General features: G+C 43.8%; 5 protein-coding genes across 6 annotated transcripts; 3 read left to right on the top strand and 2 right to left on the bottom strand.

Annotated features, from left to right (window-relative positions):
* Positions 1-6680: 6680 nt before the first annotated feature.
* Positions 6681-28579, bottom strand: kcnj11l (potassium inwardly rectifying channel subfamily J member 11, like). Of its 2 annotated transcripts, none has more exons than XM_018743362.2 (6): positions 28507-28579; positions 27791-27988; positions 19110-19349; positions 10697-10966; positions 10401-10608; positions 6681-7639 (listed from the first exon to the last, which is right to left on the bottom strand). In XM_018743362.2, the coding sequence occupies exons 2-6, from the start codon at positions 27947-27949 to the stop codon at positions 7218-7220; spliced, it is 1299 nt and encodes a 432-aa protein (XP_018598878.1). In that variant the 5' UTR covers positions 27950-27988; positions 28507-28579; the 3' UTR covers positions 6681-7217. The 2 variants fall into 2 exon arrangements, with proteins under 2 accessions (XP_018598878.1, XP_029109267.1); XM_029253434.1 differs by having other exon boundaries at positions 27791-27991; positions 28507-28562.
* A 5907-nt stretch (positions 28580-34486) lies between these two features.
* aplnr2 (apelin receptor 2) lies at positions 34487-35770 on the top strand. The gene has a single exon (XM_018743333.1). The coding sequence runs from the start codon at positions 34487-34489 to the stop codon at positions 35768-35770; it is 1284 nt and encodes a 427-aa protein (XP_018598849.1).
* A 3998-nt stretch (positions 35771-39768) lies between these two features.
* On the top strand, positions 39769-42768 carry tmem17 (transmembrane protein 17). Its single transcript, XM_018743343.2, has 5 exons — positions 39769-39935; positions 40474-40577; positions 41435-41548; positions 42212-42355; positions 42566-42768. The coding sequence occupies exons 1-5, from the start codon at positions 39815-39817 to the stop codon at positions 42665-42667; spliced, it is 585 nt and encodes a 194-aa protein (XP_018598859.2). The 5' UTR covers positions 39769-39814; the 3' UTR covers positions 42668-42768.
* A 1191-nt stretch (positions 42769-43959) lies between these two features.
* On the top strand, positions 43960-52282 carry psmc3 (proteasome 26S subunit, ATPase 3). The gene is made up of 12 exons (XM_018743360.2): positions 43960-44013; positions 45048-45128; positions 48612-48737; positions 49035-49139; positions 49236-49298; positions 49400-49537; positions 50004-50147; positions 50342-50490; positions 50620-50716; positions 51098-51243; positions 51386-51467; positions 51928-52282. The coding sequence occupies exons 1-12, from the start codon at positions 43972-43974 to the stop codon at positions 52036-52038; spliced, it is 1284 nt and encodes a 427-aa protein (XP_018598876.1). The 5' UTR covers positions 43960-43971; the 3' UTR covers positions 52039-52282.
* Positions 52283-52341: 59 nt separating this feature from the next.
* On the bottom strand, positions 52342-62695 carry mtch2 (mitochondrial carrier homolog 2). Its single transcript, XM_018743361.2, has 13 exons — positions 62581-62695; positions 60205-60289; positions 59978-60084; positions 58900-58926; positions 58528-58581; positions 55126-55183; positions 54962-55013; positions 54819-54878; positions 54630-54723; positions 54365-54412; positions 54002-54069; positions 53773-53848; positions 52342-53013 (listed from the first exon to the last, which is right to left on the bottom strand). The coding sequence occupies exons 1-13, from the start codon at positions 62665-62667 to the stop codon at positions 52927-52929; spliced, it is 903 nt and encodes a 300-aa protein (XP_018598877.1). The 5' UTR covers positions 62668-62695; the 3' UTR covers positions 52342-52926.
* Positions 62696-65534: the final 2839 nt, after the last annotated feature.

Here is a 65534-nt window from a genome sequence, read left to right as displayed (position 1 = left end):
CCATGACTCGCGTGCAGGAACTCCCGCCTTTTCTGTCCAGCAGCCCGAAGCTGAGGACGTTGTTGCGCAGTCGATAATAGAAGTGAGCTGAGGAATATTGGGCGTAACTGCGCTTACGGCTTAGGACTGAGCTGCAGATTTCGCGCTAAAAAGTCGTCTGTATGGGTGTTACACTGTTAACTTTTAAACGAGGTTTTGTCATTGAGTAACTTTATCCCACTGCAAATAAGTACTTGTAGCTGTCTTGAGTGTTGGGGAAGGAGTTACTTTAAACAGGAAAGGCCTTGCTTGTGTGGGCCTATCACGGGTAGGTATCGGAGGGCTTGGCACCTACTTCTGGAGCCAAAGGGCGCACGTTCGAATCTCAGCTACCCTGCATTACTGCAGTATTGTCACCAAGCTGTATAAATGGCTAAATAACTGCAATGTAGCTTTCTCCAAAGGCATGAGCTGAAGGTAAAACAATATGAGCCAGTTACTCATTGTTCAGGTATGACTGAGAGCGAGAGCCTGTTAGTAGTCTACATTTATTCGTTGGCAGGCGCTTTTCCTCTAAAACATCTACTAGAAAACAGTTTGTGCATTACGTTAGGAGAAAGACACACAGCTGCAAATGTGACTCTTAAGTACAGTTAGTTTCCCTCACCATATGGACCGACGCTCACCAGAATATCGTCGAACCCTAATCACCACCTTAGTAGTTTTTAGATGTATATAAACATTAGTGATACATTGCAGGAGTGGCTAAAGGACTAATCCAAGTATGATATGACCATGTATACCTTGCGCCGATCTTGGCATTTTTCCTAATGCCAGTCACTTCTCGCGATAAATCGCGATCTGTAACATTGCGTATCCCTCTTGTGAGGACTGCACACTCATGAAGTACAATAATGTCAACAGCAAGATTAGTCTCTACCTGCCTCTCTTGTATTAGTTTCTTTGCCTTATTCCTGTGTTCAGTGCTCTGTGTCACTGCATGAGAAGAGATGTATAAAAATAGGACCTCTCTCCTACTTACAACCTGTGACTTAAGACAATCTGTGCATATGATCAAAAAATGTGTAGATCTTACAAAATAAAGATTACACTTGGTCAGACATCCACCAGTGCTAATGACTGAGTGCGTATGATAGTGACCGTTGGGCGATATCCCGGCATTGGATACATCACAGCATCTCTTGTCATTCGTTAAGTGCATGTCATTCAAATAAATCTAACAAGTCTTTGCGTTGGATTAAATCATTATTGAATTAATAAGCACACCCTGCCTGTCCGCTACCAAGCCAACTCCAAATTCAGGATGATTCGGACTTTGTTTCACGACTGATTTGTAGACTTTGTTCCCACTGTTCAGGAATATTTCTTGGCAAATAGTATCCCGTTTAAGATTTTATTAATCTTAGACAATGGCCCTGATCATCCCCGTCATCTGGATGACCTTCATCCTGATGTTAAAGTGATAAATATTTGGCACCGAACACTTCTGTCATTCAGCCGATGGCTCGAGGAGCAATAGCATCTTTTAAAGCTTATTACTTTCAATCAACATTTGCACAAGCCATTGCGGCAATGGATACTGAAACGTTGCAGTATACTTGAGTGCATCAGGAATGTTGCAGCAGGATGGGAGGATGTGACTTGAAAAATGCACGAATGAAATTTGGGGGAAAATGTCTCATGTTACATGCACACACTTTAAAGGCTTTGATAAAGAGAATGCACTTCTCAAACTTAGATGAGTTGTGAAACACGCAAAATCAATTGAATTGGAAGTGGAAGAGTCATTAGATTCCTTTTTAATGGAAGGAACTGACCAACAAAGTTTTTTTTTTTTTTTTTTTTTTTTTTTTTTTTTTTTTTTTTTTTTTTTTTTTTTTTTTTTTCCAAATAAAGTAAGTTGCAGAGGAGGAAAGAGGAGCCACAGAAGTTCACTGTAAAGCGGCTGGCAAATGTTTTCAGAAGTGAATAAAGCCCTTGCTGATTTGGAAAGCATGGACCAGAATGTGGAAAGTTTTGCTGAGATTGATCGACAAATTCAGGAAGCTTTAAATTGCCATTGTCAAATCTACAAGGGGGGAAAGCAGCAAATCCAAGCAAATTTAAGGATGGTTCTTCAAACATGTTACTTGCCCCTCAAGCCATGGAGATGAAGACTGACAACCCACAGCAAAGTAAAAATGCACCTAAGGAATCAAATGCCCTAATGAAAAATTTGATATGTTTTTTTGTATTGCATAACATGTATTTTTCAATGCATTTTATATTTCTATGAACTGTATTCTTTACCACAATAAACAAATGCAATGTTGCTGATATAATTTCCATAAAGTAATTTAAAATAATAGAAACTAAAGAATGATATAATTCTGTGCTTACCAAGTCATAAGAACCAAATATTTTTGTTTAATAAACTGTAGTGATTTTAAAAGTCAATTCATAAAACTGGTGAAAAATGAGATGATCATGATAAAACTTGCATAACATAAAAAAAAAAAAGTGATGCACTAAAGCATCTCAAAAGGTAAAATTACAGGATCGTGTAAAATGACAAAGCTGGTTTAAAGAAATGAGACTCATAATAGGAAAGGATGTTATAGGTATGTGACTTTTATGTGCCATGCTAACATACATCTGACTTGCGTCCATTTTGAGATCTGACCGTTCGGCCAGAACGGAACTGAGATATATAGCAGGGAATGGCTGGATTTTGACTAATTCATGTACAATGTGGAACAGTCCTGATCTTCCTACCACTTATCTCCACTTTGGTGTCCATGGTAACAGCTCTCCTCCTTATTGAATGTAAACATAGCTTGTGTTCACTCCACTACAAATAAACACTGTAGAACATAAAAATGCAGAGGAACAAGTGTTCTTAAAGTATGTATACAGTTGTCTGTTTTTCAGTGTGCCTAAAGTATATTAAGGAAGATGAATGAAATTCTATGTATTACTGCTTTATCCAAGACAGACCTTTCAGTGAGGCTCTTACTAAAATATCTTTAATGATTCTTTGAAGATGGTTTAAATGGTGTTAAGTGAAGCAGTGAATCCTTACTCTGTCTTCATACTTTTGTGGTCCCCCCCATGCTTCAACATGTGAGATACTTGTACCTTTTGCAACCTGCATGCAGTGAGAAAGTTACAATATGTTTTTGTATTGTTTTCAAGAAAGCTGAAGCTGAAGGGAGGTGTCCAAAATGAAGTACCTGGGTATTTGTCTGCTATTCTCTTTATTGACTTTTAGTCTGGGTGAGTAAAAAGTTTCTGCTTGAACAGCTGGCTGTAGTAAATATCAGATTATGGTTTTTTTAGGCTGTCTGTGTAGGTGGTTTAGTGATTATGATCTGGGACTCGTAACCTGAAGGTTGCTGGTTCAAGTCCTAAGAAGTGTCAGCAGAGAAGCAAAAAAGTATTACTTATAAAATTGTTACTAACGAATTGCTTAGCTGACATTTTTGTCCAAAGTGACGCACAGTATTTGATCCATACAGCTGGGTATTTTCCTGGAGCAATTCAGGGTAAGTCTCTTGATCATGGGTATTACAGCAGTAGCAGGGAGTGGGGTTTAACCTGGCAACCATCAGGCTACAAGTCCTTAACATGTGTGGTACCTGTAATGTGTGTTTGTGCCATAAGCAACGTGTTAAGAGAAACTTACAGAAATCTAATGTTTTTAACCATGTGGAAAGTGTTTGTGTGTTGCCATGTAACACTGTACCATTTACTGTTCCCTCCACCCCATGCCTGTTTTTCCCCACAAAGATGCCATGTTTGGGCAGACACTGAAGCATGAACACGTGGTTCCGTCGTCGTAAGGGACGAGTCCGAGGAGCTCATGAAAGTTTGTTTTTATCTTTCAGTCTCTGGTCTTCGTTGCTACAAGTGTACGGGTTTCACTGGACAGTGCTCTACTACTCAGGATTGCACCACCGAGGATGCCTGCCTGTCACTCAGCGACAAAAGTGAGGTCCTTGATTCACGTGCACTTTGCACTGTTTTCTGCAGCATTGCTCACTTTTAATTGGTAGACATTTTGTGAAAACACCAGGGCTTTATACTCGCAGCCCCGCATTTCAAGTGATGTGGTTATTCCGTAAATACTAAACATTTTATTGAATCGCATAATACAGGTGTAGTTAGACACAGGCTTGAACACGATGTCGAATTTGGACATTTCCCATTCAGTTGTCACTTAAATTATTTTCCGGGTGGCCCTCGGACCACTTTGCAATTAATGTTCACGAAAAAGTTTGAACAACCCTTCATGGTAGCAGAGGTTTTGTTCAGCTTTACCCGTTGGTTTCTCCAGAACCCAACCCATGAGTAATTTCAGGGACTAAGCTGTGTTAAGCCTTTACTAATCACAACATAGTGGTTGGTCAGCTTGAGTTATGAACACACACTTCCAGTCCCAGCTGTGTAAGTTTAAGGTAGAAGTGTATAAAATAAATGCTCATGAAAAAGTTAATGGGGGGGAAATAAAATAAAATGAGTAGTTCTTCTGTTCCAAACAGACTTTAAAAAAAAAACTACTTGGAACAATTTAGTGGTGAGACTTACCTGTATAGGCATACTGTATGTCAGCTGTTAGAACACTGCACGTTAAGAAAACTTAGTGGCTATGTATGCTATTGGAAAAACATTTTTGTGCATGATTGAATTTTTTTTATGAATTTTTCTGGAGAAGAAAGGATGAGAAAATAAAGCTGTATTAAAAATACACATTACATAAGAATACACTCATCACACAGCAGGTGGGACTGAGTGTCTGGGGAAACAGCCAGCCATTATTGGCTGGCATCCTCTCTTCCATTTAGGACTGCAATGCTGTGCGATCCTTGGCATCGTAACTTTTGTCACTTAAAGAGCTTTCTTTCTTAATGCAGCAGGCACGACGTACCGTCAGTGCATCCGGTACACAGACTGCGACAACAGCCGGCTGAGCCAGATGTTTCCAGCTGTATCTTCCTTCACATATCGGTGCTGCAACAGTAACCTGTGCAACAGCAGTCCTGCTGCCACCGTGAGCAAACCCCTGCTGGGCCTGCTGGTTGCGCTGGTCCTTGTTTGCTGCTCCATGTTCTAGAACTTGGAAATAAATGTGTTCTACGCTTTTCTTAGAGCAATGTAAATCTACTCCTGGCCTGTAAATGCTGGGTGTAGAAAGTAATACTACTCCATCTCGCCAGAATACTTTGTACTTTTTCCTCAGAGGCATGACTTTTTTTGTTTATCAAATTTGAGCTTCAAGCTATAAACAACTGCATAGAAATGAGTGTCTCATACTCGAAGGAAAAACAATGTCAGTTATGTTTTCATTGTCTTCACTCTTACTAACTCTTATACATTTTGGGCCATTTCTGGAAAAAATATGTTCTAACAATTGCGTTTTGCAAGATGTAAATATGGACTATATGGCATGATTAAATCAGTTTTTGCAAAAAAGTACTGAAATTGTTAATCCTGGCACTTTTCAACCTTACATATCCTCACTTGTTGAATAAAGGGGGATTCACAGGCTGTATTATCACAAATAAAGTTGTTTGAATTCAGTGTTTATTAAAGGTCCTTGAAATAAGGACTGAACTGTTGTCTTTAGGGAAGAGACTCCCATCTCTGCTATGGTGAAAGGCAGCTATTCTGTATTGTCCATTCACCATACATAAAGGCTGGAGAACTGAATAGCATCCCTCCGGAGCCCACAGATGGAAAGATATCCACTGGGTGTGGTTCACATTCCTCTTTTATAAACAGGCTGCAATGTTCTACTTGATGTTGTACCAGTTACATGCGGTCATCCTCATTTGGTTTTTCTCTTCCCTGAATAGAAGGATGTGGGCTAAGTGTGAAAATCTTCTTGCAGGGTATTGGCTAATGAACTGGTCATCAGAACCACAGGACAAACTGTACAAGGGATTTGGCAGTTAATTCTCTATTCATTTTCCATGTTTTGACACACTTTAATTTGGCCCCTGTGTATGAGAGAGAAATTGTTCCTACAATGTACACTGCAAGTCACCCTTTGCCTACTCTCATCCTGTTGCAGTGATATTTAGAATGAGAATAGAGGGAGGTGTGTATGTGTGGTCTGCAAGGTCTCCTCCTTGCAGAATAACCCAACATCTGCAACTGGTCCCTGTGTTTCTGTAATATATGCACTGACTTCACAGTATAGAAACATCTAGTAGCCATAACTCCCCCTTTTCTTACTTTAAAGCCTTCTTCACAAGGAAGAGAGAGGAAGATGGCGACCAGAGACCAGAGCTCTGAAAGGGGATTCTTTACCAAACATTAGTCTGTTATTTTGCCTTGTGCCTTGACCACAGTGTGGGCCTGGGTTTGTGTACATAAAGCCTGCTGGAAGAATCAGGAATGTGTTACAATGTGTGAATGTATCCTTTTAAACACTGACTTTTTAAATACAGTTTCTAAGGGGAAAATATCTTGAACATGTTTTCACAGTCAAGTCTGCAAGTCTTGCTGCTGCCCTTTTGCAGAAACATTGCAGTAATGTCTATGACGTAGTGGGACAAAGAAATGCACGATGGCACAATACGCACATTTTTCAGACTGAAAAAAATGTCTTTCTACTCAGTTTTGAAATGGCAGCACATAGCTGTGTGTTGGATGTCTTTGGAAGGGCACACTGAGGGGTGACTCATGGAACACAAGGCTGGAACAGTTACTTTATCTTCGTGGAACTGGACTAAAACATCAGTACTGCCTGCATTTCATCAGGGTAAAAAACTGCTCTGGTATCACATTCAGAGGCATCTTTTGACATGCCGAAGTTTCGTATTTTTTGCCGTCAATTGCAGCAGTCCCGTGTGAGCGAAAATATAGCTGGCATTTCTGTGAATACTGCATTCTTGTACCGCAATATTGCTGTTTTGTAGGAAGTCCGATATTGGATATGGCTTGTGTTTCTCTGCACTTCAGTACAACTTAAAGTGGTCAAATTCGCGGTGCTGACAGAAAACGGTCAACCTTAATGATGACAGTTTCAAGATGCGAGGCAGTAAAATACATGTAAGGACTCGGTTCAATCGCTGACATTGGTGGTGCTTTGTGGGGCCATCATGGCACACGGTATAAAAACATCTTCCAGTAAGAAAACGTGAATAACTGCCTGGTCACAAACACAACTAATAATATAAAAGAGTTTTTTCCCTTTTCCATTCCTCGCCTTTCCCCTTCCTACTTTCTGTTCCTCAGTCTCCCTCCAATTCTCTCTCTCTTCCAATCTCCTCCAGTGGGACTTGTTTCTTCTTCCCATTCTCCACCATCTCCTCCACGTCTCCTTTCTCTGCGTGAGCGTACCACGGCCGGGAGGTTGTGCTGTCGCAAGCCCTGCCTCCTCTGCGGTACCCACCCCTGCCAGCTCGGACCAGCCCCCAGCCCTGGAAGTGTCCCTCGGGAGTGCTCCCGCCCTGCACCCCTCGCGTCTGGTCCAACTCCTTGGCACTGAGGGAGGACATGCGCACCGGCACCGTGTTCCCAAACTTGGAGTAGTCAACCGTGTATCTTCCATCTTCCTCAGAAATAATGGACACGAAGCGGCGCCCCCAAAGGATTTCCTCAGGCGTGTAGGAGGTGCGCGCTTGCATGGTGATGCCCGTCGTTTCAACGACACCTGTCAATATGGCAGAAACTCATGTTTACACTTATTCGTTTACCTCGTGCTTCTCTCCAAAGGAACTTGCAACATAACACCACCTGCTCATTTAAGGTTAGTACCTTGCTCAGCGGCGACAGTCAAACCCGCGACCTTTGCATCTGGAGGCAACAGCCGTGTATGCCCACTACGCTATCGGCGGTCTCCGAGTCACTTCGTCTCCTTCCGTGTATCACTTTTGAAGACGATAAGCTTTTTTAGACATTAGCCGGCAGCTTATTTTGCACAGTCGATTTCATCTCTCACATTGGAGCCCAAGGTTTATACCTGCGAGGAACCTGTACTTTAATGCCGAAAAGCAGCAGTCAGCATGTAGGAGAGCTGAGCTCAAACTTGACAACCGGTTCCTGCACCGTATCTCCAGAAGGCTTAATTTTGGGGAACGTGACATGATGTGCCTCTACTCTTCTCTGTTCTCCCAACTGGACTTTTGCTGGTGAGAGTTTAAGTACAGTCACACACCGCTTAATGATGTTTCACTTAACGACTGACCGCACATTCGGCGGTGGCCCCATAACATTATCACGGAGCTGAAAAATTCTTAAGGACTAGCGACATTGTGGCCGTTGTAACGTCGTAATGCAACGTATTACTCGCGTGTTCGTGGTAGTACAAACAAACCTACTGCACTACCAGCTGTATAAAAGTATAGCACGCAATTATTTAAAGTACATAATTTTTTATGATGATAAACACCTGTTACTTGTTTATGTATTTACTATAGTGTACTTTTTATCATTATTTTAGAGTGTGGTCTTTCTACTTATAAAAGAGTTTACTGTAAAACAGTATGCTGTGTTACGCCAGCAGCGGCGTCATAAATCTTGCGTTTACTGCATTTCTTGCTTGGAGCAATAGGCTATACCACATAGTCTAGGTGCGTATTAAGCTATACCATCTAGGTTTGTATAAGTACATTCTATGATGCTCTCACAATGACAAAATTGCCTAATGACACAATTCTCAGAACATATCCCCATCGTTAAGTGATGCATGTCTGTAATTGACAGTTATATTTGCCAGGGCCAGTTGGGCAAATCACCCCCGACTGCATTCAAGCAACTGACTCTAACTGTCCCCTTAATTATGCTGATTAAAATGACTGCCTGTTTCTTTATCTTCCATACCACAGATATGTCAATAAAATACACATACACACACACACACACACAGAGTCTGAAACCACTTGTCCCAAGCAGGGTCACAGTGAACTGGAGCCTAACCCAGCAACATGGGGCATAAGGCTAGAGGGGGAGGGGATCCACCCAGGACAGGACGCCAGTCCATCACAGGGCACCTCAAGCAGGACTCAAACCCCAGACCCACCGGAGAGCAAGACCCAGTCAAACCCACTGCGCCATCATGCCACCATGCCCCCGTGTCAAGAAAATAATAATGGTCATATCTTCTCCCTTCCATTCCAACCGCCACATCATAAGAGGGGCAGCTGGTAACGTAGTGGTTAGAATTGCTGCCTTTGGCCCCAGAGATTGCAGGTTTGAATTTCACCTCTGGCTGTAGTACCCTTGAGCAAGATACTGTACTTACCCTAAATTGCTGTAGTAAAAAAAAGCTGTGCCCCAGCTTACAAATGGGTAAATAAATGTAGGTAGATTAACATTGTAAGTCACTTTGGAGAAAAGTGCCAGACAAATGTAATGAAACAGTTAGACATCTTTGTCATTAGTCAAAAATCCCTTTATACCGTATCATATAAACCGGAAGGATACTTGAACAATCAAAATGCACAAATGCTACATTGTAATGCACTCCTTGTATCTTTTCTCTGAGATGTTTGTCACTTTCGAGAGAACCATCTGTTAAATGAATACATGTAACGTGAATGTTGTATAACAGGACTTTGTAATATTTTTTCACTAATGTCACACATTATTCATGTTATAATAATTCTAATAAGAAAAATAATACACAACAGTATTATTATATTTTCATACTGTGCTGTTTTCACCTTGATTTCTAAATGTTTTCTTTTGCTTTTCCTCTCAGTACTAGCATAACACTCACTTTTTTTGCTTGTCTGCTATCAGGCATAAAAAAATAACTGGATGGCATTCACAAATGAAGAGTTTTGTAAACAAAACAGAAGCACTGCTAGATACACAAACACTGACTGAGATGCCAACTATGATAAATATGGCTCTGATGTGGCGGCGCAACCAGTCAGCATTATCATACAGCAGATGGAGGAATCGTCATTAGATGTCACAACCAAACTTGGGGACTCGAAAACAATATAGTATGTTTGATTGGATGGTGCCATTGGGTTTTCATGAGTCCCATATGTCGAAAGTCAAGGACCACTGTACTAATACAACTGATAGTTGGTCTCCTTCAAACATAGCCCATCAAGGTTCCTAATGAGACACTAAGTTTGAAGATATTTTCTATGCTGAAAACTGTCAATGGAAAACATTCAGCCATGTAAAAATAAAAATCGAAAACGTGCAAAATGTTAGAAAACTGTAAAGGAGGGAAGTTTTTTTTCACGGCTCTGTATGTTCTGTGTAAGAAAGCCTTACATTTCGTCCATGTAAACCCACACATCAAAAACTAGTCATATGACCTGTTCAAATTAGATGGTAGATGATGGTCTCTTATAATCTGCTTTCTACATATCCTCCAGACTGAAATCTGAGTGTACTGTAAAATTCTTAAGGACAAGTAACTGCCATTATGTATAGATGACCTGCCTTCCTACCTTCCAGAATGACGATAATCTCCAGGTTCTCGTTGGCAAGAGACTGGGCGGACACATCGTAGAGGGGGCTGTCACGCTCAATGGTGTGACTGATGATAAGTGGGGAGACCAGAAAGATGCCATTGCTCCGCAAAGGGTTCTCCACCTGGATGTCCAGCTGACAGACTGGGAGCACCTCCCCCTCGGCCGTCACCGTCTTGCGGACCACCTGCCATGTGACGGTTGGTGTTAGTGCCTCTTATATGATGGATACACAGCTGGCAATTTGCTGAAAGTGGGACTCACTACTACTCCACCTGCAGCTGCACGGTAGCAGAGATGATCATGCTCTTCCGCAGGTCTCCGACACGGAACATGAAGGTGGGCCGGCCGTTGCGAGTTGCGATGACAGCGTTGCGGGAGAAGATGAGGGTCTCGGCACGCCGGTTGGCCTGGGCTGTCTTCATGAAGATGCAGCCCAGCATGACGGCATTGATGATGAGACCCAGGATGTTTTGAACAATCAGGATTGTGATGGCCAGTGGGCATTCTTCCGTTACCATCCGGCCCCCAAATCCAATTGTAACCTGAGGGATGAAGCGGGGCCACATTTTTTATCCGCAGGTATCAAGAGTCAGGGTTACAAGATTTGTGGGATTTCTACTGGCACTGCAACAGGAAAGATGGTCTTCGTCGTCAAGGTACTCTGTATCGATGAAAAAGCATATGGAATTTGCCATTAAATTTGACTTTTACCAGTTAACTGACGGTGGCCTGACGCCTTCAATACTGGCTCAGAACCTCAGTCTCATAAACATAACACTGTAAGTGGTGAAACCTCTCCTGGAGTCCGTTCCTTATTTTTCATAGCCAATGGAGGCAACCCTAGTGTGGTGCCCCTATGGGCACAGGGACCCAATGGGTCAGGAAGATCCAATTAGCCTATCAGGCTCTGGATAAAGATGAAGGGGGGGGGGGGCAATGCCCATTCTAGCCTGTGTCCTTCCCACCTAATCAAAAATTTAGGGGATGAAAAAAAAGGGAAAATAGGGAGAAAATGTTTTACTTGAGTTTTCTGACTTCAGTTATTTGTGCTATTTTTTGATTGGAACACAAACACAGTTTTAAGCATCTCTTTCAATGGGTTAAAGGAGCTCCATTTCACATTAGCAGTGCGACCGCGTTAAAACCAAGGTTGCTTTAACTAACCAGTAATGCACCGGAACTTGGACTACTGCTTCCTTTGCCGTAGATTTATCAGTTTTTATCCGTTTTGTACCGATTTCCACAGGTTTCTACTGTCCTGCAGTCTCATTTCATTGAATCCTTTGTGTAGCTGAGCTTAACATCTTATAGGCAGCACAACTATAGGTGTGCAGTTTTCTGTGCCCCATAATACACAATCCATCACAACACCATGTAACACCCTAGGTGAACAAATGTAACTATGCTTTTGCCAAAAGCTAATAATCCTTCAAAACCTCAATCATTTTTTCCTTGAACCAGCAAACAATTACTTGAAACACACAATCCCTTTTGTGGTTTAACATCTATTTACATTTACTAGCAACGCTTATGCAAATTATTTATTTATTATTATCTTGTTTTTTATAGAGCGTTCTTCTCACGCAGTGACACAGAGCGCTTTAACACAGACATAAGGCAAGAAAAACAGATACAAACAAAGAAGACGGTCAACTAATGGCTAAATTACAACTACTGTGTGTCGATCTCCAACACCAAAAAGACCTGCAAAGGAGACGCTTTTCTACAAAGTGAGATCTGCCTCAGAAAATAGTACAAAAATGCATTACAGCAGCCATCACGTATGTTTGTGTTCAGATTACATACTACTATTGCCCCAGTAAAGAGGCAATAAAAACTCATAATTGCATGGCAGTGGAGATTTGTGTGTGAGCAGAGAGGTACGATATCTGTACGTTTTGAAAAAGAGGTTCTTCCTTTGTTTTACAGGAAAGGTAATAAACCCGATGTAGCCAACTGGAGGCCTCTCACAATGCTTTGCGCGGACACAATTATTATCGCAAAAGTCCTTACCGAGCACCTGAACAAGCTAATGACCAATGTGGTCCATTAGCACCAGAATTTCGGAGTGCCCGGGCATTCAGTGATCTGGAATTTGCACGTGGTTCAAGATGCAGTTGTTTGGGCAGCAGACCAAAAAGCCGCCCTCATGTTAATGAGTCTGGATCAGAAGAAGGGGTTTGACTAAGTAGATCACCGTTTCCTGATTAACACCTTGAGCAGACTGATCTTAGCATCAATTTCCTATGGTTTGTACAGGTTCAACTTCTTTCTGGAAGGTACCGCCAAAACTAACTGGGAAAAATGCCTGGCCAAAGCTGGACAGAAAATGGGGATGATTGGTAGGTTGACATTCTCCCCACATTGCTCTATCTTGTGCAGGTGTATCCCTTGACCTGCTCAATATGCAGAGACCTTTACGAAAGACATTTTCAGTCTTGTCTGAAGGCAGATGTGAGTGTATAAGGAGGGAGGTCATGTACACTCCAAAGGAGGAGGGAGGGAGGGAGGGATGTGCCTAACATACCTGTTAAACTGGACCATCTCTTCCATTCTCAGGTACGTAACCGTATGTATGTCAGCTCCAACTGAACTTCCCCACGAGTACTTTGTGCATCTTTGGTTGGCCCTGATGATGGATCATCTTGCGAAGTCCTGATCCAATACCTGGCCAAATGCCAAGCCCTGGCCTACTCACCACAGACATATTGTAACATGGAGCATGATCACGGCAGCCGGGGTCAAGGCTGAGACTTCTCAAGCACAGGGTCTTGCACAAATTTTAGGGCTTAAAGAGGACACATGGGTGAGGATTCAGCCAAAAGACCTGGACCAGCATCTGTAGGACTTGAACTGATGCTGTTTCCCAAACAAGCCACTCCAGGTTAGTGAGAGTGAAACTTTGACACTCAGATTTTGGGACTGCAGACAGGTAGGCTTCCTGGATAGCGTCCTTGTCGTGGTGGAAGGACTTGCGTGATATCCAGAGTTTTATTGTCCAGAGCAGTATGCTCCTGGTAGGGTCTCCCATGACGACCAGGTCTGGAGTGAAGATCCAGACCAACACGATCCAAAAAACCTCTATGGTGAACATGAACAAGACAGCACCCACCATAGGGTCACCGAGACCTACCCCTGGAGCCAGGCCTGGTGGTAGTGTTCCTAGGCGAACGCCCGGTGGCCAGGCACCCCACGTAACCTAGCCAAGGTCAGCCCGAAAAGACAACATGGGAGTGATATGTGGGCCCACCACCCGCAAGGTCCAAGATAGGGGTCAGGTGCAATGCCTTTCAGGCAGCAGGAGGGGGCAGGGTGACGCATGGCGTCACGGACCCCTGCAGCAGAAACTGGCTCTTGGCACATGGAATGTAACCTCACTGGGGGGAAAGGAGCTAGAACTGGTGCAGGAGGTTGAAAGATTCCAACTAGATATAGTTGAGCTCACCTCCACTCACAGTGTTGGCTCTGGAACCAAATTCCTTGATTGGGGGTGATCCCTCTCCTGCTCAGGAGTTGTACAGTGTGAGAGGCACTGTGCGGGTGTGAGGATACTCACAGTCCCCAGCTGGCTGCTATACAGTTGGACTTTGTGCCGGTGGATGAGAGGGTTGCCTCAATGCAACTTAAGGTCACAGAGAGGAAAACATTGACTATTGTGTGTGCTTATGCACAAAATAGCAGTTCAGACTATCCAACTTTCTTGTAGAGAGTGGATGGGGTTCTGGACAGGGTCTCACTGACGGAGTCCATACTCCTGCTGGGGGACTTCAACGCTCATGTTGGCAATGACTGGGAAATCTGGAGGAGGGTGACTGGGAAGAACGGCTTGCCCGATCTAAACCTGAATGGTGAAATACTATTGGACTTCTGTGCTAGCTATAGTTTGTCCATAACAAACACCATGTTTGAACACAAGGATGCCCATAAGTGTACTTGGTACCAGAGCTCCTTGGGCCAAAGGTCAATGAATGACTTTATAGTCGTTTCATTTGACTTAAGGCAACATGTTCTGCACACTCAGATGAAGAGAGGTGCTGAGCTGTCGACTGATCACCATCTGGTGGTGAACTGGATCAGATGGTGGGGAAAACTGACGGACAGACCAGGTAGACCCAAGTACATAGTGAGGGTGTGTTGGGAATGACTGGCAGAGGACCCTGTACGGAATGATTTTAACTCGCACCTCCAGGAGAGCTTCTCCCATGTCCTGGAGGAGGTAGGGGACATGGAATCCAAATGGACCCTGTTCAAAACCGCCATTGTGGAAGCAGGCAAAAAGCTTGTTGGTGCCAGTCACGGCGGCACCAAAAAATCTAGTGGACACTGGTGGTGAGGAAAGCCGTCAAGTGAAAGAAGTTGGCCTTTAAAAGCTTGGTTGGCTCTTGGGACTCCTTAGACTCAGCAGATAGGTACCAGTAGGCAAAAAAGGTGGCTGCAGTTGCACAAGCAAAATCCGGAGCATGGAAGGAGTTTGGAGAGACCAGGGAAAATGACTTTCGGTCGGCCTCAAAGAGGTTCTGGAGAACCATCTGGCAGCTCAGGAGGGGTTGGAGGAGCTTCGTTCAAGCTGTACTCAGCAAAGGTGGAGAAACTCTGACCTCAAATGAGGACACTGTCAGGAGGTGGAAGAAGCACTTTGAGGAACTCCTAAACCAGAGAGATATGTCTCCCTTACAGGAGTCAGGGCCAGAGGCTTCCAGGGTATCAGAGTCCATTTCCCTGGTGGAAGTCACTGAGGTAGTTGGCAAAGCACCGGGGGTGGATGAGATTCACCCGGAACTGCTTAAGGCCGTGGATGTTGTTGGGCTGTCGTGGCTGACACGCCTCTACAACGTTGCATGGACCTCGGGGACAGTGCCTTTGGATTGACAAACTGGGGTGGTGGTCCCTACCTTTAAGGAAGGGGACCGGAGAGTGTGTGTCAACTATTGGGGTATCACACTTCTCAGCCTCCCTGGGAAAGCCTATACCAGGGTGCTGGAAAGGAGGCTCCGGCCGATAGTTAAACCTCAGATTGAAGAGGAACAATGCGGATTCTGTCCTGGTCGTGGAACAGTGGACCAACTTTTTACCCTCTCACAGATAATTGAGGGGGCATGGGAGTTGATTAAGCCAGTCTACATGTGTTTTGTGGACTTGGAAAAGGCTTATGACCATGTTCTCCGAGAAATTCTGTCGGAGGTGCTTCAGGTGCCGGGGCCACTACGGCGAGCCATTTGGTCCCTGTACACACAGAGCGAGAACTGTGTCCGCATACTTGGCATTAAGTCAAGCCTGTTCAATGTAGGTGTTGAACTCCGCCAAGATTGTGCCTTGTCTCCACTCCTGTTTGTGGTTTTCATGGACAGGATATCAAGGCGCAGTCGAGGCCAGGAGGGCATTCTGTGTGGGAGTCAGAAGGTGACGTCTCTGCTTTTTGCAGATGATGTTGTCCTTTTGGCACCGTCACATGGTTGCCTCCAACACGCAATGGAATGGTTTGCAGCCAAGCATGAAGCGGTTGGTATGAGAATCAGCACCTCCAAGTCGGAGGCCATGGTTCTCTCACAAAAAAGGATGGCATGACCCCTTCAGGTAAGGGGAGAAACTCTGCCCCAGGTGGAGGAGTTTAAGTATCTTGGGGTCTTACTCACGAGGGAGGGGAGAAGGGAGCGTGAGCTCGGCTGCAGGCAAGGAACAGCAGCAGCAGCAGTAATGCGGTGGCTGTACCGGATTGTAGTAGAGAAGGGAGAGCTGAGCCATAAGGCAAACCTCTCCATTTATTCGCTGTCTATGTCCCTACCCTCACCTATGTTCATGAACTCTGGGTAGTGACCGAAAGGATATAATTGGCTAAAATGAGTTTTCTCCGCAGGGTGGTGGGACTCACTCTTCGTGATAGGGTGAGGAGTTCGGCCATCTGGGAGGAACTCAGAGTAGAGCCGCTACTCCTCCGCACTAAGAGGAGCCAGTTGAGGTGGTTCGGGCATCTGGTAAGAATGCCCCCTGGGTGCCTCTCATTGGAGGTATCCCTAGCCTGGCCAACTGGGACGAGACCCCGAGGTCAGCCCAGGATCCACTGGAGAGATTACATCTCCCAGTTGGCCTGGGAGTGGCTGGGGATCCCCTGGGGTGAGCTAGAGGAAGTTGTGTGGGACAGGGATGTCTGGGCCTCTCTGCTCTCCTATGACCCTAAAGGACAAGCAGCTAAGAAAATGAATGGATGGATGGAGATGGTACAGGAGGTCTGGCGTTTGTTAACCCACTTATGCATGAAGATGGATCCCCACATGGGGATCCATGCAACAAAACATGCAACAAAATACGGAGGGGATGGAACCCTGGCACTCAGATGGCAGTAGCTACCTGGACGTGGCTGGTGATCAGCATGACCAATGACATGCTTTAGAATGCGAGAACCCAGTTTGCCCAGAGGGGCAGACTTCGGTGTCCAGCAGGTGGAAGGGTCTCTAGGCTGTGACCCCTTCAGGTTTGTGACAAACTCTGCATCCTTAAGTAAATATACATACACACACACACACACACACACACACTTTCTGAACCGCTTGTCCCATACAGGGTCGCGGGGAGCCAGAGCCTAACCCGGCAACTCAGGGCGTAAGGCTGGAGGGGGAGGGGACACACCCAGGACGGGATGTCAGTCCATCGCAAGGCACCCCGAGCAGGACTTGAACCCCAGACCCACCGGAGAGCAGGACCCACGCCGCCGCGCCCCCCGTTAAGTAAATAACATACATTTTTAAAATGTTTACAAGCCACTACGACTCCTGTTTTTGGTGTTGTATGTGTTGTGTTATGTTTCATTGTTAGGTGTAGGATTTTAAATATTTATTTAGGCACTATTTAACTGAATGTTCTAATTTAATTTATAACACATTGTTTTACACTTTCAAGTAGCTTCAAAAAAAGAGCTACCTGTCTTTTGCTTGTTTATTATACTCTTTTGTTTTATTCTTAGTAGAGTTTGTTTTTTGTTCATGCATGTGGGGGTCTGCTTTTTATTGATCTTTTACTACTTAAGTGTTTGATTCAATTTGGTTCGATTGTATTTTTTATTTCATGCAAAAATGTTCTCGTAGCAGCAGATGTGCTGAGAAAGAAAATACCTGGGGGAAACGTCAGGTAAGGTACACAGCAGCACACTGGGAACAGGCTAGGGCACCGCTGTTCTTGAGTGGTGGAGTTCCCTTTTAATGGTTTTATTTATTGGAGCATTTGGGTATGTTTTAGTGTGTATTTAAGTATCTTTCATGCAGAATTTATATTGGTTGGTTTTATTAACTACATTCTACTGTATATATTTTACAGTATGCATGACAGACTTTATGGGTCTATTGATTGAATAAAGATTTTAACTGAGCGGAAGTGATGAATGGAGAGATTTTATCTGTTGTTCTGGACAATGTGTGTCACCAGACACTTTTGCTGTCTTGGTAATCCATTCTGATTCACTGGGGAAAGTGACCTGTATGTTCTTAAAAAGGAGAACTATAAATGAAGAAGTAGAGGCCCTCATAGTAAATTGTCCTGACCCACAGGGAGAATACCCCTACTGACCAGAGGAGGAACCCCTTAGTTCCACTAGTCCAGACCAGTACATCTGTTCACAATTTGGGAATCAGGCACATATAAAAAGGAGCCAACAACTGAGGCAACATTGTGGATTCTTAGTACGGAGTCTACTGCAATTTCTTTGCAAACCTCAGTTACCTGTTTCCCAAGTCTTGTCCCATAGTTGTTTATGTTCCAGTCTCGAGTGCCTGTCCCATCCATTCCTGCCCTTTGTGCTCCTATCCAGGTCCAGTGTTCCAGTTCTGTATTTTGTCTCTCCTCCTCCAAGTTCTACTCACAGATTTATGCTCCCCTTTTCACCTTTGTGAGAATACATTGTGTGGCTCTGTGTCCTGTCTTCATTGTTTCACCTGTACACTCTACTTTACAGTTTACACTGTGCACTTATAAATACACTCTGTGCTTGGGGTCATTATACTTTTCATCCGTCTTCGGGCGTTACAGCAACACACATCCGTGTTGGACTCTCGTCCGGATGTGACATAAATATTTGGGAAAGGGCGCTTTGTAGTAACAAGGTTCTGTGGAAAGTTAGAGGAAATTCCCATAGTCTCCACAGGAGGTCATATTTAAAGGGGCATCCTATTATTTATTTTGTAAGCAAACCTATTTTCCCTCTTATTTGAAGACCCTTGTTTCAGTGATGATCTTTTATAATCAGAATCTTTGAAACTGTGGGAAACTGCATTCTGCACAAGAGTCACAAATACATGACTCACACAGTACAGTAGAACAGTAAGCAGAATAAAAAGGTCCATTTGCCTCTGACCATAATAACACACATTTGCCTAGAATCTCTCAGACCCATGGGATAATAACTTTGATGGACAGAGTAGAGAAGATCAACAGAGGTGAAACTATCTGCTGTGGCCAGAAGGTGTTTTGCAGCTACAGGCCTGTTGTTGTTCACCAGTTATTTTGTCTAAATCAACCTGAACTGGACCAGGTTGTCCCGCCGGACTGAGCCGCAATGGTCAGATAATTCAGTAAATGTGTCCAAGCCTGCAGGCGTGTTTGAAAAAAGCCGCTGGCACCAAAGCGTCAAACTGTTGTACATAAAACTGTTCAAGGCCACCCGAGGCACCAAACTGTGTCTCATCAAAAGTGTCTCACCTGGACCTCGATGGAGAAGAGGAAGGCAGAGGTGAAGGAGTGGATGGCGGTGACACAGGGGACAGGGGCCGGTCCGCTCTCTGGCCCTAGGGGCTCCAGGTCCCCGTGTGCAAAGGCCAGGAGCCACCAGGCCATGGCGAAAAGCATCCATGAGCAGAGGAAGGCTGAAGTGAAGATGAGAAGGGAGTGCTGCCACTTGAGGTCCACCATGGTGGTGAACACATCCTGCAAGAACCTGCCCTGAGAGATGGAGACAGAGAGTGTTGGTAACCAGACCAGTGTCCCGTGGGTTTCCGACTGTAATGGCCATCACACGCGAACTTAGACTTTTGCAATCGACGATCTCAACCATCTTAAAGGAAAAGTAATGATGTTCGCTAGGTTAGGTGTATTAAATACATTTTCGACTTATGATAGGTTTATCAGAACGTAACCGCATCGTAAAATAGGGACCGTCTGTATTTTCAAAGTTAACCAGAACAGAGGGCACAAATTTTAAGCTCCTGGCTGTTGGGTGTTTTTATGCATCATGCTTATTCTTTTAATGTCTCTATGTCCTATGGTTTTCTATTTTTAAATTAAAATTAGATTTTGTTTTTAAGTTTCATTGTTTGTTATTTTAATCAGAGTATGAATTTTTACCCTTGTTGGAATAAGCTCCGTGAAGTTGCCCCCCCTAAAAACAGGAGAAATGAAGAAAACCTTATGATTTGTTAGTGCTACATTTGAACCGTTTTGTGTGTCTTTTACTTTTTCATCCGCATCCGTGAAGTTGCCCCCCCCCCCCCCAAACAGCACAAAAAAAGACAAATATATATTTAGTTAGTGTTACTTGTGCCGTTTGAACTGCTGTCCTACCTCTTTTGCTTTTGAAGACAATGGTTGTTTACACTGGAAGTGATGTCACCAGCCCCCTACATTGCTGCAGACACTCGAATTTGGACTCATTAGTGCTACGTCTGTGATTCGTGCCGTTTGAACCGTGGTTCCATCGCTTTTACTTTTTTAAAAATAAAGGAATATATTACACGTGATATCACTGATATTCAGATTTCAGGTATTAGCAATTATATGACACTTTATTTCTGGCGATATTCATAACATGTACATTATGACTTGCAGTCCTTATAACTACTGCCTTTCACCTGTCCCACTTCACTCACCGGTCCATGTTGTGGTCAAACACGACGGAAAAACTGCTGCTGTTCAGTGAACAGTATTGATTCACCCAGATCGACACAAGTGAAAAAAACACAACACTGTACAGTTAACTTCGAGGTTTTTTTATGAACAACAGAACTAAAAACCTGTACAAATTCACTGCAGTATTTCCAGCATCCTGTGTACACAACACATGTGTTGTTCTATGAAACAATGCCGACTTAACAGAAAACATGAAGAATAAATAAACGTGCTGGAAAATTACTGGAAGTCATCCAAAAAAGTAAAAGATAGGACCGCGGATTAAACAGCACAAATGTAGCACTAACGAAAAATATGTATTTCTTTATTTGTGTCATTTGTAGAGGGGCCAACTTCACAGTTCCGGGTGACGTCACGTGAAATACTATCCTTTTTATCTGAAAAAGTAAAAGAGATAGCACGGCAGTTTTAAACGGCACAAATGTAGCGCAAACAAATGAGCCTGAATTCGAGCGTCTGCAGCGTTTTAGGGGGGCTGGAATGACGTCACTTTCGAAAAAAAAAAAAATTAATATCTCCAAAACTGCAATGGCACAAATTCAAATTTTTACGGCACAAATGTAGCACTAACGAATCACAAGGACTTCTTCATTTGTGCTGTTTCTAGGGTGGCCAACTTCATGGAGCTGTTGGAATATGGTTTTTTATATGGTTACGTTGTTTTCTGAGTGTGGATTAAATGTATTTTTACTGAGTGTAATGTACAAGAACTGTTTTATTGTTGGGTCTGGTGTGTTTTAAATGCTTTATTAGTGTCAATAACTTCGGGAAATAATCCTGTGGGTTCATCTGTGATTTACTGTCACTTTCATTAAGATTGATCTCAATATTACTAAAATGTTTTTCAGTTTATGAATGATTATGATGACAGATTTTAGATGAAATTCTACAGAGTCTGACAGATTCTAAGGCTCAGGTCCTCGTACTGATGCTTTTTAAGTGCAATTAATATGGATTTTTGTTAAGTCTCTGAATGGCTTTTGTTTCCTTTTTCTGGGCTACGGTGAGGAGTTTTTGTTTTTACATTTGTAATTGGCTTTCATGCAATTTGATCCGTCAATTTTAATGACATCGTGAGAATTTGATGTGTTTTGTCTGTATTCTGAGTTGGGTTTGGTTATCCCTGTTCATTTTTATTTGATAAGTAATGATTTCATCCTGTTTATTAGTTTTGATTGTGATGATATTTAACAGATCGTTGTTTTTTTTGGAGGAGGGCATGGTGGTGCAGCGGTGCAGCGGGTTTGAATGGGTCCTTCTCTCTGATGGGTCTGGGGTGCTTTGGGATAGACTGGTGACCTATCCTGGGTGTGTCCCCTCCCCCTCCAGCCTTGTGCCCTGTGTTGCCTCTTGCTGGGTTAGGCTCTGGTTCACTGCAACCTTGCTTGGGAAAATGGTTTCAGACTGTGTGTGTGTTTTTTTTTGGAAGAGTATTAGGTGTTTTTTTATGCTTCATTATAATGTAATAATTTTCAGGGAAAAATCCAGTGGGTTCATGCTCTGCAAGGGGCCCTGAGCTTGGTCTTCTAAGTACAGTGCATTCAGAAAGTATTCAGACCCCTTCACTTTTTTCACAATTTTTTATGTTGGATCCTTATGTTACATTAATTTTCCTCATCTACACTCAATACTACATAATAACAAAGAAAAAACTGGATTTTTAAATTTTTTGCAAATTTCTTAAAAATAAATAACCGAAATATCACATTGACATAAGTATTCAGACCCTTTGCAATGATACTCAGGTGCATTCCATTTCTATTGATCTTCTTTGAGATGTTTCTACACCTTGTTTGGAGTCCACCTGTGGTAAATTCAATAAACTGAACATGATCTGGAAAGGCTCACACCTGTCTATATAAGGTCCCACAGTTGACAATCTGTATCAGAGCAAAAGCCAAGCCATGAGGTCAAAGGAATTGCCTGCAGAGATTACAGACAGGATTGTGTTGAGGCACAGATCTGGGGAAGGCTACAAAAAAATTCTGTAGCATTAATGGTTCCCAATAACACCGTGGCCTCCATAATTCTTAAATAGAAGAAGTCTGGATTAACCACGACTCTTCCTAACTGGGGAGAAGAGCCTTGGTAAGAGAGGTGAGCAAGAACCTGATGGTCACTCTGGCTGAGATCCAGAGATCCTGTGTGGAGATGGGAGAAACTTGCAGAAGGACAACCATGATTGCAACACTCTATCAATCTGGGCTTTATAGCCCAGTGGCGAGACAGAAGCCTCTCCTTAGTATAAGACACATGAAAGTCCGCTAGGAATTTGCAAAAAAAGGCCCCTAAAGGATTCTCAGATTGTAAAAAACAAGATTCTCTGCTCTGATGAAACCAAGAGTGAACTGTTTGGCCTCAATTTTAAGGGTCATGTCTGGAGGAAATCAGGCACTGCTCATCACCACAATCCCACCATAACGGTGAAGTATGGTGGTGGCACCAATATCCCGTGGGGTTGTTTGTCAGTGACAGGGACTATGAGACCAGTCAGGCTCGAGGGAAAGCTGAGTGGCGCAAAATACAGAGACTTTCTTAATGAAAACCTGCTCCTGTTCTGGACCTCAGAATGGGTCAAAGGTTTACCTTACAACAGGACAATGACCCTAAGCACAAAGCAAAAACAACACAGCAGTGACTTAGATACAACTCTATGAATGTCCTTAAGTGGCGCAGCTAGAGCCTGGACTTAAATCCAATGAAACACCTCTGAAGAGACCCGAAAATAGCGGTACACCAAGAGTCCCCATCCACCCCGAGAGAGCTGATGAGGATCTGCGGAGAAGAATGACAGAAAATCCTCAAATCCAGATGTGTAAAGCTTGTTAGGTCATACCCAAGAAAACTCGAGGCTGTAATCACTGCTAAAGGTGCTTCACTAACTTCTAAGTAAAGGGTACGAATACTTATGTCAATGTGATATTTCAATTTTTTAGTTTAAAAAAATCTGCGAAAATTTGTAAAATCCTGTTTTCACTTTGTCATTATGGGATATTGAGTGTACATTGATGAGGGAAAAAAATAATTTAAACAATTTAAGTGTATGGCTGCAATATAAAAAAAAAAGTGAAACAAGGGGTCAGAATATTTTCCGAATGCACGGTAAGTCTTCATTTGCTGCCTTCCCACATTTTCACACAAAAAAACCTGCATAATGGTGTAAACTATGATCTGATAACCAAAGTTTCTGTCATTTAGCACATAACTGTCAGCAGTCAATTATTTTATATTAGTGACAGTTGATTATTTTATAATTATTGTAAAATATGACATATTAAAATATTTTGTGCAGTGTTTGTTGACTTAGCATATTTTTAAATTACATAAACACTTTGATTCCTTAAGAGTACCTTGGGGAAAGAAAATTGTGTGTTTATTTCTTAAGTATATTCTCTCATGGGTTTATGAGAAAGAATTTTGTATAAAATCCAAAGTTTGTTTTTGTTCTTATTTACCATGGGTTAAATGTAATGGTAATATCTAATACAAGAAAGCAAACCCCCTTGAATGCGGAAACCACTGTAAACTGAGAATTTGGTCAAAGAGCAAGCAGGAACGGATTTTGAGTCCAATGGAATGTCAACATTAATTTAAGGTCAATAACAGAGTAAATTATTTACCAAGTCAGTTTGACTATAAATATTATTATGAGACTGTTTGGTCAGTTGTTTTCACAAAAAAAATGTCATGCACTTAAAATGACATTTGTTTGCATATTATACTGTAACATCCCACACTACTGAAGGCACCTCCTAGGTGCAGCAACAGGGTACACACACACACACACAGTTTGAAACCACTTGTCCCGAGGCGAACCGGAGCCTAACCCGGCAACACAGGGAGCAAGGCTGGAGGGGGAGGAGACACACCCGGGACGGGACGCCAATCCGTCGGCACCCCAAGCAGGATTCGACCCACCAGAGAGCAGGTACAGGCCAAACCCGCTGCGCCACTGCACCCCCTCCGCAGCAACAGGGTATGGAATGTAAATAGAACTGTAAAGTTGTAATTAACAAGAGCATGATGGGTAATGGAAATAGTTAGTGGTTAGAACTGTGGAACCACAGGGTGGTCAGTGAAGGACCGTACGAGGGAAAGGACCTGTTGGTGGCTATAAAAGGGTTAGGGTGCTGATGCTGAAGAAAAGAGCTTTCTCAGACTGGGAGAAATATTTTCCTGTGTATTCAGTGATATTTATCGCTTCTTGGCCTTTCGGCTCAGACCAAAGTGCAGTGCTGGTGATTTTAGCAAGGGCGAGCAGAACCTAATACAGGACTGTGTGGCTTCACTGCAGCTTTCTTGGCGGGAAGCTCTGCTCCATGTCTGCATTTTCTTTTATTTTGGGTAGCCCACGAAGCCCGATGTGCAGGGTTTTGGGTGGCTTGACCACCGTCCCTGCAGGGTGAAAGAGAGATTTTATTTGCCGTTCTTTCTCGTCTATTAGTTAGTCCAGTTGTCTCAAAGACCTCGACGGCTCTGAGGACTCCGAGAACGACAACGGCTTCCGCGGCAAGGATGATGATTCCTGGGATACAGACACTGTGAAGAACACTCTTCACTTCCACTAGAAGAACCAGGAGGATGACAGGAGCTTTCCTCATTGAGTTTCCTTTGCTCGGGACCTTGTTTCAGGACTCCTGGGCCTCACTGTTGATGTTAATGTAGTGTGCATCCAATGCAGTGGACCATCATCATTCTTCAACCTTACGTGACTGGCAGAGCTCAGGAGGACTACTGGAAGATCCTGAAGACACGTAGGGAGGAGAATGCCAACAACATCAGCCCTACTCTTTGGAGCCACTGTGGAGGAACAACTGAAGGATTTTGAAGGTCCGCGTCTTTGACCTCTTTGTGTCGGCAGCAGCCATGGGAGCCTTTCAGATGGAGTTCACTGATGTCATCACGGGACACGAACATAGTGCAGGATGAGCTGGGTTTCTGGTATGGGCAGAGCTGTACCTGGCCCTGCGGGAATTGAGAATTTCTGCCACCTCCCCTGCATAGTTCAACATTTCTAGCCAGTGCTTTGGAGTCGGAAGCAATTATTGGGTTACTGGAGCTGGAGTTGGAGTCAGTAAAAATGTACCGACTCCAACTAAATGTACCGTATATGCCGGCGTATAAGTCAATCTGGCGTATAAGTCGACCCTCAAAAATTTGAGGTGTAATATAGGTTTAGGCCTATATTCGCCGGATAAGTCGGCCCCCAAAATAATGTGCAACTTTTGGGCAGTGCCGTGGAGTCGGAAGCAATTATTGGGTTACCGGAGTCGGAGTTGAAGGTTTTGTGAACCAACTCCACAGCCCTGTTTCTAGCAACGCTGGCTACCTGTTTTTACGGGGTCAGCCTCCCCCTGTCACCTGTGTCAATGCCAGGGTCACACTGAGAAGAAATATAAGGACATCATGTGTTGGCAATATCTGGAGACTAGCCAGCGGGCCAAGGACTGTGCAGGCCCTTGCTGCTGTACCCGTTGTGGAGGAGAGGTGACCTCTTCCACAGCTACCCCCAGCGTAGGCAATCCTGTGCTGGCAAAGAGCCAGGTAGCGCAGTGTTAGTACAGAACAGCCTGAAGACGGTACCACTGTTGACGGTCACCGGGGGTCATATGGGAGCAGTGGAAGGGGCTGAGGTAATGGACAGGTTAGCAGGGGACAGTATTGGCAGGTGCCACTCAATCAGTGTAACTGTTGTGCCTCCGGCCAGCGAGGACTTTCACTCTCCTGGTCAAGAAGACTTGGACTTTTCAAAGGTGACCCGGAGAAAGAAGAGGTGCAGGAGGCAGGACGCCCCGCTCTCCGGTACTACACTGAGGGTGCCTGTTCTGATGGGCTCCCCTCAGAAAGGCCAACAAGATCACCCCTCTCCCCAGTTGGATCAGATCCTGATCATTCAGGTGGTTTGATCATACATTTGTCCTGGGTGAGGTCCCCTCCTAGGTTCCGTTCACCACAATCTAGTGACAGAGTCCCACCTGAGAGTTTAGCGACCATGTGGAATTTTGTTTGGAAAAGCTGTTTAAGGGTTCATTTCAATTGCCTTTAATGGATTTTAATACTTTGCTTTTTAATAGTAATTTTAAACTTCTCTGTTGTGTTTTCATAGTTTTTCTATGTATGAATAGTTTAGTAATTTAAAAGTTCTTGCCCTCTTGGTGGTCCCATGCACGAAAGGTCCGAAATCAAAAAAGTACCAAATTTGGTTCTGGCTCCAGTGTGGTGGAATGACCTCCCCCTCTCACTCGAAACTGCTGAATCTCTCTCTACATTTAAGAAAGGTCTTAAAACTGTACTCTTCCCGACTCACTTCTCCTATGATCTCTTAACTGCTTCGTAAACGTGTAAATGTTTACGTTGAATTATTTTGTGATTATAACTGTTGGATAACGGATAGACCTTTATGCAGCTACTCGTGTGGTGTAAATGTTTGTTAGAATTTTGTGATTGGAAATTGTCAATTAATGGTAAAACCACAAGTATCTGTATAAAGGTCTATCCTTTACGTACATCTCACACGAGCAACTCCACCAAATAAACGAAAAGTAACAAACTAACTGTACTTAAGAATCACGCGTCTGTATCTAAGTGTCTCTGCTAATGTAATGCACACAGTGTATTTTCCATGAGATGTACGTCACTTTGGAGAAAAGTGTCAGATAAATGAATACATGTAAATTTACATGTACGTTTATTACATAACTTTAAATATAAATGTAAAGTTAACTGATAATGGAGTAGACAGGTTTAGGAAATGTAAAGATGATTAGAGTCTGACAGATTTTGTACTACAGACTTGTTACTGTCACGTCCACGCCCACAACACAAGCGTCAACACCTGACTCTGCTCCTGAGTAATCGCTCACCCTATAAAGACGCTCTTCAGCTCCCGTACCGTTGCGGAATCTCGTTTGGGACAACCGCCCTTCCTCGCGTTACTTCGCACACACACACTTACTCTATTCTCTGTTCACGATCTCCGGTTTTTGACTCCTTGCTTCATTTTCCGACCACGTCCGTGGATCCTCGTTCCTGTCCCGTTCGCCGATCGACCGACCCTTCGCCCATCCCTGGTTTTGAGAACTTGCCTCTTCCCTCAACTTCAGACGAACAACGCTGCACTTGGGTTTAATGATGAGTTTAACGTTGTGTAGTTTGGGTCGTTATTGGGTTGAGGTAAGTACCCTAGTAAGTACCTTACTTGAGCAAGGTACTGACCCTAAATTACTCAGCAGTAAAAATGGGTAAATAACTGCAAGTACCTCACCACTGTGAGCGGCTCTGGATGACAGAGTGTAACTGTGCACCTTGGAATCACCCAAAGTGGGCTATTGGTGTCTAAGGTGTAAGAAGGTGTAGAAGAGGAGCAGCCGACAGCTTCCCAGTTTGGACTCTCTGCTCCCTCAAAGGTCCAACGAGAAGGAGGCGCAATGCACAGCAAAGCCCTCTCCTCGCTCGCTCGCTCGCTCGCTCGTACCCACCTGCTCCCTGATGTTCTTGTGCGCCACGTTGCACGAGCCGCTCTTGGTGATGAAGCGCGCTCTCTGGGCCTTGCTGCGGAAGCAGCTTGGCTGCCGAGTGTCCTCGGCCACGCGGGTCAGGAGGAAGCCGTCGGGCAGCAAACCTTTCCGGGCCAACATGGTGCGGCGCGGCCGCTCGAGCGCGATCACGCTCCTCTGCTGCTGGGGGACAGAGACAGGAGACGGGAGGAGAGAGACAGGAGGGAGAGACAGAGACAGGAGACAGAAGGAGAAGAGAGAGACAGAAGACAACAGAGAGAGAGGCAGGAGGGAGAGACAGAGACAGGAGATGGAGACAGGAGGAGAAAAGAGAGAGAGAGGAGGGAGGGAGAGAGAGAGAGAGAGAGAGAGAGAGAGAGCAGCTGTTGCGATCGCATGGCCCCCCTGGCTTACTACTCTCCTCCGCTCTCTGCTCCTCAGAGGCACACGCGTCCGGCAGTGTTTTTACCGCATTTTCACCGCGTTTTCACCGCGTTTCAGGGCACACACATAGCCTAGACTTAGAGATGCTGCTGATGATGCGGATGATGACGAGGGACCCGCTTCTGAGAGCATCACAAAGCAAACGGCGCATCCGGCGACACTTACACGAGTTCACATAGAGAAAGAAAGAAAGAAGAAAAAGAAGAAAAAGCGCGCACACACAAATTATATATTATATGTATCTATATACATACATGTATGTTACTGCAGTGAGGTGTTGTCGCTCGCGCTGCACGACGAGGCCATCTTGTCCTCCTTCTGTGTGTGATGGAGGTGAGACGTCAGCGCGACGGGACGCGTCCCCGCTCCTCCACGGCAGGTGTCTCTGTGTGTGTGTGTGTGTGTGTGTGTGTTTCACTCCTTCCCGCCTCCTCAACCTGCCGCACATTTCTACAAGAACGTTAAAGAGGGGAAAAAAAAAAAGGTATATTAACTTTAAGGCTATAATTTGAGGATTGGCGGTTTTCACCAGTCTCTGCAAAGTGAAAACACGTCATTGTTCCACAACTTCTGTCCCTCGGAATAAATAAAATCGCACCCCAGCAGTATTATGTACCATGACTATGTAAAAAATAATAAAGACGCATTTTACAATGGCTAAAACGTCATACGAACATTGCAACTTCCCATGGACTAATAAAAACACGTACATTTGGGAATATTCTAGGCGGTATATACTACTATACTATACTGTATTTTACTTGTAGAATATGGTAGGGAAATGGTCGAAAATAGGACTATGATGAAGAAACGTTCGCCCGGCGGTCAGTTGTACTTCCTCAGTACTGCCACGAGGTGGCGCTCCGTGCAAGATTGTCTCTCCTACTGAATCTGCTTGCGATACCTACATTTTACGTTTATTCACTCAGCAGACGCTTTTCTCCAAACTTACAACGGATACTATGTAGTGTTATCAGCCCACACATCTTATTCACCATGGTGACTTACACTGCTAGATACACTATTTACAAGGGGTCACTCTTCTAGACATCAGCAGAACACACTCTCTCTATCATTCATACACTGTGGGTGAACCTGAACAGCATGTCTTTGGACTGTGGGAGGAAACCAGAGCACCCGGAGGAAACCCATGCAGACACAGGGAGAACATGCAAACGCCACAGAGACTGAGCAGGGATCAATCCCACATTCTCTCACACCACCCAGATGCTGTGAGACAGCAGCACTACTCACTGTGCCACACAAGTACCTCAACTCAATACTCTCCTGTAGTCTCCTTAGTTCTTTATGGGCTCTCCGTGACTTCTGGAATATGTGGTGCTTTATGAAGTGGAGAGGTAGATTGATTATAAAGATCACTGAAGTGCATACATTGATTCTGGGGGCCGATGCGTGTCGTTCATCATTTGGTGAACATCCTGTCCGCTGAACCGTAGTTAGGACAGTCGCCGGGGATGTGGGATGAACAGAAAAATGCATGAATGGGGAAGTCAGCGAGACACAAACAGCCACGGGGGTTCATCCGAGGTGAGCAAACGCTCCTAGTTCCTTCGCTGGCATTCTCACCGTGGAAAGTGAGCGAACGGTCCACGACCCCTTTGGCCCCCATAGTGTGTGGGAGACGCACTGAGAACCACCCTAACCCTAAACACATACACCGTGTTTGGACAGCTGGGAGCACCAGCTCCAGAGGGAAAGAGAAGAAGACTTGAGAAAAGAGGGAGAAGAAAAGAGTGAGAGAAAGAGAACACAATGTGTATAAAACCAGAATGTGAAAGACAAAGCGACCAAACCGGAAGAGACTGAGAGAGACAAAAAGAGAAGAGAAAGAGACAGAACCAACATACTGCAGCGACTGAGCATCGCAGAGAGGAAACGGCTCAGTAAAACTAAAGCATGCCGTACAAACTAAGTTTCCCGTCAATAAATCTTTCTGGACACAGAAGATCACACCTATGTGACTTAAATCAGAAAGCATCGCTAATTGTCCTGTTTGTATGGCCATTGACACTGAAACATTAAATATGTCTATATTATATTCCTGTATCCTCAAGTGACTTCTTTTTGTCTGCTACGGAGGATAGATAGATAGATAGATAGATAGATAGATAGATAGATAGATAGATAGACTTTATTGATCCCACAAGGGAAATTATTATGTTACAGCAGCAGAACACAAGTCAGATAAATGCTTGCAATATATATTTAAAAAACATATAAAACAAGTGGAAAAATACAAGTTAAAAATACAAGATAAAAATATATGTACAATTATGGATACTGTTGGAAAAATAAAGAATAAAAAGTATATTAAATAAATTAAAATATACAATTTTAATATTGTAGGTACTGCTCCCGCTGTACTGTATACCGTACCTCCATCGAGGAAAGGTAGCCAGAAGTATTCGGTAGAAGGTTCCCATCCAGAATTTCTAAGGGACTTACTTCTCCAGGAAGACCTTCAACAGCCAGACCCTCACTGTGTCTCTTGCTCCCCTTGTCGCACCTCTTGAACCTTTTCGAAGTTTCCTTCCTCTCTCCAATTCTAGGATTTTGACCTTTTGTTTCATCACTAATGCCTCCAGCTGAGATTCTGCTCTTTTATTCACTTTCATTCATGTTTATTCTCCTTGCAATAGAGTTTGCAATATCAGAATGCTCTTTGTTCCATACTTGTTCAAAAACACTACTGAATCCAAGTATTATTGTCACTGTATTATGGATTCATGCCTTTAAGGGACACAAAAATTTCTGTTCTTCCTTCTTAGTATGAACATGGTTATACACTGTAATCTGAGTTTGTGTTTTTCCTTGTGGTAGATTACAGAAAAATAAAATAAATAAAATTATTATTAAAAATGGAACTGATTGCCTGGGTGAAAAGTTCTGACAATCTGTTTTTTCTTTCCATTATTTGTATCATATATCAGGTAAAGTGTTGCATTAATGATGCGCATGGGCTTTGATGCTAAAGACTGTAAGGCCGCTGATTGTCATGCCATATACAGTATATTGTAATGAATTTATTGTGAGGCAGTGGAAGTGAGAGACAGGAATCTCGTCAGGTACAGCTATGGTCTCCAGCTGTTTTCTGACACCTGCAGAAGAAGAAATTGCTCATTAAATATTTGCTCAGCCGTGTTTTCAGCTCCCATGAATTGGTTGTGTTAACGATGTGACACATTGGAGCTTCCCAAGCGTCCACCTTAGAAGACTCTTTTGTCCTCCTTTCTCTTTTTTACTGCTGCCTGTGTTTTATGCAGTAAAAGAAGAGGTGAAATGGGAAAAAGAAAGCAACACATGTGAATGTTCAAGAATGGTATTTATGAGCTGGCATTGTTTCATATGAATCCGGTACAGTACTAGTGCTACGCGTCGTTGAGAAACGTCATTCCAGTTATAATGCTAAGCGCTCAGGAGAAGCCAAGCGCATATATGTAGCACTGGCATTGAGACTGGAGCAAACCAGTGCTGGCGCATCAATAAAATAAAAGCCTTTATTTAACAAACAGTGTTGAACATAATTTCATCGTCTAGCACTTCTTCATTTTTAAGGTTAATGCACATCTTACAGTTTTCTCAATTTCTACAGCAAGTTATTTAATGAATTGATTCAAATTGAACACCTTGATCAGGGCCAAAACAGCAGTCAACGTGCGGAAACCTTCTTGCTCTTCTAATTCACTTAATTTCTTTCAAAGGGAAATCTGCAAGAGAACAATTAAAACAATGGCACCATTTCCTGCAATTCCACAACCGTACAGTGTCATTTAACACTTAAGGTTCATTAAGGGAAAACGAGTACTGCATTGCACATGTAGTAATTTAATAGTGACTTTTTGAATGGCAGAAATGTACTCCTTCAACAACTCATATGTGTGTGGCGGTATGGTGGCACAGCGAGTAGTACTGCTGTCTCACAGTGTCTGGAGGGTGAGACAACATGGGTTTGATCCCTGCTCAGTCTGTGTGGAGTTTGCATGTTCCCCCTGTGTCTGTGTGTGTTTTCTCCAGGTGCTCTGGTTTCCTCCCACTCTCCAAAGACATGCTGTTCAGGTTTCCCCATAGTGTGTGATTGACACAGAGAGAGTGTGTTTCACTGGTGTATGGATGACTGACCCATTGTAAGTAGTGTATCTAGCAGTGTAAGTCACCTTGCTGAATAAAGTGTGTGGGCTGATAACACTACATAGAGTTCATTGGAAGTTGCTTTGGAGAAAAGCATCTGCTAAGTGAATAAATGTAAATGCATGTTAATTCAGACAGTGGTTGCAGTTCTACATTTAAGTGGACTGATATTCTGCTTCTAAGAACTGTGAATCCTTGCAGAGTTTACGTGAGAAGTTCATGACTCTAATCAACAGCTTTTTTTCCTTTTTTTAACGATGTTTGCATTTCATTCTAACACCGTTTTCTTCCCCCCATTAGCATGGAAATGGATCATTATGCACTTGGTATTTCTGCTGTGTGTTTCAGCCCATTAGATTCTTGGGGGGAAAACGGTCATTTGTAGGTGCCACACTCAGGGTGGTCCAGGCCAAAGGGGAACGGGGGAAGGAAAAGGGGTGGAACCGGGAGGTGAAGAACATTGTCTGGGCGACAGAGCAAGATCTCAAGTATTCATTTGGTTCCAGCCCTGTGGAAGACGCAAGAAGTCAGGGAGAGAAGAACTGCTTCTCCACCAGATACTCGGCAGAGAACATATCAGAGCATGAAGAAACAGACTCTGGCATGAAAGGTATGCCTTTAAACATACACGTGTCTTATGTAGATTAGTCATGCAGCAATTTCAGCAAAAACTCTCTTACTAGGGTCACTGTCAATATCCTAAAGTGCTTCAGTAAAATGACCCAGATGTTGACATGTATAAATAATTGTAAGTAGCTTGATGTTATAAACTGCTTCGGACAAAAGTGTCATCAAATATACATAATCCATTTGTAGATGTCGGTGTGTTTCTGTCTTTAATGCTCTGTCCCACAAATAAAATAACTACAGCTATAGCTATACAGGTGGTCCCCGATTTACGATGAGGCTACGTTCTGTGAAACCCATCATGAGTCGAAAATATTGTAAGTCGAAAATGCATTCAATAGACCTACTACACACCTCTTCACGACAGACTGAGACTGGGAGATGCGGATCACCGCCGCTGCCCAGCATCACGAGAGAGCATCGCAACGCATATCACTTGCCCGGAAAAAAATCAAAATTCAAAATTCAAAGTACGGTTTCTACTGAATGCGCAGCGCTGTCGCACCATCGTAAAGTCAAAAAATTGTAAATCGGACCATCATAACTTGGGGACCACCTGTATACAAATAGTACTTATTTCATTGTCTATTTTTTATATTGTGTGTGCTGGTAATCGTATACACATTAGTGAAATTTCTAAGTTGCAGAATTTTTAATATTTCACTGGAATATCCAGATACAGTCATTAATAGCATTAAAAATGGGAGATTTTACTATATACACTATCATATTACACCAGACTCACAACAGATTGTGGATACCTAAAATATTGCAATTATCCTAAATGCACAGTATGTTTGCATTTTAGTAAGAGTATTTTCACTTAAATGGTTAACTGGGCTCCTTAGGGAATAACCTGCATACTTAAAAGTGTGTATGACAGTGCTGTTGAGTTACATACGTTTCCCTCTGTGGATACGTTATACGGGGTCAAATAAAGAAAAAACAGGTAGGACTGTACTTAGGACACACTCTTACATTCCAGTGTTTGCTGGTTTGATTCCCAAATGCAGCTCTGTTTTTGCAGACTTGAGCAAGCAAATGAATTTGAATTCTAAAATATTCACTCGTGCAACTGAACAACATTGATATTTGCCCTACATGAAGCGTCTGCTATGCTTTGACCATGAGACAGCCTTCCTTAGTGCATAATCTGAATTTTGTGTGTGTATAAGCAAATCCATAATGCAAAGTCCTCAGCTTTTTGTTTGCCTTTCAAGGAAGGACGAAATGTGAACTCCAAGGAGACGATGGAGGAGAGGAAGAAATAATGACTGAAAATGACAAAGTGCAGAAGAAGTAGCTGAGAGGAAACAAATTACCTATGAAACATGTTTATATTTAAGATCAACCAACTTTGCTGAGCTAATATCTGAAGGGCACACAGTGACAGATCTAACATCCAAGCTCTGATAAAACTCACTAGACAAGCCATCTATATATAGCTTTCACTCTCCAATGTCAGACATCCCAATGTCCTTCCCTTCTCCTTCTCCTTCCCCTTCTACCCCTCCCCTGGAAACGTGTGACTACAGCGAATGGGGCGCCACATGGGTGCTCATTCCTGCCATCTATATCCTGGCTTTCACCCTGGGTTCCCTGGGAAATGGCCTGGTTCTGTGGGTGTATCTGGAAAGACCCCACTCCAGGAGGAGTTGCATTAAGCCACAGCTGCCGACAATCTGTACCCACCCGGTACGTTCCGCCCCCTCCCGCTCTCTCACGGACTCGCTCATTGCCAGCCTGGCTGCAGCTGACCTAGCCTTCGTTGTAACCCTGCCTCTGTGGGCCGCCTACACGGCACTGGGCTTCCACTGGCCTTTCGGCAAGTTCTTCTGCAAAGCCAGCAGCTACCTGGTGGCCGTCAACATGTACGCCAGCGTCTTTTCTCTGGCTGGCCTGAGCGTGGAGCGCTACTGGGTCATTGCAGGGCGCCTCCAAGCTCACCGGGCACGGGGCAGCCGGAGTCGGATACTGTGGATTGTTGGGGGAGTCTGGGTGGTGGCAAGCATCTTGGCCCTCCCTGCTCTACTCCTGAGGACAGTGATGGAGGTAGAAGTTGTAGCGAGGCCTGGTGATGCTTTGGAAGAGGCAGGAGAGTCAGGGCCACCGAAGGGGAATGCCTCCTACCGCCTTGTCTCCTGTGAGATGGACTATTCGATCCTGATCTCTACTGACTTACCAGAGGACAGGGAGTGGGCGGAGCTCTTATGGACAGCAGCCATGGGGATTAAGTCCACCTTGCTGGGCTTTCTACTACCGCTGACCATCCTGTTGCTGTGCTACTGCTCTCTGGGGCACCTGCTGTCCCAGCACTTTGGCCGGGGCCCATGGGCTGACCGCCGTCGCCAACGGCGCCTGCTGCGCGTCATTATCACTCTGGTCCTGGCCTTCTTCCTCTGTTGGCTGCCTTTCCATGTCAACAAAACCCTGTCCATTTTGACAGAACTGGAGCTGCTGCCCTATTCATGTTCCTTTGACCGGGCCTTGTTGGTAGCCCACCCCTACACTACCTGCCTAGGCTACGTCAACAGTTGCCTCAACCCCCTGCTCTACGCCTGCTGTGATGCAGGCTTCCGTCGCCGCTGTCGGGCCTTGCTAAACTCCTGCTGTAGGAAAGGTGCCAGAGACTCTGACAATGAAGAGCCCAGCCGAAGCTCGGCAGTCCCTTCAGGGACAAACGATGGGACAGGAAACGGGGGGAGTGATGCAAGAGGGAACAGAGAGCACAGATCCCAGTGAACATCTATCAGTACATGGAGACACAGCTCATATGGTAACCCTGGGAAATATGGAAAGCCTGGTATGTTGACAGTGTCCCCAAGCGGAGGAAAAGAAGAAAACCCACAAGCGATATTTTAATAATGGGAAGCATTTGTTGATGTGTCATAATTTAAAAAAAGTCGTTTCTGGACTTGAGCAAAGCTTTTATGAATATCTTTCCGATTTAAATAATTTTTGGTGCTGCAAAACTGATTCCAAAGACTTAGATCTGAAATGATGGAAAGCAAAAAGAATACCAGTGTTCTTCTAATGAGCTTGAGCACATTACATTTCTATGTGCAACGTCATATTTAAAAAATGATATAAGCTACGTAACTGTAGTTCCTGAGAGGAAAATGTATTGTCTAGAGTGCAACATTACAATACTGCAGATAGTGGCAGAGAAAAAGGCTGGTAAATATGTAAGCTTTAGCCAGCATCTGTGAGAACCATTAACGGGTTCAAGAGGGTGAAATCACTTAATCCTCTCGCTACAAGAAAGAAAAAATGTACCAGCACAGACCTCGGAACACTTGATAGCCTCCCACGCATTCATGGAAACAGTCTGTCACACTGATATAAACATACTTTCCTTTTCTCCCATCCACCATTTTAAATGTATTCCCTAAGGCCCGTGAAATTCTCCGTGGGTGGGGTCAAATGCATTTTGTGCAGAGCATAGCGGCACTGGGACGAGAAGAACGGAGCATGCCCTGCGCGGTAGTTTTGGAGAGGCCAGCTGAAGCTTCCTGGCACAGAGGAAAACATTGATCAGATGTTAAAATGACCCGTTTCCCACAAGATTGAGTCCCACCTGCTCCCTATTTTTCCTTCTTGAGTTCTCTTTCTTCCATGAGTCTAGGCGAAATCTCAAAGAACCTAGAGAGAGCATCGGCTTTGCTATTCTTGGACCCTGGGCAATAATTCACCGTAAAGCTGAACCTGGTGAAGAACATGACCCACCGTGCCTGTCTGGAGTTGAGTGTCTTTGCTTTTTGTAGGTACCCCAGACTCCGATGGTCTGTCAACACTAACAATGGGTAAGAGGTGCCCTCTAACTAATGCCTCTACTCCTCTAAGGCTAATTTTCTGGCTAAGAGGTCCTTGTTTCCAACATCATAATTCATTTCTGTGAGTGAAAATTGATGCAAAAAATAGGCACATGGATATTGCTGAGGGAGGTTTCCCTGATGCTGTGAGAGCACTGCCCCTACATCAACCCCCGCTGCATCGACTTTTACAACAAACAGCAAGGGGTTTCAGAATTGCAGTGGTAAAACACTTCTTCAGGTCCTTAAAGGCCTGAATGGCTTTGGGAGTCAAGGTCAGTCGCCTGGGTGCTCCTCAAACAGCACAATCAATGGGTCTGCAGTGGAACTTAAGGCCCTTATGAACTGCCTGTCGAAATTAACAAACCCCAGGAACCTTTGCGGGTTTTTTCTGGTCTTCGGCTGTGGTCAGGACAAGACTGCTGAAACCTTCCCTGCGTCCATAGTTACCCCATTAGGCCTCAAGATGACACCCAAAACTCCACAGAATCCTTATGAAACTGGCACTTCTCCTCTTTCACATACAGCTTATGTACTGACAGCTTTTGTAAAACCTCCCTAACCTGTGCCACATGTTCATAATGAGACCAAGAAAAGATCAGGATATTATCGAAAGATACTAACACAGATTGATTAATCATCTCTCTGAGTACTTTGTTAGCAAAATCCTGGAATACTGAGGGTGCATTTTCCAGGCCAAAAGGCATGACCTGATACTCATGATGCTCCAGGTTGGTACTAAAACCAGTCTTCAACTCATTCCGTTCTCTAATACGAACCCAATTGGTCCTTCATCTATAGATCTAATAGCTAAGGGTTTTGTGCATGTAATACAGGGCAAACCCCAAGCCTGAGCAATATTTATATCTATGAATTTCCCTGGTGCGTCACTGTCCACCAGAGCCTTAACCTCCTGTGTCTGCTTGCCGCATGACAATTTAGCCAGCAATAATAACCGCGAGGCACTGTGAGAAACATCACTAAAACCAGTCTTCAGCTCATTCCCAGTAGATCGGGTCGTTGGGATCCACCAGATTGTTGTGCAGGACAGGAGAACATGATCCACACCTCTTCAGAAAAAGCACAAGTTCTGCAGGAAACGACATCTTCTCTCTTCCTGAATCAGATTTTCCCTGTTGCCCCATTCTGTTGCCTGTTTTGTACATGGCACGTTGCGTTGAAAACGGTTCATTCTGTAGTCTGAGTTTGCCTGCTCTGTGTCACACTGAGATGTGCTTACAGCACACTGTTCAGTGCTGGGGCTCATGGGGAGAGTGTGTACTTCCATCTATGATTGCAGCTCGACCAAACTGAGATCAGGAAAAGGAGGTCTGGTGTGTAACATTTGTACTATCTATGTGAAGGAATCAATGAGTTGAAGAAGTTTGTTTTGGTGCGCACCATCATCTCCTGGAGCTCAACTGATTCTGCTGAGGTCATGTCAGATGGTGGATTCTTCATGGGTCTGGACTAGTGGCACTGTATGGTGCCTCTTCTGGCATCTACGAGTAATTGTCATTGTGAGCCATGTCACTCATGAGCTTAGATGAGGGAATAGGGCAGAAACATAGATGAGGCTGGAAGATCCTGTTTAAGCTGAGCTCTCAAACAACCAGCGGGATCAAGAATCAGTCAGAGCCAAACCTTGAGATTTACATTGGTTGGGCACCTTTGTAACCTACTGGTTACAGGAAAAAAAAAAAAAAAAAAAAAAAACGCAATTAGAGCGAGTACCTAAGGTGTTTATGTATGTACAATATGAACAGTCCTAAGATTTTCATTAAAACACCGAAAAATGTAAAGACACTAATCTACTCGCCCACACTGTACATTTTTTCCCTTTTTGAATATTCTATTTATTTACTTATTTCTTGGAAGTTTAAAGATCTGAAGGGGAGCAGGGAGTTCATTACAGGTTATTAGTTGCAAAGTTTGACTATATTCCTGTCATCCAACTTCTGAAAATGTTGGGAGCTTTAACCCCAAGTCAGGAATTTGTGGCATTTTTGTTATTTCATCATATTTCTTTTTCTCTGTCTTACACATCATCATAGATATGAAATACAGCAGTTCTTCCCGTTTAAGATTCTTTGTTTCTCAAAATTGTTTAATGGAAAACTGAAATGTAATGTGCTTAAGTATGGTATATCTGTGCTTCATTTTGGTTAACTCCATCTGTGAGACTCACAGGCATCATTGTAACTTTTAAACCTGTTTATCATTCTGGAACTCTTTCTGTAATGAGCTGCTTTAACATACAGTCAGCAATCTCTCCAAAGTTTGGGATAATAAGAGTCTATGGTTGTGTTGGCACTGAAACTTTAATACTGTTAAAAATTTATTTCCATGCAATTATTAAATTAATTGTTTTATGCTGGGAATGTCATTGATACAGTTCAATTATCATGGTTTTACTGTTTTATTCTGTTTTGCAAAATTTAAAGTGTTATGATTTAATGCTGCAGCTTTTCAATAATGAAAATGAAAAAGAAGTTCCATCAAAATGAAATCTTTTATTTCATAACCTGAAATACGAATTTGTACTTTTCTGTAAATTATTTAATATGAACTGCTCCGATAAAATGTCAAAATACAAAATCTGGTGTAAATAAGGCTGAAAGCATGTGTAAATACATAAATAAATATTGTTATGCTTTTCAACATAAAATACTGACTTTCTTATTCATTAAATAATTATATTCGTAGTGTATACATAATGCACAATACACCACACATATATGCAACAGTGTAAGTAGTGGTGAACATTTGATTTAAAACCCAAAATGTACTGTTAGCAACTGAAACTGAAAAATCTGTTGTCATGACAACTGCGGAGTTTTTAACTACGTAACGTGAAGAAACGATGGGTCCTTCAGCAGCCATTTTGGCTCTTAGCTAACGCTGAGTGTCGACCACGGGGTTCCCTTGTTTCAGAGCCAAAATGGCACCAGTTTCCACAAGTTACTAGCAGTTAATGACCATGGAGCTGCCGGAGCCCATCCGGCGACGTTTGGGGGACTTTTCTCGAACTGTATTTATCGACCAGAATCGTAGTCCGCCCACTCCCGAAGATCATATTAAGTTCTTAGGACACAGTAAGTAAAATAATTGTATTGTTTTCTTCTCAAAAAAGCGAGGTGACTTCACTGTTTTTATTTTGGCCAGGCAGTTACGTCTGCCTAGCTGCGGTACGCGGGTGTGTACAAGCCTCGTTAAAAACGATCATTTGTCATGGAATTAATTTATATGGTTTGGTTAAGACAGCAATGATTGCTTACATGATAAGCACGCATTTCTTGTTTTTTATCACCTTGCCATAAGCATAAGTCAGCTGAAGTTGTACATGCCATGGTGCGCCGCTATTGACACATCGCGCCGTAACGACGTACAATTTGTACGGGGAGAAAAGCGTAATTGCCCATTTTCGCGCGTCTTGCTGTGCTAGAAAACACGCTGCATGCGCTGATGTGTGACGATGCGTGTGATGCATTGGCAAGAGGAGCTGAGCTGCACACTTCACTTCACTTGTGTTGTGGGTGACGGGCGCCTGTTCGTCCACACGAAATCTTCCGCTACAGCACGCGTGTTTAAAATAATAAAAACCGCCGTCGAAATAAAATACATCTCGTTCAGGCAGCCAGCTGGTGTCCAGCCTCCCCCTCCAGATGTCCCTCTTCTTCAACCTGTGCTTCTTCCCCGCCTGGTGGCTCAGCGAGGTGGCGATGCTGCAGCTCAAGGTACCACGCGGCGACTGACGTCACACGTGTGCACGAGTTGCAGCTTCCGGTGTTCGAATGGTTTTGCTGTCATTGGTTATGCAGGAGGTGAGATTCAAACCCGTGTTCACTGACTGACAGTAATAGTTCAAGTTTAGGGTTCTGACCCCTGCACTACCTGCTGCCTCTGGAAGCATGGTGTCATAGGAATTTTCCATGTTCAAATTATTAGAAATAAGGGTGCGTGGATTGCACTCAGGCTGCATGAAAGAAATGAATTTGCACAAAACAGATGCGTTTTGGCCTAGCTCCTCCATCAGCATCTGATAATATGTGATTTCTTTAGATGTTCGCATTAAAAGTTTGAAAATTGAAGTTGCAGCACCTTTGCACAGTGTAAAGATTTTAACTGCGCTGTGGTGGCTGATGCATATTAATGTAAATAGTTGGTGTTAGCATCTCCCTCTACGTAGTCCTGTTTTCTGTTCTGATTGGCTGTTATGTTGCTTATGCTTAGTTTGCCACGGGGTAATTCTGGGGGGTTCGAGGAGTGACCTCCTAACCATTGTGTGGAGTAGGGGGGGCTTAGAGGGACCTGAGTGAACTTTCTGGGGTTCAGCAGATTGTCTTGTGCTGTCTTTCTCAAGACTGCTATAAGAATGAGGGAATGACATGTGCATGTGGGTAATCCATTCTGATCTGTATAGAAAAAAAAATGTACACATTCAATAAAGAGTATTTTTCAAGAACCCTCTTTCCTGAACCTATCTCCAGTAGCTGCATGGGTGTCGCTACAATATTTTTGTCTTAGTTTTCAAATGTCCTCTGATATACTCTACAGATGTTTACATTTTTCTTCTGTTCTATTGATCTTTCAGTATCCTGCCCTTCCAGACTACTACAAGTTCATACTTGTTACAATACTCATTCTGATGACCCTCATAGAAATTATCAGACTTTACCTGGGCTATGCAGGCAATCTACAGGAGAAGGTACACTTTCACTTCAAATGTTGACCTCACATGTGGTTGTGATAAAGCCAACACTTTATACTGAGGATCACATTTAACTCACATTATGTTTATTCATTTAGCTGATGCTTTTCTCCAAAGCAACTTATAGTGTTAAGGTATTTACAGTTAGTTACCCATTTATACAGCTGGGTAATATTAGTGGACCAATTTAGGATAAGTACCTTGCTTAAGGGTAATATAGCCAGAGGTGGGGTTTGAACCTGCAACCTTTAGACACAAAGGCAGTAACTCTAACCACTGCACTACCAGCTGTTTCCACATATAGGTAGTATATGATAAACTGTAAGTTGTGTGACAAGCTTATTAATAATTGTTATGTAAAAATTGTATACAAATGTTAAATTGTGATTATGTGGTGAATGAGAAACTAAATGATTAACAAAGCACCTATATGGTTAATAATTACCCCACCTGTAATAAAATTTTTTGTAATATATGAAAAACATGACAGCAAGATAGAATTCTGCACATATCGTTGCTTATAAATTAGATTATTTATTGAACTAGTGGTGAACTGCTGCTTTCCCCAGTACAGCATATACTTTTTAAAATTATTACTTTTTGAAACATCATGCAATTTAAGGCAGAACAACTTGTGACTCTGTGATTTCCATCTGGCAGGTTCCAGAGCTTGCTGGTTTTTGGCTCCTCAGTATCCTTCTGCAGTTTCCCCTCATCTTATTCCAACTGTTTAATGAAGCCATTCTCATCCAGCCTCTGGAAAGAGGAGTTCACATAGTGCTGGCCCTCTTCCTACTAGCAGAGGTACGAGTGTTTGTGGATTTGTTGCTCTACATTTACCAAGTTGACTTTCCTGGGCAATGGTTGCTCATGTCTTGAGTTCACTGAGTGTTTGAAGGCTTCATGTGAACCTTTTAACGGTTCTATTTGCAGTACCATGCACACAACAAATACAATAAAACTACTACTGATGCATGTTAATTGTGTTCTCTGTCCCTTGCTCTCTCTCTCAAGTGTCTCACAGGGTTTGCAGCTCTCCGTACCATGGTGAGACACAGCGAGAGTCATTTCCACCTCACACAGTTTGATGGGGTCCAGGAGTCGTTCCTGAACTGATGGATCCCCAGCTACCTGAATGCTCTTCAGTAATGCTCTATTTCGGTGATGGCTCTCTAAAACTACGTTACTGTGTTTTTTACATGTACCATAATAGTGTAATTGTGTGCCTTCTTTTGGACTTTTTAATAAAAATCTGTGAGAAAACATGGTCTTATAAATATTGTTCTGTGAAACTTTAACGGCTTCGGTATTTATTTTGTGGCCGGCAGCGTGGTGCTCCTGCCTTGCATGTGAGCTGCGTGTTTGGATGTGGGTTCGAGTCACTCGGTCTGCAGCCTATGGAGTTTGCATGTTCTCTCCGTTTGTTTCCCTGAATGCTTTGGTTTCCTCCCACAACCCACAGACATGTTGTAGGTAAACTGGCAGCTACGTTCGACACAACTGTGTCTTTCAACTGGTGTCCCATACAGGGTGAACCCTGCCTCACGTCCTTTGCTTCCAGGATAGGATCCAGACCCGACGCTGGCCAGGGGCTTACACATCATCAGTGAACCATGGACACAGTTTTTAGAGGCTCTACTTCAGAGTCCTGTCACCATAATGTTAGTAAATAGTGAACTACACTTTCAGCTGTTTGTAAAATTCACATTATTGGAGGGCGCACACACACATTTTCCGAACCGCTTGTCCCATATAGGATCGGGGGAACCGGAGCCTACCCGGCAACGTAGGGCGTAAGGCCAGAGGGGGAGGGGACACACCCAGGACAGGACGCCAGTCCATCGCAAGGCACCCCAAGCGGGACTCAAACCCCAGACCCACTGGAGAGCAGGACCCGGTGTCCAACCCACTGCGCCACCGCACCCCTTATTGGAGGGCAATCTGTCCTAAATGAATTTGTGCAGATTAAGGAAAATGTATGGTATGAAAATAACTGGAGCCGTCTGATAAGCATATTCACGGATTAATTAAGTAATATCTACAAAATTATGCATTTAGCGCTAAGGAAGTTTTTCTTGCATAGTGTATTAACTGCAGATGAAGAGACAAAACTGCAGCCCGTTGGTAGTTCTATGTCTGCGTTCAGGGAAGAAGCGGCACCACGAAACTTCTCCACCTTCCTGTAGCGGTAGAAAGAAAATGACTTTGTATGGATTTCAGCACTTTCGACATAACTAAACAACATCTGTTTACGTCTATTTGACACTTTCGGAAAAATACCTGAAATAATTACGAGACAATGTAAACAAAAATAAAGGAATGCCATGTAAACAATTAGCTCTTTTTCCAGCGCGACTTATTTTGTGGAATCTGCTGTTAGAAATACTGCGCTGGATTTTGCTCTCAGTACGAAATTCAAGATGGCGTCGCTGAATGACAGATCAGTTTGGGATGAGGTTGAGGTTCGTTTGCTTTTAAAGTGAAAATGATATGGTTTCTCAGCACTTATGTTGACTGGTTATTGAGTCCGAGGTGCTCCAGTATACGTATATTTGAATTCGGAACTATAGCGTTCTTTGTTGGGCGAACTTGAGCGATGAGACGAGGAGGTTGAGTGGAGCCGGCCTGGTTTTCGTCAGACTGCATGACACAGGAGAAACGAAATCGAGGAGTGCTTTTTCGTCAAACGGCTCTTTTTCCACCCACTTCAGGCACCTGAGAGATATTAACCACAATGTTTCCTTTTCATTTCAGTGACAACGCGTGGATGGACTTATTTTCGTGCGGCTTTTGCGCAGACTCCTCGTTGAGTGCTAGTATTTGTTAGCCTCAGGCTCAGCTAGCTCGCCGTGCATTGCTGCTGTTGTTTGGCCACAATAAAACACTTTTAAACATGTTAAGCAGAACAACGATGCTGTCCACTTGCGCCTGCTTATTCATGTCTGTAACCAGAGCAACAAATGCTGCGTTCATGTTTACAGAAATGGAAGAAACACGTTTTCTGCAAGGACGCACAACTTCTTGTCAGAGATTATTATTATATATATGTTGTTTACATCATCTAACATGACATGTAGAGTAAAGTGCAGTTCACAACAGACGAAGAGGTGTACACACACACACACGCGCCATGTTCTCAAGGACAGTGACAGTATTGGTTTTAATTTAAGAATAATAGTGAAGTAGATGTTGTGACATGTTGCCATGTGTTTCCCCTCATTGTGTTCAGCAATCCACAGTGTTTACTTTATGTTTCTGTACTATTGCTCCTTATTTTGTTATTTTTATTGTTGTTATTGTTATATCTCTGTGTAGTTTGGCATTGGTTATTGTGAGTGAAGATATGTTCACATGTTTTTTCCATCCTGTAATGACCCTTGCAGCACTTTAGCTTTTTGGGTACTGAAAAATGAAGAGCTTAGTCTCAGTTTATAGTTGACGTGTACTTTGTGCCGTTATTGCAACTGCAACTGAAAACATCTCCTTTTCGCTGCAGGACGGGATTGGTGAGGAGGTTCTCAAGATGTCTACCGAGGAGATCATTCAGCGGACACGGCTCTTGGACAGTGAAATTAAGGTTTTCGTACATGTTTCTTAACCTTTACTTTAAAATGTGCTTGGTTACTACACACAGAGGGTGACGGAGGGTACAGAAGCATGAGAGGGGTTAGTTGTGGTGGTGCAGGGGTGGAAGGAGAAGAAGAAATGATCAGACACGGGTAACAGAGGAGAGGAGAGCCACAGTTTTGAGCAAAGACAAGGTCTGTTATTTCTGACCTTGTGAGTCGAGTCGAGCTTTATTGTCATTCCACTACATGTGTGGACATACAGTGGGACGAAATGTCGTGTCTCGCAGGAGTAGCAGAGAACTAAGACAGAGGGAGGTCACAGGACTCCAAGAGTGACAGAACACCGCTTGCATGAATGTCCTCGAAGTACAGGTTGAAGTCACCCAGGAGAATTAATGTAGTGTTGTCCCCTGGGAGGGAGCTCAACAAGATGTCGGGCTCATTCAGGGAGCAGCTGGGTGGGCCGGGGGGCGGTACATAACAACCATAAAAAGAGTGATTGGAGCAGTGATACACAGCATGTAATTCAAAGGAGGACAAGTTATGCAGATGCAGATGGAGAACAAAAAATTCCCACCGGGGAGAGATGAGCAGGCCTGTGCCTCTACCTCTGCTGGAGGGATGAAGAGTGTGAGAGAAAGAGTAGTTAGTGGAGAGGGCTGCTAGTGTGGCTCTGTTGTCTGGGGTGATCCAGGTTTCAGTTCAGGCCAGGAGGCCCAGTGAGAGATGGGAAGCGTAGGCTGGTATGAAGTCAGCCTTTCTCACAGCAGACTGGCAGTTCCAGAGTCGCATGGAGAGGTGTAAACAGGATGGAGAGTTTGACAGACGAGGATAAACCAGGTTGTTGTAACAGCGGGAGCGTCTGAGGCTCTGGCAGTGGTCGTGGTGTTGTACAGTTCAGTTGCCTTAGGCGACGTTGATGTTTGACGCATGATCCCACATGGAACAGGATGGTGATTGCAGAACTCGCGTAGTAGCAGAGGCCTCCCTTGGTGGACTCCTGTAGGTAGACTCCCTTGTGTTTTCACCACAAGTCTGCTGCTACGCGTTACTGCTGCAATTTAAATTTGGCTAATTCACTTCAACTCAGAGCCAGAACTGAAACTACCCCATGATTATAATTAAAACAAACAAAGGGGCGATGCGATTAGTCCAGATGCCTGAGTGGCACCCAGTCTACAGTACGGGACACAATTTAGATTTGCTCACACACTTAGAAACCACAAAATAAATAAACAAAAATAATCAATGATTGTAGAAAGGCAAAACAACAGATGACTTATCTATGAGCAGAACTACACGATAAGAATGCACGTCGTGATGTTGCGGTCACAAACAAACTTGCAGAATCACGATGAACCTCAGTGGTGATCCTCCGATGTGAATGTAATACACATGGAGGATGGGGAATTGTATACACACACACACATTTTCAGAACCGCTTGTCCCATACGGGGTCACGGGGAACCGGAGCCTACCCGGCAACACAGGGCGTAAGGCCGGAGGGGGAGGGGACACACCCAGGACGGGACGCCAGTCCGTCGCAAGGTACCCCAAGCGGGACTCGAACCCCAGACCCACCGGACAGCAGGACTGCGGCCCAACCCACTGCGCCACCGCACCCCCCCCATCCTCTCAAATGCAAAAATGTAAATTAACGTATTCGCATTTTCCGCTTATTTTACTTCCTAAGATCCACAAGGAGCCGCTGTTAGACTTTCACGTCCAATTTCGGATAACCGTAAAAACTAGCATTTTATTTTCTTCTGTCTATGAAGGTGCAGGTAATTGTTTGATGCTCTTTTTATGGTAGTCTAGTTTATTGCAACAATAGCTACAGTGGGTCACAGTGACATAAAGAATGTGGTAACAACACAATGAAATTAGAACTGCAACTGCAAGCAAAAATGAAGACAAGTACATAACTGTTTATTAAAAGTGATCAACTGTTAAATCAGTTGTAAAAAAAAAAAATGAATCCATGAGTTGTCATTTAGAGCAAATTGTATCAGGCGGAAGAAACTTCAATAATATTTACCATAAATAATAATACAAGTATAGTCCATGACTACAAACTACTGCAAAGTTAAGATTAAATAAGTAAATGAAACAGACTTTGACAAACAAGACTTTGGAAGATTTCAATGAAATTATGAACAGACTCATTGTCATTCAGTATAGTTTTTATGAATATTAAAAACCTCCAATCAACATCCCAAGTGCTAATTTTAACTGGAAACTTGCTTTTAGTTTACAATAGTTATCCAGGAATTCTCCATCTTGTTGTCAAACAACTAGAACATGTGACACAGTGAGGTAGGACACAGAAAAAGACAGAAGCGAGAGAAAAAGGAGGGACAGATAGAGGGAGTGATGTCAAAACTCAAGAACTGTAGACAGACTACAGCAACAACTTTAGGAGACAGCCCCGCTTATAGAACCTGCCAGCCACCAACTATGTTTACGAGTGTCGCACCAGGGTGACAACGCTTAACAAGACATTGCTGGCTACACACCCCCAGAATAGAATAAAGCCCTCTCAAAAGGATTTAAAAAAAAAAAAAAAGAAATGTAAAGCTGGATGAGTTCAGCATGAAAAGAAGTTTTGCTCAGTCTCAGCCCTTTCTGATCACCCAGGAAAGCAGTGGTGAATGCTCGTCAGTCAGGTGTACGTTATCTCCATGGAAACACCTTCATCTGGCTGGGAACGTAAAACCTCGGTAGATTTTGCATTCTTTGAAAGCGTTAACGTCTTCATCAAATCGGAGTCTTCTGCAGACGAGAATCTTTTGCTGCAGTCTTTTCCGTGTCTTTGTCAGAGAGGCAGTAAAATTGGCTTAGAATGCTCCTCGGACAGGTGTACGGGTTAGGCGCAGGGAGCTCAGACAGTTGGTGGGTGAAATCAAATACAGTAGGAGGCGAATTGTCCAGCAGCCCCACTTCGGAACATAGTTCATTCTGCAGAAATGAAGAAGAAAGTTTTCTTTGGCATTCTCAGGCAGTCCCACAGTCTTCAAATTATTGCGACAGTTTTTGTCTTCCAGTTTGTCCATTTTTATTTGGTCCAACTGAGAGCTTTGCTCCAGGGTCTCTACTGATTTGATAATGTTTGATTCAATCGACAACTCCAGCTCAGATATCCCGTGTTCAGCTTGGACAGAGTGAGTTTCAAAGCTGTTCATGACATCAGTTAGACTGGCGAGTCTCGTTTTTGAATCCTCCACGTAGGCGGAGTGTTTCTCTAATTTGGTGCTGATATTGGCATTGACAGCATCTAGCAGTTTCCAGGGTGCTTTGCTTGTTTAGCTTCGCTTCCATATTGTTGCGGATGGACCGCATCATTCATAGCCTATAGCACTTTTGACCTGAGAACTCATTTTGATGTGTCTTGTGATAATTTGTTTCTTTGTGAATTTGACACCACGCATCCTTCCACAGTTAGTAGTCATTTACTTGGGTGCATTGACATGTGGTATATTTTCTTTGCTTAGATCATGAAGAGTGAAGTATTGCGAGTTACCCATGAGTTGCAGGCAATGAAAGATAAAATCAAGGAGAACACTGAGAAGATCAAAGTGAACAAGACCTTGCCTTACCTTGTCTCCAATGTCATCGAGGTAAGGAGTTTCACCGTTGAATTTCGGTCTCCTCGTTTACATAGTCTAGCTTCTTGGTGAATGTGTACTTCTGGAAGATGTTCTTCACTAAACTTGTGTACCATGGAGTTCAGCGTTGTAATAAAAACATGTGAGTACTCTCTGTATTCCTTTCTACATATTTGTTTCTCATTGCTTATAAAGTTTTTCATGGTATTGTTTTGTTTTTAGTTTTTGTGATAAGCGTAGGGAAATTAGACTTTTTCTGTGACCTGTCACCAAAGTAATGACTGACGGTCTCATGTTGCTTATGTGCAGCTTTTGGATGTAGACCCCAATGACCAGGAGGAAGATGGAGCTAACATTGACCTTGACTCTCAGAGGAAAGGCAAATGTGCTGTCATTAAAACATCCACAAGACAGGTAAGGTGTTGTTTTACCGATGGGCGTAGAGTGTTGTATATCTCCCATGCGAGCTATAAAAGGTTTTATAAAGAAACATTGCATGTACCCTTGCAGACGTACTTTCTCCCTGTCATTGGTTTGGTGGATGCGGAAAAATTGAAACCTGGTGATTTGGTGGTGAGTGAGTGAAGCAAGTTGTTTAAATCTTCCTGTTCATAGCTTTTTGCCTGTGATTGCTACAGGTTTAAGTATTGACATTCATCTTGTGGTATCTTCAGGGGGTGAACAAGGACTCATACCTGATCCTGGAGACTCTGCCCACGGAGTATGACTCCAGGGTGAAAGCCATGGAAGTAGATGAACGACCCACGGAACAGTACAGCGATATCGGTGGCCTGGACAAACAGATCCAAGAGGTGAAGTGCTGAAGGGCTGTTATGGGTCAACAGAATGCTAGCATCTCAGCATCGAGCTGAAACATCTTCACAGGCGTGGTTATAGGTGAAAAGGCCAAAGGTCAAACGTCCACTCCAGGTTGCTGGTGGTGTTTGGATGACATTGGCTGACTTTCAGAATGATGTATTATAAAATGTTAGTTTTAATATGAATAGTTGTGTTGTTGGACATCCTTGAGTGACTTATTGTAGACTGATGTTTGCAGGAATGAAAGATATATTTGATGCTGAAATCAGTACAATATGGACCGAGTTTGTTCTTACCAAATGTTATTGTGTAATCTGCACTGCTCAGACATTCGCTGAAGATATTCTTCCTCATGTGTTCATTTAAACTTTGGAATAGGATTGAGTAATGGAACAGCAGGCAGTGTCTTCGTTTATAAGTAGATAAATGTGAACGTACTGGATACTCATCGTCTTGCAGCTTGTCGAAGCCATTGTTCTTCCCATGAACCACAAAGAGAAGTTTGAGAACTTGGGCATACAGCCTCCAAAGGGGGTTTTGATGTACGGGCCCCCAGGAACTGGCAAAACTTTGCTGGCGAGAGCCTGTGCTGCCCAGACGAAGGTACGATCTGTGTGTTTGTGTGTCCCGTAGTTAGAATCCTGAACATTTGTACAATTTCCATTTGTGATTAATCAAGTTTTTTAGTATATCTATTACAACATTTGGAAACAAGTTTCTCTTAGTCTTTTACACTTTTTGTGTAGAGAACTTGATGTTAGTTCGCTTAAATTTGTTTGTCCACTTTGCTTTTCCAGGCCACCTTCCTGAAGCTAGCTGGACCCCAGTTGGTTCAGATGTTCATTGGAGATGGAGCCAAGTTGGTCCGGGATGCTTTTGCTCTGGCAAAGGAGAAGGCCCCCTCTATCATTTTCATTGATGAGCTGGATGCCATTGGGACCAAACGGTAGCTTAATGTGGCTTATGTTGTCTCAGTGAAGTAATGGATCATGTCATTCCATTGTCTTCATTTAGACAGGTTTAATGTTTTTTACTGGCACTTTGCTAATCTGGAATGGCCAATAATTTTTTCCAGGTTCGACAGTGAGAAGGCAGGTGACAGGGAGGTTCAGAGGACCATGTTGGAGCTCCTCAATCAGCTAGATGGATTCCAGCCTAATATGCAAGTCAAGGTACTGCCTTCCATCCATGATCACTGAGCGGGATTGTATACTGATGGTTCTCACTGCTTGATGATGGCTATTCACCATGATTTGTTGCTTTACTGAGAAAAGTACTGCACCAATACTGTTGCAGTAGAATACAATTTCAAGCTTGTATGATGTGAAATAATTTGTGTTGCGCTTACAAGTAGATGATGGTCTTTCCAATGCCATAGTGGTGAATATGGTACTATGCAGTGTAAGCAATTCAGGGGAAATTTGAAAACTTGAATTGGTCTGTGGATTTTCACGTTTCAGGTTTTGTTGGGTGTAAGATGATAGCCATGTTGAGGAGATTGCAAGGCGAGGTGACCGATTTTGCATTCCAACTGGCATCATGCTGTCCCACAGGTAATTGCAGCGACCAACCGGGTGGACATTCTTGACCCGGCTTTGCTGCGCTCCGGCCGCCTGGACCGCAAGATTGAGTTCCCCATGCCCAACGAGGAGGCCCGCGCCCGCATCATGCAGATCCACTCTCGCAAGATGAACGTAAGGTATGAGAAAGGTGCTCGGGTCACGTACTGAGCAGTCACTACGTGAGACCTATTATGAGAGGTGTGTGTCGGCTTACATCACACACATAATTGCTCTGCTGTCATCTGAGAGCCACATGGGCTTCTCTCACTGCTCTTCTAGCCCTGATGTGAACTATGAAGAGTTGGCTCGGTGCACAGATGACTTCAATGGTGCCCAGTGCAAAGCTGTGTGTGTTGAAGCGGTGAGTTATCGTGACCGTTCTCTCAGGCATTTTACCATGGTGAGCGTCACAGGAGGCTTTAAGAAGCGCTGAAGGTATTAAAGAGTACTGAATTATGAGTGAAGTAGGACCACAGCTAGTGTAGTGGTTAGAGGTATTGCCCAACCCTCAGATGACTTAAGTTCGAACCCAGCATCCTGTGACAGACTTAACCATAAAAAAGTACCTTGCTGTATAGTATGTAAGTTGCTTTGGCTCAATGAAATGAATGTAAGTGCTCCTCCAAATGAATAACAGGTGATCCTATAGCACAGACCGCATTTAAACATGCGGTGGTTGCTTAGTGCCATTAGTTCCGATTCAGCACTTTCGCAGTTTACACATCTCTTGTACATGATGCTAGGCTGCTAAGAAAGTCTCCTTCCTGCTGCAATAATGGACAAAGAAAAAGCAGCCTTTTCCTCAAGTTGTCTCTTTTCAGGGTATGATTGCTCTGCGACGGGGGGCAACTGAGCTGAATCATGAGGACTACATGGAGGGCATCCTGGAGGTACAGGCCAAGAAGAAGGCCAACCTGCAGTACTATGCTTGAGCTCTGCAGTAGAGCTGTGAAAACTTGATGTTCCGCTTAGTTATGGGAAGTGAGTGGAACAATGTCTGTCTAAACTAATCAAAACATGCGGTATTAAATGTTTTGATTGGTTCTGATATCCTATTGATTAACAGCATGTATGTTGCCACACATTAAGTGGCTTTTGATGTAAGAGTTTGTGGGATCTATTACACTTATACCAGTTCTCTTGTATGAATTAAAGCATTTTCCATTCATAACTTCAGTAGTTTTGTCATGTCCCCATGAATAATTTTCCCCAAAAATTGAAGCAACTCTAAGCAACCAGTTATTCTTTCCAGTCACTTTTATTCAACATTCTTTCATTTGGACCCTTCAGGAAAGCAACAGGTTACAGGTACATCAATATGATTCACTGAGTGATAGAAGTAGGTCTCATGTCTCTGTTACAACTCACAGAATAAAAGTCACGCTGGTTGAGCTGGGAAACTGACAGGTTAGAGCCCCAAAATGCTCAGCAAACCAGGTACATATCATCGCAGGGAGTTGTGCACACACATTCTGTTGCACAACAAAGTATACCCCCCTCTAGGGGCCCCAGCAGGGACAGGGAAGCCAACAATACTGTAGACAAAGGCCTAAAGTCCTTACCGTGTTTAAAAAGTGAAATGCTTTCTTTAAAGCCCAGTAGCAATTTTATAAATCCCTAGATATTAATACAAAGCTCTTTGCTGTTTCAATCAAAGCAACTCATGTCAAAATTATGTTCTTTACTGGTGGTATGTTTGAGAGATTGTTTTTAAAAAATGAATACAATATTGTAAACAAATGCATACAAATTAGATATACCCCATTCATTCCAACTCACTTTATATTATTACAATTAGACACTATGCATTGTCTTGTCCTTCAAAAGAATCGCTGTTGATCCACTGCATACGTCTTCCCTGCTGGCAGTTTCCGGAAAAACAGACTGTTTCCTCTGCTCATGTTCCCCTGAAAGCAGTGCGAGAATAGTACTGTCAGCTCCTTCATTTCGCTACACGTCTTGTATACATGTCATTTAGCAGATGCCACTTTTGACTAGTACTGCTGACATACACAGCCCTCAAGTAGCTTTAGCTCTCAGAGCTTCACCTGTCAAGCACCTACATGAATGTCTGTCCATAGGTTTAAAAGCTGGTTCTGCTCTGCATCTCATATCGAACCACATAACTGCTCATAAGCATTGGTCAAATCTTGTGATTTCTTCATATTGTAACTAGAATGTAATAAATAGCCTTAAAGTAAAAAGTCCTAAAGTGTTCAGAGCATAAGGGCATTTACACTAATGATGCTATTGGCAGTGCCTCCAGTATTACTCTGATATTCTGGACTTGGTTGTAAAGGAAATTTTCTCCAGGAATTTTACATGCTTTATGAAAAACGAGTGAACCGTTTGTGGCTCTAACATTTATGTAAATTAATGGTACCTGAGTTTATTTTTCAGGACAGCTTACAAGCAGATTTTCACAAATTACTGATGGGTGTTTACTCCACACACAATCATAACAATGGCAAAAATCTTTTGATCCAAGTATCTGAACTGAATAATCTTGAATATGGTAACAGACAAAGCAGAAAGCTTAGAAACATTCCAGGTAACTGCTGTTCCACAAATACGTCACTTTCAAGTGACCATCACTTTGAACACCAACGTGTTCATGTACAAAGATTATACACCAGCTTTGGGTTTATGATACACAAATGTTTTACCTCTCTGCTCAAGTGTCTCCAACAGTCCACCCAAGTGGGATAAACAGACGCGTAGGGGGGAAGGCCTCCTGCCAGCCTGAAAAACAAGCACAAAGAAACTTATAGGGGAAAAGCCCAAAACCCTACCTGATGTTGCAGATGGTCAAGCACATGTGAACAGTAACACAGTAATGCATCAAACCTACAACAAAAAAAAATTTAGGTTGTAATTTTTTTTATTTTTCCTTACCCACAGTTGTTCACAGCCATAAGGTTGGACACCAGAACAAAAGGGTATGTGAGCATACTTGCAAAAAACTGTAGAATGGGGGGGAAGAAAAAACACATTTAGGGCACATTTATGACCCCCCCCCATACAGCTTGTTATAGAACTTGCTGCATGTCCCTGGTGACCCACTGCAAGCAACACAGTCCCTTTTGTGTGTCTTGGGAAAGTGTTACTAGTGTATGCTCTGTCATAGCCTCACACTCATTCACTATGAATTAATACATCAAATAATCAAAATATTTACAATGATAAATATTTTATTGATCATTTACTGCCTAATGCCCCTATAACACAAACACTAGAAAAGACGGATTACAAACTTACCCCAGTCACAGCAAGCGAACAGTTCTTGATTTCACCCATATGATTCATCTGTGGAAAGAACGGTCAGTGTCTAATATTTTCACTCTACAGTACTTGAATGGTTATAAAAGGACCTAAATGACAAGCATGATTAAGAGGAGGAGGAGGAAAAAAAAATTACTTTCAGAGCACTGTATTCCTTGCAAGAGTGACATATTAAAATGCGCAGAGCATAACCTTATGGAGAAACCTGGCTCTTCCTGCAAAACAGAAGCAACATGCTCACCGTATCATCAATTGCGTAGGTGTTAATCAGGTGGGCCAGCATGTTACAGATCCATAGTGACAGGATGTCTCCAAGGAGACGTGGGATGAGCCCGCTAAAAGAAAACGATACTGATCAAAGCAGCAATGACCATCTTAACCATGAAAAATAAACTATGACAAAAACTATTAAAACTCAGCTAATACATACGCAAAGAATCCCAGAATTCCTTCCTCTTTGTAGATTGTGCCAATGGAACTGAAAACTCCACTGCAACAGCAGAAATGGGTAACTTGTGAAAAGGAGTATTCATATTCTCACAATGTGAAACAATAATGGAGACTCAGTCTCACCTGTATTTGGTTTCCCTGCCAATGAACTGCACCATACATCTCAAAGTGATCACTGGAAGAAGAAAGGGAAAAAATAAACAAACATTCACAATTCACCTAATGTTTCAGAACTGCTGTAACTCATTATGTACAGTGATATATATGTATATAAAAAAAAAGTTTACCGTGGAAAGGATGTGTGATAACTGTAGCACAGCATCGTGCCACCATCTCTTTGCTCGTCTACAGTAGGACACAGAAAAATTTACCTTAAGACTGATCACACCTTTATGCTGTGCTGACATGTGCTCTGCACAAAGGGTCATTTATAAGCCTGCTACACCAGTTTCATAAGAATATAGCATTTAAAAAAAAAAAAAATTGCTTTATCTAGTGACCCTCCCATAAATAATACCAGAGACAACAATGCTGAGCATGAGCATCAAGAGCAGCACCTCCATTCTCTCTGCAAACATAACTACCTATCATGTTAATTTTTTCCAGTTCAATTTCTGCAGCAAGGACAAGTGCTCTTATGAAGTGAATGGTGTAGCTCACGTTACCGAATTTGATACAATGCATTTCTTTTCAGAATATGGCACGGCGAGTAGCAGTGCTGTCTCAGTCTGGGTGGTGCGAGAGGACATGGGTTCAATCCCTGCTCAGTCTGTGTGGAGTTTGCATGTTCTCCTTGTGTCTGCATGGGTTTCCTCTGGGTGCTCCAGTTTCCTCCCACAGTTTGAAGACATGCTGTTCAGGTGGACTGGCGACTCTAAAATCAGCCGTTTGTGTGTGTGTGTGTATATTATATGACAGAGAGAGGGTGTTTCAGTGGTGAAATGACTGAGTGTAAGTAGTGTATCTAGCAGTGTAAGTCACCTTGGTGAATAAGATCTGCATTACATTGTGTACATTGGAAGTCACTTAAGCCTCTGATTTGGGGGGGGCTTTGTAACTTCGTCATGTGCAACAGACGAGTTGTGCAATCTTTCTGTCTTCTGTCCTCGGAGACACTACTGAGCAGGCAATTCAGGACGACACATGCTAGAATCTTGCCAGCAATAGACCGCATCTGTAGTTCCCACAGTCGGCCTTATTGCCTTTGTTTTTGTACAAGGAGGCAATGGAGAAATAGTCAACATCTACCAAGTGCTGGTCAAGATACCATGGAAAGCACATATGGCTTCTGGACCTGCAGACTTGTGGAGCTCTGCAGGGATGCCATCAGTTCCTGATGCCTTGCTTGTACTCATTTAGCTAACCGCTTTCTGAACCTCCTTCAATGTTGGGCAAAGATCAAGCTGGTTGAGTACTGGCTTCTGTGGGATCCAGTCAAGTGCAGATTGGTTGACCACGGAAAGCCTGCTGAGCATCACCTTTCTGTGATGCTGCCTTTGTCCTTCAGCAGGGTTACTCCGTCAAAGTCAAGAGGAGGAGCAGACCGGGGCTTGGGAGGTCCATACACAGCCTTGATGGAACTAAAGAACTGCTTAGAGTTTTTACTGTCAGCACAGTGCTGAACCTCCTCTGCTTTGTGAGCCCACCAGTCATCCTGCATCCTACGGAGCTCTGTGTGTGTCTCACTCTGAAGATGCTTGAAGGAATCCTTCTTGGATGTGCAGATGTCATTCTGCCACTTAATGACGGCCTTCCGCTTTTCCTCAAGGAGCACAGCTCATTCTCAAACCAGTCCTGGTGTGCTCCTTACTTTAATCCAAGCACAGACTTTGCTAACTGTCACCATCTCCTCGAACTGATTCCATTGTTCAGTTGGGTTTCCAGTGCATGGGCCATGTGCAGTCAGCAGGTTGTCCAAGCAGGACTGGTAGCCCTCCAAGGCTAGGGAGTACTTCAATCAATGTGGAGGGGAGCCTGACACACCAATTAATTGAGCTGTAGGGATGTGATGTGGATATTGAGGATGACTCTGATCAGTCTGTGGTCCTTCCAGCACTCAGCATCCCTCATGGCCCTTGTGACCTTGATGTCCTGCCTGCGGATGATGACAGTCTAAGACATGCCACAGTCAGGTAGCATCTGAATGAGAGAAGGAGGCGGAGATACATGAGACACTCAATGACATCAGTTGCCGGAGGAAGGAAGCACTGATAGCCAATCCAACTCCATGGATGCAGTTCTCGGTCTTGGCCGTACCTTTCCAGAAGAAAGGTGTAGCTGCCTTCAGGCTTGCAGACTGATCCTTCATCAGTGAAGAGTTTCACTGAGCAGCCATGTCAATTTTTATTGAACTTGCTCCCTTGACACAAGGGCTGTTCTCCTGTGGGGCCCTGCTGAATCATCTCTGTCCAAGAGTTCTCTCTCTGTAAAAAGTTTCCACCCCTAGGAGGGATAAACTGCCAGCTATGGCTAGCTGAGTAGTTGTTTGGTTGGGCAGGCAATGTTTAGAACACCTTTTCTAGCCCCTTCTCTTAGTAGGGTGAGCGGTGCAGGTTCTGAAAAGGGCTGCTCTGTCACCCGGGATGCTGCAGAACTTCTTTAGTGCCCAAGGTTCAAACAAGAGCGACCCATGATCCACAAGCTGCATGCGTGCAGGTTTAGGACTATGACTTCCAACAGTAACCACTACCTTTTGATTTGCCCTTCCCCCATCACCACAGTACTTCTCAGGACAAGGGGGTGAGATGAAGGAGAAAAAGAACTGCACAAAGAAACCTGTGCAGGAAGGCTTTTCAGGCGAGAAAGTTGTTGCACAGGGGCAATCACACTCGCTCGGCCACCAAACTTTTGATCCATTGGTATGAAGAGCCTTCAGGCTTGGACACTTCTTTGGCTGCAGTGGATGGCCATGGCATCTTAGGGTGCTTAGACATACCCTTCGCACTCCACAATGCATTGCAGCCATGCATCTTCAACCTCTGAATCACAATTTCCTCCACCTGATCCACCAAAGCAGACTTTACAAGGATGAGCAAGTTCTGGTCCTTTTTTCTGTTGGTGTTTACTCCCTTACCCTTCTTCTCCATGAGGCACTCACAAGGCAGTGAGTATACAACAGACTGTACTGGATTACATACTACCAGCAGCATAGCAAAATCTTGGCCTCATCCTAACTAATTGGATGAGCTGGTGGTGTAGCAGTTAAGAGCTGTTGCTTTTGGATCCAGAAGTTACAGGTTTGAATCCCCCTTCCAGCTGTAGTACCCTTCTGCAAGGTACTTACCAAAAATTGTTCCAGTCAAACTACCCAGTTGTATACATGTGTAAATTGATGTAGGCTGCTTAACATTGCTAGTCGCTTTGGAGAAAAGCAACAGCTAAATGAATAAATGTTAACACAGCACAGCAACAATACTAGGCAGCACAATGCAGTAATGTACATGGTCATACACATACAGTAAGTATATGGTACTGACTTTACTCCACAGATATTCAGACGTTACCCAACGTGCCATCTGGCCTGGTCTCGGGATGAGCGGTTGTTGATTAAATAGACCCACTATTATCACATGCTCAAATTCAAGGGCTACAGTACATTTCTTCATGCCAAATTATTGCTTTCTGAAAGACGCTTGAAAACAGTCGAGATACAGATTCAAAGTATTCACAATGAAGAATGTATTTCTTACCTCATTCACAACATGTTGCAGGGATCCATCTCCATTCAGATTTTTGCAAGATTCCTGAAATAAAATGTTGAGTGTTTAGTACACAGAATTTGAATAATGTACCACAATTCTGTAAATATGACAAACTACAGCACTTTGATGACACATATTTAAAAAGCTCATTTAAGAAAAGTCCAAGGACTTACATATAAACATTTAAATGTGTACAAAATATCGTCCTTTGTGACTAACTAGAATATAATTAAGCCATAAGAATTTCATGCTAGTTCTACTGTGAAACTGGCAAAACAAAAGTGAAAGGGATAACGGCAAACGTAGAGAGGAAAACATTCTCTTTAAAACACAAAAAACAATCACAAAATTGGTTCTTACCTCAGCTTTTCCAGATTCCTGGCATTTCTGGAATAGAGGAAAAGCAGATCTCACATTACATAGACACTGCATGGATACCACAGTATGAAATGTACCATTTACAGAAATGTAAACAGATCAATTTACACTAACAGACAGTGAATAAGACGTAAGCCTTGAATACTCTCAACCACATCTATCAGCTCACACTTCATACACTTCAGGGTTATCACAGTACATGTTCAAATGCACAAAACCATATTTTAATGACAAATGACTGAGCTTGAACAAAAGATGCATAAGAGCTGCAGAAGTCAGTCTCTGCTGTGAATGTAATGATACACAGAACATTAATTAGCACTAATGTTTAGAGATTAGAGAGGAAAACAGTCATTCTTAAGCATAAACAAGAGTTTTTAAAGAAGGCTATATATTCCACTGTTATCCTCATTTTACAAAGGTAATTTGCTGGACTGTGAGAAATCTGAAAAAGTGTATTTTGAGTCACATCAAAATTAATTTGTTTTATTACTGCAAACCAGTTTTGTAAACCTTGGTTCAAATGTCTCCTTACATTGGCACTTAATAAACCTAGTTTATAAATTATTCTGTTTAATCCCAATTTCATTTACATTTAAATGTCTAAATACATTTACAACTACAAACACCACCATAACGAAGCACAGCTTTCCTCAGCGATTATTAATTTTTCTTTTGCACTCTTCATGCATCACAGCACCACTACAGCTGACATTTTATACAGGAGGAGCCCACTGCTAGACCAATTTAGCACCAGCTACAACTGTAAAACCTAATGCATGTGGAGCATTTAAGTGTTTCCCAGTTTAGCAACTGTCCCTTCCCACTGCTGCCATCACTGGGAAGCAAAAGGAGCCAAGAGAAAAGGCCAGTGCAACACGTGCCTAGCAGCATACAGAGGGCACACGTCAGTGACAGAGCACACCACTGAGCACAGTGACAACTTCTTCCACTGTTATCCAAGCACAGAACACACCCTCAGAGATTACAAGCAGCCAGAGAACTATCACAGGTGCAGAGTGTCATTTGAATGTCATAAATGTAAGCAGCACATCCCTACCTGCAGGACCCTGCTGTGCACAATGGTACCAATGCTTCCAGCGCAGAGTCTCGGTGCGAGGCCTTTGAAGAGGCCAGCTTTTCCATCAATCTTTGTTATATATTTGGCTACAAAGAAGAGAAATGCAGTCAAAATGTGAGTCTTAACACCTTAAAAAAGCAGTAGGAAATTCACACCTTTGAGTATAAACCAATGCGGGAAGTGCTGCTTTTACAACGTGACCGTACCGTATGCAAACAGTCCGGGCAGCTGATAAACCTGCCTGCCAAATATGTTGCGCCCAAGAGTGGGAGGAAGAGGCTCGTGTCCAACCTGGAAAAAACACTGATGTAACTACTTGACCTTTTTAATATAAATTTTCCCTCGTGTCACACGAATGAACACATCGACACTTCACAGTCACATGATTACCAGTTCACACTTAAAGTACAGCGAAAGTACGTTCTTGCAGATTCAGAAGGCTAGAGCACTGTGTCGCAAGGTGTACGGACCAGTAAATTACTTGATGCAAAAAACAAATTTGATTAAAATTAAATGTATTCGGATGAATGTGTCATGACAGGATACTGATAAGACGATACGTGGAGAAGGAAAGCAAATAAAATAAGAAAAATATATGCTGAGCTCAGACCGGTACTACTTGTGCAACAGCCTTGCAGCAGAATTAAAGAATTCTCCGCATCCCAGCAAAATCCAGGAGATTGTTTTTCAGCGCTGTTCATGAGAAAGAAAATGAATAAGAATGTTAAATTTACATCTCACAGAACTACACAACTGCAAAAGAAAGCCAGCAATTAAGATTGGTATTTAGAGGAGTGCTAATGAGAGTTTGAAACAACATGTGACATGGCGCGAGAGCAGGGAGAAAAGCACACGTGGGTCCAGACCTGTAGACATACCAAGTGTACTTCTTCATCACATCTCAGAAAAGGAATATACTGAAATGATACCTTTCCAAGATCACGGGACACCACATTTCAATACTTCCACTGCATATTACTGCTGCTTATCGATATCACACCAACGCACAAACCTTACCGAATGACTCTCCAATAAGGTGTAACGAACAATAAGTGGTGGAAGAAAATTAATCGGTGCACGATTAGTGTTGACAAAAGATACGTGCAGCATTTGTGCGAAGCCCATTTCTAGGGTCTCGACCCATTTATATAAAGGGTCCGGAAAGAGAGCGGCAGATGCGAAGCAGCCTTCGGCTATTGGACGAATATCTCCGTTTCTAAGGAAGGCCCGTTTATGGCTGATGTCTCCTCCTCCGGTTAGACTACGGCGCAGAGATCCCAGACGCTCGCAGGGCACCCGAGCGTCCTCAGCTTGAACCGCCAACTGTGGCGGAGACCCCAGAAAAAATATCACAGTTGTTCAATATGAGCAAAGTTCCTGCCCACAAATCACCAGACTGACATTTTCAGCCCTCTGATGTCACAGGTTCAAAAATCCCAGCTCGTGCTAGTACCCTTAGCTTGAGTCAGGCACTTACCTTGACCTACTGCTGCATAAGAAGCACTGAACTGTCGGCAGCTTTACGCCACAAGTCGCCGCTCCGCTCCAACAGCCGAATGAACCAATACATGGTGGAAAGATACCATACTGTACCATAGTGTACCACTCCACTGTCCTACTGTGCCAAAGCAGGTTCATTTTTGTGCCACAGAATCACTGGGGCAAAGTTGTTACAGGTCACACAAAAGCGCCTGTTGCCCAACAACAAACACACACACGCAGTTTCGCGCCATTCCTCCCCGGGCAGCTCGTGCACTGTCCTCTCCGCGCGACTCGACTGCGCAGCCTGAAGGACATCGACCTTCTTCCCGGAGGCAAGGCGCACGGTGACCGTGACGGTGACGGAGCGGCGGACACCGCCTGCCCACACTCGACACGCCCTTCTGGCGCCTTCTTTCCATTCACCCTCGGCTTTGTGTCGCCCTTAAACGTCGCGCGGCCCCGGCCCAAGTGCCTGCTTCATGGAAGTTGTTCTCAATTCTGCGACACTGTGTCGGCAGAACGGGCAGGATCCCGTGACGTCAGGAACGCGACGTCACGGGATCCTGTCCGTTCTGCCGACAGTCACAGAGCTGAGAACTTCTATTCCACTGATGACACGAGCCCTATCTATGCAAAATAGTATTGTCAACGAATGATCCGCATCGCACCTCGCACACCATCTATCCCGTATCCGCGTTCGCAGGACCAGCTGACACGCGGAGGTCGAACTGCACAAGTCGCCTGGAGCGTTGTGGAATTGTCTGTCTCTGACTGTTGTCCCTGTGTGAGACTAGCGTGCAAATGCGTATACAATAAAATGAATAATACAGCGCCAAAACTCATGATCATCCCCTTCATTCATTCTGGAAACTAGCAGCAGAGCGATGCAGTCATTCAGCGAACGAGGTAAAGTTAAATCCAACGTAGGTGAATGTCAAATGTGACATCTTCGTTCCCTGCCCGCAAGAAGAAGTTTGCCTTTCACCTACTTACTAGTAGTAGTACGCCGGGCATCGAACAGAACTGATACCAATTCACAACGTTGTCAACGTCTCCCAAGGAACATTTCTGTGGCGCTCTGAGCAAACGTTCACACGTACCTGCACCAGCACCTTGATGTACATAAGCGGGTGAGAAAGGACCGTAAGTCCCGTTCCCAGCAGCACCTGTCCACACGTGTCCGCCATTACCGAGCCCCTTCTTCCTTCTGCGCTCGGGAATTGGAAACGGGAAACGGTGAACCCACGTGACGCCGCCTAGCGTCTCTCTGATTGGACGGCAGTTTCGCGTCACGAGAGTACGCGAACAAAGTGGCGCAGGAATTCAATCCGATATTCATAAATGTGTAAATTACATATGAAGTTGTTAAATTTATCTCCATACACATTGTTATTATTCAAAGTGTATTAGGACTGTTCCCTATTGACAGTGTGAGGTAAATTAATGTAAAATCAAATTCAATATATGATACCCGTATATATATTGCATGTCCAATGAATGAATGAAGAGAGTTCCTTCAACGGCCCGAGATTATGATTATGTGTCCTTGTTTTGACAAGTTGTAGCAGTCCAGTTTTAATACATCTCTACTAGTTTAGCATAATGCTCTCGGTCCGCGGACACTTCTTTCCTCACCTTCGTGAGTTGCCCCCCCTCCGACCCCCAGACAAACAGCACAAATGGAGAAAACCTTATTAGTGCTACATTTGTGCCGTTTCGTGCCATAAAAATTAAAATTTGTGCCGTTGGAGTTTTTCAGATATTAACATTTATTTATTTCGGAAGTGACGTCACTCCAGCCTCCCTACAACGCCGCTGGAGCTCGAATTCGTGCTCATTCATTACATTTACATTTATTCATTTAGCAGACACTTCAGTCCAAAGTGACGTATATCTCAGCAAAGGGCAATTTGTGCATTACATTAAGAAAAAGAGATATGGTTACGGACATGTGACACTTAAGTTTACCTAGTTTATCTTCCACTTGATGCACCAAACAATGTTCATCGCTCGGGTAGGTGCATAAAATGCAGGATAGATGAATCCTGATACCCTCCTACCATTTTTTTAAATTTTTTTATATTATAAGATACTCAATCACATACAGTGCCGGAGTAGCGGCTGAAAGGCTTATCTGGGAATGCTCGTGAAGTTACGGTGCATGAACATTTACACCATACATGAGCTGGAGAGATCTCGGGTGAAATGGGTCCGGAAAAGGTGAGTTTTCAGTCCCTTCTTGAATGTAGACAGAGTTTCTGCAGTTCTGCGTGAGAGGAGAAGGTCGTTCCACCACAACGGAGCCGGAACCGAGAACCTTCGTGCCTTTTGTGCGCGGGACCACCAAGCGAGCAGAAGTAGATGAGTGAAGGGGCCTGGCTGGGGTGTAGTGGTTGATCAAGTCTTGTAAATAGTAAATCAAGGGTAAATTGATGCATCTGTACACAGTAACCAGGGTTTTGAATTTGATTTGGGCAGCTATAGGAAGCCAGTGCAGCAATATTCTACAGAGGTTTGATGGCGTTAGCAGGAAGGCCACACAGAAGAGAGTTGCAGTAGTCCAGACGGGAAGTCACCATGGCCTGGACAAGTATTTGGGCAGAGTCAATTATGAGGTAGGGACGGATCCTACGAATATTATGCAGGATGTATCTGCAGGACCGGGTTGTGGTTTCGATGTGCTGAGAGAAAGACAGACTCATGTCAGTCATTACTCCCAGACTCTTAGCCAAGGAGGCAGGCAAAATTAGCGAGTTGTCCAGTTTGATCAATAAATCGTGACAGGAGGACAGGCCAGCTGGGAGGTGAAGAATCTCTGTTTTGGAGAGGCTGAGTTGGAGGTGGTGATCAGACATCCATGCAGAGATGTCTGACGCCCCAGGTGGAAAGAAGAGGAAGAGCTGGGTATCATCAGCATAGCAGTGGTATTTGAATCCATGGGAGGCTTTGACCGGACCGAGGGAGGAGGTGTAGATCGACAAGAGGACCCAGTACTGAGCCTTGCGGGACACTGGTTGAGAGAGGCAGAGGAGAAGAACGAGAGCTCCGCCAGACCACTTGATAGGATCTGTCAGATAGGTAGGACTCAAACCATCTTAGTGCTGCACCTTTGATCCCACGCTGATTGAGAGGAGAGTAGAATCTGGTGGTTGACCGTGTCGAATGCTGCAGACAGATCGAGGAGGATGAGGACCGAGGTGCTACACACACACACACACACACACACACACACACACACATTTTCAGAACCGCTCGTCCCATACGGGGTCGCGGGGAACCGGAGCCTAACCTGGCAACACAGGGCGTAAGGCCGGAGGGGGAGGGGACACACCCAGGACGGGACGCCAGTCCGTCGCAAGGCACCCCAAGCAGGACTTGAACCCCAGACCCACCGAAGAGCAGGACTGTGGTCCAACCCACTGCGCCACCGCACCCCCTCCTGAGGTGCTACACTAGTGCCAAATTGTGCCGTTTAGACTGTGGTTCTACCTGCTTTGGTTCTGGAGTTATACATGGTTGTTTACATGGCACGTGACCTCACTCCAGCCCCCTGCAATGCTGCAGGAACTCGAATTTGGACTCATTCGTTAGTGCTACATTTGTGCCGATATGTGGTGTTCGAACTGCCATCGTATTTCTTTAACTTTTTTAAATATAAAGGATTGTATTTTCTGTGAGGGGGGGGGGGGGGGGCGGTGGCGCAGTGGGTTGGACCGGGTCGGACCGGGTCCTGCTCTCCGGGGGGTCTGGGGTCCAAGTCCCGCTTGGGCTGCCTTGCGTCCCGTCCTGGGTGTGTCCCCTCCCCCTCTAGCCTTATGCCGTGTTGGCTCCGGTTCCCCGCGACCCCATATGGGAAAAGCGGTTCTCTCTCTCTCTGTGTGTGTGTGTGTGTGTGTGTGTGTGTGTGTGCCTTGCGATGGATTGGCGTCCCGTTCTGGGCGTGTCCCCTCCAGCCTTGTGCCGCCGGTTTAGGCTCCGGCTCCCCGCGGCCCCGTATGGAACAAGCGGTTTAGACTGCGTGTGTGTGACGTTGGCACAAAAGTAGCACTAAACG

This window comes from Scleropages formosus, chromosome 7 (genome assembly GCF_900964775.1).
Source record: "Scleropages formosus chromosome 7, fSclFor1.1, whole genome shotgun sequence".
Classification (NCBI taxonomy): Eukaryota; Metazoa; Chordata; class Actinopteri; order Osteoglossiformes; family Osteoglossidae; genus Scleropages; species Scleropages formosus.
Note: the sequence above shows the minus strand (reverse complement) of the source record. Positions and strands in the feature narration are given on the sequence as shown.

Excerpts from the sequence above, each read along its gene's own strand:
- mtch2 (XM_018743361.2), bottom strand. The coding sequence starts at position 62,667 with ATGGCGGACACGTGTGGACAGGTGCTGCTGGGAACGGGACTTACGGTC. Across the intron at positions 55,014-55,125 it reads TATCACACATCCTTTCCACG|TGATCACTTTGAGATGTATG; the intron begins GTAAACTTTTTT and ends TTCTTCTTCCAG. Across the intron at positions 54,070-54,364 it reads GTTCGCTTGCTGTGACTGGG|TTTTTTGCAAGTATGCTCAC; the intron begins GTAAGTTTGTAA and ends CCCATTCTACAG.
- psmc3 (XM_018743360.2), top strand. The coding sequence starts at position 43,972 with ATGGCGTCGCTGAATGACAGATCAGTTTGGGATGAGGTTGAG. Across the intron at positions 44,014-45,047 it reads CAGTTTGGGATGAGGTTGAG|GACGGGATTGGTGAGGAGGT; the intron begins GTTCGTTTGCTT and ends TTTTCGCTGCAG. Across the intron at positions 49,538-50,003 it reads TGGACAAACAGATCCAAGAG|CTTGTCGAAGCCATTGTTCT; the intron begins GTGAAGTGCTGA and ends ATCGTCTTGCAG.
- aplnr2 (XM_018743333.1), top strand. The coding sequence starts at position 34,487 with ATGTCAGACATCCCAATGTCCTTCCCTTCTCCTTCTCCTTCCCCTTCT.
- tmem17 (XM_018743343.2), top strand. The coding sequence starts at position 39,815 with ATGACCATGGAGCTGCCGGAGCCCATCCGGCGACGTTTGGGGGACTTT. Across the intron at positions 39,936-40,473 it reads TATTAAGTTCTTAGGACACA|GCAGCCAGCTGGTGTCCAGC; the intron begins GTAAGTAAAATA and ends CATCTCGTTCAG. Across the intron at positions 42,356-42,565 it reads CCCTCTTCCTACTAGCAGAG|TGTCTCACAGGGTTTGCAGC; the intron begins GTACGAGTGTTT and ends CTCTCTCTCAAG.
- kcnj11l (XM_018743362.2), bottom strand. The coding sequence starts at position 27,949 with ATGTTGGCCCGGAAAGGTTTGCTGCCCGACGGCTTCCTCCTGACCCGC. Across the intron at positions 10,967-19,109 it reads TCTTCTCCATCGAGGTCCAG|GTTACAATTGGATTTGGGGG; the intron begins GTGAGACACTTT and ends TTCATCCCTCAG. Across the intron at positions 10,609-10,696 it reads CTGCTACCGTGCAGCTGCAG|GTGGTCCGCAAGACGGTGAC; the intron begins GTGGAGTAGTAG and ends GTCACATGGCAG.